Source organism: Arachis stenosperma, chromosome 5 (genome assembly GCF_014773155.1).
Source record: "Arachis stenosperma cultivar V10309 chromosome 5, arast.V10309.gnm1.PFL2, whole genome shotgun sequence".
Classification (NCBI taxonomy): Eukaryota; Viridiplantae; Streptophyta; class Magnoliopsida; order Fabales; family Fabaceae; genus Arachis; species Arachis stenosperma.
The window spans coordinates 74487686-74559774 of NC_080381.1; the positions used below are offsets into that span (position 1 = coordinate 74487686).

Genomic DNA, 72089 nt, shown 5'->3' on the forward strand with positions numbered 1-72089 from the left:
TTCATGCCAGTTTGGGCGTTTAACTCCAAATTTTATGCCAGTTCCGGCGTTTAACGCTGGAATTTCTGTAGGTGACTTTGAGCGCCGGTTTGGGCCATCAAATCTTGGGCAAAGTATGGACTATTATATATTGCTGGAAAGCCCAGGATGTCTACTTTCCAATGCCGTTGAGAGCGCGCCAATTGGGCTTCTGTAGCTCCAGAAAATCCACTTCGAGTGCAGGGAGGTCAGAATCCAACAGCATCTGCAGTCCTTTTCAGTCTCTGGATCAGATTTTTGCTCAGGACCCTCAATTTCAGTCAGAAAATACCTGAAATCACAGAAAAACACACAAACTCATAGTAAAGTCCAGAAAAGTGAATTTTAATTAAAAACTAATAAAAATATACTAAAAACTAACTAAAAGATACTAAAAACATACTAAAAACAATGCCAAAAAGCATACAAATTATCCGCTCATCAATAGACTTGTGCCTTAGGCCCAATGTTCGCACAGTGCAGGCCTAACTCTCGGGTTTTTGGGCTGGGGTCGAATTTTTGCATCCACGCGTACGCTTATAGTGCGCGTCCGCGTGGATGGTCGAAAAATGCTCAGGTGCGCGTACGCGTTATGTGCGCGCACGCGTGGATGGTGTTCTGTTTTTCAAAATTTTTCTAAGTTCTTGCACCAATCCATGCCTTTCAATCCTCCAAACAGCTACCAAAACACCCTAAAACCTTATTTATCATATTATTCTTCTAACTAAACTTAACAAACCAATAAAAACATGAAATTAAACTAATTCTACCAATATTTACAAAGAAAGAAAATGAAAAAATGTTACCATGGTGGGGTGTCTCCCACCTAGCACTTTTGTTTATTGTCCTTAAGTTGGACTTATGGGGAGCTCCTCTCAAGGTGGCTTGTGCTTGTACTCATCTTGGAACTCCCACCAATGCTTGGTTCTCCATTGTGCCCCAAGACTTCTAATTTGTTGCACCAAGTGTTGATGGAGTTCTTCACAAGCTTGGGGCTCCAAAAGTTGATCCTCATGTATACCATGATCCCATATCTTGTTTCTACACCCATCTTTAGGTTGATCATTATTAGTCCATGTGGGTGGCATGACCTTAGAATTCTCAAAGAAGCTTCCAAACAACTTCCTAGACCCATGCAATTTGGTTCTACACCAACCATTGCTCTTGAATTTTGAGCTTACAACCGTCATGAGCTTAGAATGATGTTTCCAACCACTACACAATTCTCTTATACTTTTAACTCCACAAAGAGCTCTAAGTTGACCATCATTTTCAATTAAACCATATTCAAATGAGAAAGTAAGGCTTAGGGATAAGTGTTTTACCCACTTGAATGTTGTGTTGGATGGTGACTTGGGGAGGAAGACCTCCCCACACTTAGACAATGCAAGGTCTACTTCTTTAGGTTCTTCTTTGGTTGTTTCCACCACTTTGCAAGCTTCTTCAATTTCAACATTTTCCCCTTTTTCACTTGGCTTGGTGTTGTCTTCAAGAACTTCATCTTGCCCAATGGGAGGTGAGTCAATTTTGGATAGAAATTCATTGATGAATGAATCCATCTGTTGATCAACCTCTTCATATTCTTCAATTCCAATATACACCATGCCAACTTTTTCCTCTTGGTAGCTCTCTTTTGATTCACTCTCTTCTTCATTGTTCACCAAGGGTATGGGAGGTTATGCACACTCTTCTATAATTTCAACTCCATGTCCAATGGGAGAGGATTCCATTGTAGAGAGGAATTCATCCATGATTGAATCCATCTCTTGATAAGCCTCTTCCAAGTCTCCAACGATGATATGCCTTGGAGGTTGCGCACCCTCCTCAACATCAATATCAAGCTTCTTGGAAGAGTGCTCCATGATGCTACATTCTCTTGGACTTTCAACATCTCCTAAATCTTCAACCACCTCTTCCTTTTCTTCAATGATCATAGGCTCCTCCAATTGTTCCAACACAAAACTCGATTCTCCCTTCTCTACTGGATTGTCCGATTTCTCCTTCATACTTTGCTCTTCTTTAGGCTATTCGCATGTGGCTACTGAAGTACCTTGAGTGTTCAAACATTGGTAGGCTATAGCGTGCACTACTGGTGGACGAAATTGTGATCCTTATTCTTTAAGTTGCACTCCTTGTAAAATTATGGAATTTGAAATTGGCACGAGTGAACACAACTCTGTTCAACTAACCAGCAAGTGTACTGGGTCGTCCAAGTAATAAACCTTACGCGAGTAAGGGTCGATCCCACAGAGATTGTTGGTATGAAGCAAGCTATGGTCACCTTGTAAATCTCAGTTAGGCAGATTAAATTGGTTTATGGTTTCGAAAATAGAAATAAGAAAATAGAAATAATAAAAGGGATAGAATACTTATGCAGATTCATTGGTGGGAATTTCAGATAAGCGAATGGAGATACTGTATGGCTCAAGAACGCCTACTTTCCTATTGCTTCAACTCAATCCTTCTTACTCCTTTCCATGGCAAGCTGTGTATAGGGGTTCACCGTTCGATGATGGCTACTTTTAATCCTCTCGGGAAAATGGTCCTCTGCGGCTGTCACTCGCATGGCTAATCGTCTGGAGGCATCACCTGGCCGAAGGCTACATCCCATCCTCGCAGTGAAAACTACGCTCACGCGCTCTGTCACAGCACGGCTAATCACTGGTTGGTTCCCGCGCCTACTGGAATAGAATCCCTTAATTCTTTTGCGTCTGTCACTAACGCCCAGCACTTGCGAGTCTGAAGCACGTCACAGTCATTCATTACCGGAATCCTACTCGGAATACCACAGACAAGGTTAGACTTTCCGGATTCCCAGGATCCTACTCGGAATACCACAGACAAGGTGAGACTTTCCGGATCCTCATAAATGCCGCCATCTATCTAGCTTATACCACGAAGATTCTGTTGGGGAATCTAAGAGATACACATTCAAGCTCGGTTGCATGTAGAACGGAGGTGGTTGTCAATCACGCGCGTTCATAAGTGAGAATGATAATGAGCGTCACATAATTATCACATTCATCATGTTCTTGGGTGCGAATGAATATCTTGGAATAAGAATAAGATAGAATTGAATAAAAAGTAATAATAATTGTATTAAAACTTGAGGTACAGCAGAGCTCCACACCCTTAATCTATGGTGTGCAGAAACTCCACCGTTGAAAATACATAAATAAAAGGTTTAGGCATGGCCGAATGGCCAGCCCCCATGATCTGAGAACTATGCGTCCCAAGATGTCAAATACATTATTTAAATGTTCTATTTATAATAAACTAGCTCCTAGGGTTTACATGAGTAAGTTTTTGATGCATAAATCCACTTCCGGGGCCCACTTGGTGTATGTTTGGGCTGAGCTTGATCAATCCACGAGCTAAGGCTTCTCTTGGAGTTGAACTCCGAGTTATGACGTGTTTTGGGCGTTCAACTTCGGATCATGACGTTTTTCTGGCGTTTAACTCCAGACAGCAGCATGTACTTGGCGTTCAACGCCAAGTTACGTCGTCAATTTCCGAATGAAGTATAGACTATTATATATTGCTGGAAAGCCCTGGATGTCTACTTTCCAACGCCGTTGAGAGCGCGCCAATTGGAGTTCTGTAGCTCCAGAAAATTTATTTTGAGTGCAGGGAGGTCAGATTCCAACAGCATCAGCAGTCCTTTTGTCAGCCTTTTTCAGAGTTTTGCTCAAGTCCCTCAATTTCAGCCAGAAATTACCTGAAATCACAGAAAAACACACAAACTCATAGTAAAGTCCAGAAATGTGAATTTAACATAAAAACTAGTGAAAACATCCCTAAAAGTAGCTTGAACTTACTAAAAACTACCTAAAAACAATGCCAAAAAGCGTATAAATTATCCGCTCATCACAACACCAAACTTAAATTGTTGCTTGTCCCCAAGCAATTGAAAATCAAATAGGATAAAAAGAAGAGAATATACTATAAATTCCAAAATATCAATGAATATTAATTATAATTAGATGAGCGGGACTTGTAGCTTTTTGCTTCTGAACAGTTTTGGCATCTCACTTTTTCCTTTGAAGTTTAGAATGATTGGCTTCTCTAGGAACTTAGAATTTCGGATAGTGTTATTGACTTTCCTAGTTAAGCATGTTGATTCTTGAACACAGCTACTTATGAGTCTTGGCTGTGGCCCTAAGCACTTTGTTTTCCAGTATTACCACCGGATACATAAATGCCACAGACACATAACTGGGTGAACCTTTTCAGATTGTAACTCAGCTTTGCTAGAGTCCCCAGTTAGTGGTGTCCAGAGCTCTTAAGCACACTCTTTTGCTTTGGATCACGACTTTAACCACTCAGTCTCAAGCTTTTCACTTGGACCTTCATGACACAAGCACATGGTTAGGGACAGCTTGATTTAGCCGCTTAGGCCTGGATTTTATTTCCTTGGGCCCTCCTATCCATTGATGCTCAAAGCCTTGGATCCTTTTTACCCTTGCCTTTTGGTTTTAAGGGCTATTGGCTTTTTCTACTGCTCCTTCTTTTTCTTTCTATTTTTTTTTCGCCAATTTTTTTTTTCAAAATTTTTTTTTTCGCAAGCTTTCTTTTTCACTGCTTTTTCTTGCTTCAAGAATCAATTTCATGATTTTTCAGATCCTCAATAACATTTCTCTTTGTTCATCATTCTTTCAAGAGCCAACAATTTTAACATTCATAAACAACAAGATCAAAAGACATATGCACTGTTCAAGCATTCATTCAGAAAACAAAAGTATTGTCACCACATCAATATAATTAAATTAAATTCAAGGATAAATTCGAAATTCATGTACTTCTTGTTCTTTTGAATTAAAACATTTTTCTTTTAAGAGAGGTGAAGGATTATGGAATTTATTCATAGCTTTAAGACATAGTTACATACTAATGATCATGAAATAAAGACACAAAACATAGATAAACACAACATTAAAAACCGAAAAGCAGAAAGAAATAAGAACAAGGAATGAATCCACCAGAGTGAGGGTGGTGCCTTCTTGAAGGTCCAATGGTGCTCTTTGAGCTCCTCTATGTCTCTTCCTTGCTTCTGTTGAATGATTCCTAGTAATTTTGGTGTTTCTACCCTTAGTTGCTTCCAATATTTGTGTGGAGGACAATTTATCCCCTGAGGTATCTCAGGGATCTCTTGATTTGCAGCCACATGTTCTACCACTGAGCTAAGACGGCTTTATATGAGTCTTTCCATCTCCCAAGACTCAGAGGTGGAAGCTTTTGTCTTCCCTTTGAGGTTTCTCTGGCCTTAGGTGCCATTAATGATAATGGAAAAGGAAAAAAGCTATGCTTTTATCACACCAAACTTAAAATATTGCTCGCCCTCGAGCAAGAGAAGAAAGAAGAGAAGAAGAAGAAGAAGAAGAAAATGGAGGTGAGTGAGGGGAGATGGATTTGGCTATATGGGTGGGAGTGGGTGGGAAAGAGAAGTTGAATTGTAAAGGCAGGGGGTGTATGGGGAAGAGTGGATAGATGTAGGTGGTGAATGAAAAACAGAAGGGATGACCATGAATGGAGTGAGAGAGGGCGAGGTAGGTGGGGATCCTGTGAGGTCCACAGATCCTGAGGTGTCAAGGAATTCCATCCCTGCACCAAATAGGCATGTAAAATGCCTTGGCACACCATTCTGGCGTTTAAACGCCCATTGGTGCACATTCTGGGCGTTCAACGCCCATGTAAAGCATGTTTCTGGCGTTGAACGCCAGTTTCATGCTTGTTACTGGCGTTCAGCGCCAGTTTTTTCCTCTCTAGGCACATTCCTGGCGTTCAGCGCCAGAATGTTGCATGTTTCTGGCGTTCAGCGCCAGAATGGTCACCTTGTAAATCTTAGTCAGGCAGACTCAAATGGGTATAGATGATGAATAGAACATAAAGATAAAGATAGAGATACTTATGTAATTCATTGGTAGGAACTTCAGATAAGCGTATGAAGATGCCTTCCCTTCCGTCTCTCTGCTTTCCTACTGTCTTCATCCAATCCTTCTTACTCCTTTCCATGGCAAGCTTATGCAAGGGTTTCACCGTTGTCAGTGGCTACCTCCCATCCTCTCAGTGGAAATGTTCAACGCACCCTGTCACGGCACGGCTATCCATCTGTCGGTTCTCGATCAGGCCGGAATAGAATCCAGTGATTCTTTTGCGTCTGTCACTAACGCCCCGCCCTCAGGAGTTTGAAGCACGTCACAGTCATTCAATCATTGAATCCTACTCAGAATACCACAGACAAGGTTAGACCTTCCGGATTCTCTTGAATGCCGCCATCAGTTCTTGCCTATACCACGAAGACTCTGATCTCACGGAATGGCTGGCTCGTTTGTCAGGTGAGCGCTCGGTTGTCAGGCGATCAACCATGCATCGTGTATCAGGAATCCAAGAGATATTCACCCAATCTAAGGTAGAACGGAGGTGGTTGTCAGTCACACGTTCATAGGTGAGAATGATGATGAGTGTCACGGATCATCACATTCATCAAGTTGAAGAACAAGTGATATCTTGGACAAAGAACAAGCGGAATTGAATAGAAGAACAATAGTAATTGCATTAATACTCGAGGTACAGCAGAGCTCCACACCTTAATCTATGGTGTGTAGAAACTCCACCGTTGAAAATACATAAGAACAAGGTCTAGGCATGGCCGTGAGGCCAGCCTCCCAAAGTGATCAAAAGATCTAAAGAACAAAAGATTCCAAAGATCAGAAGATGAAAATACAATAGTAAAAGGTCCTACTTATAGAAAACTAGTAGCCTAAGGGTTACAAAGATGAGTAAATGACATAAAAATCCACTTCCGGGCCCACTTGGTGTGTGCTTGGGCTGAGCAATGAAGCATTTTTCGTGTAGAGACTCTTCTTGGAGTTAAACGCCAGCTTTTATGCCAGTTTGGGCGTTTAACTCCCATTTTGGTGCCAGTTCCGGCGTTTAACGCTGGGAATTCTGAGGGTGACTTTGAACGCCGGTTTGGGCCATCAAATCTTGGGCAAAGTATGGACTATCATATATTGCTGGAAAGCTCAGGATGTCTACTTTCCAACGCCGTTGAGAGCGCGCCAATTGGGCTTCTGTAGCTCCAGAAAATCCACTTTGAGTGCAGGGAGGTCAGAATCCAACAGCATCTGCAGTCCTTTTCAGTCTCTGAATCAGATTTTTGCTCAGGTCCCTCAATTTCAGCCAGAAAATACCTGAAATCACAGAAAAACACACAAACTCATAGTAAAGTCCAGAAAAGTGAATTTTAACTAAAAACTAACAAAAATATACTAAAAACTAAACCAAATATACTAAAAACATACTAAAAACAATGCCAAAAAGCGTACAAATTATCCGCTCATCAATAGTCTTCAGAGCTCATGAATGGCAGAAGGAGATTCAATGGAATCTCTATGGTCTCTATATGAGCCTCAGATTCCTTTGGATCCTCAATAAGAAACTCCTTCTTGCTTGAGGGACGTCCCAGGAGGTCTTTCTCACTAGGATTTTCGTCCTCCTCCTCCCTTGTGCATTCGGCCATATTGACTATGTCAATGGCCTTGCACTCTCCTTTTGGATTCTCTTCTGTATTGCTTGGGAGAATACTAGGAGGAGTTTCAATGACTTTCTTACTCAGCTGGCCCACTTGTGCCTCCAGATTTCTAATGGAGGATCTTGTTTCACTCATGAAACTGAAAGTGGCTTTTGACAGATCAGAGACTACATTGGCTAAATTAGAAGTGTTTTGTTCAGAATTCTCTGTCTGTTGCTGAGAAGATGATGGATATGGCTTGCTATTGCCCAGCCTATTACGTCCACCATTGTTAAAGCCTTGTTGAGGCTTTTGTTGATCCTTCCATGAGAAATTTGGGTGATTCCTCCATGATGAGTTATAGGTGTTTCCATAAGGTTTACCCATGTAATTAACCTCTGCCATGGCAGGGTTCTCAGGATCATAAGCTTCTTCAGAAGCTGCCTCTCTAGTACTGTTGGATGTATGTTGCCATCCATTCAGATTTTGAGAGATCATGTTGACCTGTTGAGTCAACACTTTGTTCTGAGCCAATATGGCATTCAGAGCATCAATTTCAAGAACTCCTTTCTTCTGAGGTATCCCATTATTCACGGAATTCCTCTCAGAGGTGTACATAAACTGGTTGTTTGCAACCATGTCAATGAGTTCTTGAGCCTCTTCAGGCGTTTTCTTCAGGTGAATAGATTCACCTGCAGAATGGTCCAATGACATTTTCGAAAATTCAGAGAGACCATAATAGAATATATCCAATATGGTCCATTCTGAAAACATGTCAGATGGACATCTTTTGGTCAGCTGCTTGTATCTTTCCCAAGCTTCATAGAGGGATTCACCATCTTTTTGTTTGAAGGTTTGAACATCCACTCTCAGCTTGCTCAGTTTTTGAGGAGGAAAGAATTTATCCAAGAAGGCTGTGACCAGCTTATCCCAGGAGTCCAGGCTATCCTTAGGTTGTGAATCCAACCAAATTCTAGCTCTGTCTCTTACAGCAAAAGGGAAAAGCATGAGTCTGTAGACTTCAGGATCAACTCCATTCGTCTTTACAGTCTCACAGATCTGCAAGAACTCAGTTAAAAACTAATAAGGATCTTCAGATGGAAGTCCATAAAACTTGCAGTTTTGTTGCATTAAGGCAACTAGCTGAGGTTTCAGCTCAAAGTTATTGGCTCCAATGGCAGGAATGGAGATGCTTCTTCCATCAAACTTGGACGTTGGCTTTGTGAAGTCACCAAGCATTCTCCTTGCATTATTATTATTTTCGGCTGCCATCTCCTTCTCTTGTTCGAAAATTTCTGAAAGGTTGTTTCTGGATTGTTGTAATTTAGCTTCTCTTAATTTTCTCTTCAGAGTCCTTTCAGGTTCTGGATCAATTTCAACAAGAGTGCCCTTATCCTTGTTCCTGCTCATATGAAAGAGAAGAAAAGAAGAAGAATCCTCTATGTCACAGTATAGAGATTCCTTTATGTTAGTAGAAAAAGAAGGGAGTAGAAGAATGTAGAAGAATTCGGATTTATGGATGAAGAGAGGTGAAGAGAAGTGTTAGTAAACAAATAATTAAATAGAAGAAGAAAAGAGGAGGGAGAATTCGAAAATAATTTTGAAAAGGAGTTAGTGATTTTCGAAAATTGGATAAGAGATAAGATTAAATTTAAATTAAGAATAATTAAATTAATTAAAAAGAATTTTGAAAAAGGATGAGATATTTTCGAAATTAGAAGAGGGAGAAGTAGTTAGGTGGTTTTGAAAAAGATAAGAAACAGACAAAAAGTTAGTTAGTTGATTGAAAAAGATTTGAAATCAAAATTTAAAAAGATAAGAAGATAAGAAGTTAGATAAGTTATTTTGAAATCAAATTTTGAAAAATATAAAATTTTGAAAAGGATAAGATAAAAGTTTTAAGAAAAAGATATTTTGAAAAAGATTTAATTTTTAAAAAGACTTAACTAACAAGAAACTACAAGATAAGATTCTAGAATTTAAAGATTGAACCTTTCTTAACAAGAAAGTAACAAACTTCAAATTTTTGAACCAATCACATTAATTATTAGCTAATTTTCGAAAATTAGATATAAAAGATAAGAAAAATATTTTTGAAAAATATTTTTTTAAAATTTTCGAAAATAATAAAAAAATGAAAAAGATATGATTTTTGAAAAAGATTTTGAAAAGATAAGATTTTTTAAAAATGAAATTTTGACTTGACTAGTAAGAAACAACTAATTTTTAAAAATTTTTGACCAAGTCAACCCAAAATTTCGAAAATTTGGAGGGAAATAAGGAAAAGATATTTTTTTGATTTTTGAATTTTTAATTATGAGAGAGAAAAACAACAAAAATACTCAATGCATGAAATTTTTAGATCAAAACCATGAATGCATGCAAGAATGCTATGAATGTCAAGATGAACACCAAGAACACTTGAAGATCATGATGAACATCAAGAACATAATTTTGAAAAATTTTTGATGCAAAGAAAACATGCAAGACACCAAACTTAGAAATCTTTAATGCATGGACTCTAACAAACGAAAAATGCACATGAAAAACAACAAACAACACAAAACAAGAAAACATCAAGATCAAACAAGAGGACTTATCAAGAACAACTTGAAGATCATGAAGAACACTATGAATGCATGGAATTTTCAAAAAAAATACAAGAAAAATTTTTAACGCATGCAATTGACACCAAACTTAAAAATTGACTCAAGACTCAAACAAGAAACACAAAATATTTTTTGTTTTTATGATTTTATTAATTTTTTTGGATTTTTATTATTTTTTTTTTTGAAAATAAAGTTTGTAAAAACGAAAAAGAAAAGAAAAATTTTGAAAAAGATTTTTGAAAAGAAAATTACCTAATCTGAGCAACAAGATGAACCGTCAGTTGTCCATACTCGAACAATCCCTGGCAACGGCGCCAAAAACTTGGTGGACGAAATTGTGATCCTTATTCTTTAAGTTGCACTCCTTGTAAAATTATGGAATTTGAAATTGGCACGAGTGAACACAACTCCGTTCAACTAACCAGCAAGTGTATTGGGTCGTCCAAGTAATAAACCTTACGTGAGTAAGGGTCGATCCCACAGAGATTGTTGGTATGAAGCAAGCTATGGTCACCTTGTAAATCTCAGTTAGGCAGATTAAATAGGTTTATGGTTTCGAAAATAGAAATAAGAAAATAGAAATAAATAAAAGGGATAGAATACTTATGCAGATTCATTGGTGAGAATTTCAGACAAGCGAATGGAGATACTGTATGGCTCAAGAACGCCTACTTTCCTATTGCTTCAACTCAATCCTTCTTACTCCTTTCCATGGCAAACTGTGTATAGGGGTTCACTGTTCGACGATGGCTACTTTGAATCCTCTCGGGAAAATGGTCCTCTGCGGCTGTCACTCGCATGGCTAATCGTCTGGAGGCATCACCTGGCCAAAGGCTACATCCCATCCTCGCAGTGAAAACTACACTCACGCGCTCTGTCACAGCACGGCTAATCACTGGTTGGTTTCCGCGCCTACTGGAATAGAATCCCTTGATTCTTTTGCGTCTGTCACTAACGCCCAGCACTTGCGAGTCTGAAGCACGTCACAGTCATTCATTACCGGAATCCTACTCGGAATACCACAGACAAGGTTAGACTTTCCGGATTCCCAGGATCCTACTCGGAATACCACAGACAAGGTGAGACTTTCTGGATCCTCATAAATGCCGCCATCTATCTAGCTTATACCACGAAGATTCTGTTGGGGAATCTAAGAGATACACATTCAAGCTCGGTTGCATGTAGAACGGAGGTGGTTGTCAATCACGCGCGTTCATAAGTGAGAATGATAATGAGCGTCACATAATCATCACATTCATCATGTTCTTGGGTGCGAATGAATATCTTGGAATAAGAATAAGATAGAATTGAATAAAAAGTAATAGTAATTGTATTAAAACTTGAGGTACAGCAGAGCTCCACACCCTTAATCTATGGTGTGCAGAAACTCCACCGTTGAAAATATATAAATAAAAGGTTTAGGCATGGCCGAATGGCCAGCCCCCATGATCTGAGAACTATGCGTCCCAAGATGTCAAATACATTAGTTAAATGTTCTATTTATAATAAACTAGCTCCTAAGGTTTATATGAGTAAGTTTTTGATGCATAAATCCACTTCCGGGGCCCACTTGGTGTATGTTTGGGCTGAGCTTGATCAATCCACGAGCTAAGGCTTCTCTTGGAGTTGAACTCCGAGTTATGACGTGTTTTGGGCGTTCAACTCCGGATCATGACGTTTTTCTGGCGTTTAACTCCAGACAGCAGCATGTACTTGGCGTTCAACGCCAAGTTACGTCGTCAATTTCCGAATGAAGTATGGACTATTATATATTGCTGGAAAGCCCTGGATGTCTACTTTCCAACGCCGTTGAGAGCGCATCAATTGGAGTTCTGTAGCTCCAGAAAATCCATTTTGAGTGCAGGGAGGTCAGATTCCAACACCATCAGCAGTCCTTTTGTCAGCCTTTTTCAGAGTTTTGCTCAAGTCCCTCAATTTCAGCCAGAAATTACCTGAAATCACAGAAAAACACACAAACTCATAGTAAAGTCTAGAAATGTGAATTTAACATAAAAACTAGTGAAAATATCCCTAAAAGTAGCTTGAACTTACTAAAAACTACCTAAAAACAATGCCAAAAAGCGTATAAATTATCCGCTCATCAACTACCTTAGTCAAGTTGGTCACAAACTCAAGTGTATCCCGCTTCATGGCCTCTTGTCCTTGAAGTAACAAAGTGAGAGGATCGTCTATTGGGGCTTGGGGTGAATAGGAAGGTTCATTATTTTGGAGAGAGGGTTCATGGTAGGAAAGTGATTTCTCTTGGTAAAATTGTGGAGATGGTGTGTATTGAGGTGGTTCTTGGGAGTAATCTTGATAGGGTTGTTGTGGTTCTAAGGGTTCTTGCTCATAATGATCATGAGAATATGGTATGGGTGATTGGTTATATGATGGATATGGATCATAGGGTGGTGTTTGGTAATGAAAGGCTTGTGAGAATGGTTGAGGTTCATGTTAAGGATGAGATTCATAGGCATATGATGGTGGTTGTTGAGTGTCACAAAAAGAGTCATAATAGCCGTTAAATTGGCATGCATTAAGATGGGAATTATACCTATAAGTATCCGGAGGTTGTTGCCAACAGGAGTAATCAATTCCTTGAGGCTCCTCCCATCTTTGTTGGTTCCATCCATGGTACATGTTGCCATTAAAGTCCACATTTCCTACAACACAATTAGAACCAAACTCAAAGCCAAAGTGAGAATTCATAGTGAGAGAGCAAAATAAAACTAACACAAATTAAGAAACAAACAAAAGATAAACCTATTCATAATTATTCACATATGTACAATAACCAATAACATAACATCATTGCAAATCCCCGGCAACGGCGCCATTTTGATGATTGGATTTTTGACGGTTTAGAATTTAACAAATGAAATCTCGTTGAAGTATAGTCTTTAAACCAAAAATAATCCTTTCATGCAAAAAATTTGTTTGTCACAAGTACAAACCCCTAAAATCTATAAACCGAAGTATTTAAACCTCGGGTCGTTCTCCCTAGGATTTACAATAAAGTGTCTTGTTATTGGTTAGAAATGTGTTTTGGGGTTTTGGATAAGAAGCATGAAAAGTAAATGGCAATGAAAATAAACTAACAACTATAAAAGGCTCTTGGCAAGGTATGAAAATTAAAAGTCCTATCCTAGTTATCCTTCTCAATTGTGATGAGAATTGTTCATTGCTACCACTTAGTTAACCCTTACTAAATAAAGGAAAGTCAAGTGGATGAATTGACTTGAGCCACAAGTCCTAGCCAACTCCCAAGGAAAGACTAGCTTTAGTGCACTCCAAACCAATTAGCAATCTCTCCAATTACCAATCAACAAAGGAATTAGATAACTCAAGTGTCACTAATTACTCTACCTAGGCCAAGAGGAACAAAATCTATACTATATCTAGAAGAGGCATTTCAACAAACACATAAAAGGCAATAAAAGTAAACAACATAAATTGCAAGAATTAAAGAGAGATCTAACTACAAAGGCAAGAGATCAACAATAGAAAAGCAAAGAAGAACAATTATTATGAATTACCTCTTATTGAATTGAAAGAAAATGGAAGGAACAATAGTAGATCTACAACAAAGCATAAGAACAACATAAAGGAAATTACAACAAAAGAATGGAAAAAGAATGAATGTAACAACAAGGAATTGAGAAGATAGAAGTAGAAGAAGATGAATTAAAATCTAGATCTAAGAACTAAACCTAATCCTAATCCTAATCCTAGAGAAAAGTGAGAGCTTCTCTCTCTAGAAACTAACTAAAAGCTAAACTAAAACTAATGATCAAAAGTATGTAAAGTATGTTGATTCCCCTTCAATCTTTGGCTTAAATAGCATCAGAAATGAGTTGGATTGGGCCCACAAGGCTTCTAAAATCACTGGCCACGTGTTGCATTAAGTGGGTCATGTGCCACCATCGGTGCGTCCGCATACCGTGCACGTGTGCGCCTCTATGCGCCATGCAACTATGGAAAATCTTATATGGTTTCGAAGCCCCGGATGTTAGCTTTCGAACCCAACTAGAACCGCATCATTTGGACTTCTGTAGCTCAAGTTATGGTCGTTTAAGTGCGAAGAGGTCGGCTTGACAGCTTTCCGGTTCTTTCATTTCTTCATGAGTTCTCCAACTTTTCATGCTTTCTTTCTTCATTCCCTTGATCCAATCTTTGCCTCCTAAACCTTAAATCACTTAGCAAACATATCAAGGCATCTAATGGAATCAAGGTGAATTAGATTTAGCTATTTTAAGACCTAAAAAGCATGTTTTCACTCTTAAGCACAATTAAAGGAGAAGTTATAAAACCATGCTAATTCATTGGGTAAATGTGAGAAAAGGTCTACAAAATACTCAAAATTCAATACAAGATAAACCGTCAAATTGGGGTTTATCAATGATTCTGTGGGAATCCCCTTGTAAGTTTGGTTAGCACTTTACAGTTTGTAATCAGGTTGATTATAGTGAAATTCCATCATTATTGTGATGGAGACTAGATGTAGGCTGCATTGCATTTAGCAGCTGAACCGGGATATATCTGGGTGTAATCTTCTTTCTCTACTTCTCCATTTCTGTTTCTACTGCACAGGAGCTAAAACAAAAAATATCTCGTGGGAAGTGACGAGACAAAAATAAAAAGTCTCGTGGCTAGGGACGAGACAAAAACAGAAAAGTCTCCTCAAAGACCAGAAAGTGTAATCAAGCAAAAAGGGGGCTAAGATTCAACCCCCCTTCTCTTAGCCACTGAAACCATCAAACATGAGTAATATGGAGTTTTTGTTTTTCTTTTCAAATAAATTTCTAGTCACTTCTAGAGTTAGCTATTTATGATTTTGGCCTATGTCAAATTTTTCTTATGGATTTAATCTAATTTCCTAAATACAAGTGAAATCAGTCCCTCTCATCATCTTAAATATAAATCAACTTCTTAATTATGAGTTATGATTTGAAATATAAGTACTTATCTGTATATGAAACTGTAATAGTGTCTAATTTTACTTAATTTTGATAAGTTTTATACCAAAACGATCTAAAATAGGATGATGTGAATACCATGATAAATTCTGTCTCTTCGCGGTCTACTTCTTCCATGATCAAAGCTGCATATTCTTCAGCCTGCTGCTGTATGTTTGAGAGTTTGTTTGTTGTGGCACTAAGGTAGATGATCTGAAAACAGAATTGATCATTTGTGATCAAGGAAACTCCTATTCTCATAAGAACAAAATGCAAAGATAGGAAAGGAAAAAAGGTTGCCGATAAAAACTACTTCATATAAATCTCTTTAATTTCTTTTTTTGTTGATGAATTTAAAAAGAAAATTCATATAAACCTCTTTAATTTCTTCCTCGGTGATTTTTCCATCTGCATCTTTATCAACCCTACATTATTCCAAATGAAGGTTAACATACTTAATGGTGGGAATTAAAGAAAATACCAACCAATTTCTTTTCCTAGTTCTAAAATTAAGTAAAGAGGTAATGAATTAGTTACATGTCAAAGACGGTTCTGAGCCTGGAATCAAAACTATGTTCAGAAATCTGGTCCCAAAAGTCCTTCAATTGTGCATTGCTAATTGAATCCCCATGAATATCCTTCCTCCTAGACAAAGAATAAAAAATATGCCAGCATGCCTCAGATTCCTTGCTCATCCCTATATACAAACAATTCAACAAATTCGAACCATAGTTACCCAAACACTTCCTAAAAGAAAACTACTCAGAACAAGTTCGTATTTCACTCACTCATGCACACACAAACAATTTCACAAACACTTAAAAAGCAACAAAAAAATAGTGCATATTTGTTATGAAATCTTCAATTTTAATTATTACTTATACATTTTCCAAAGAGAGAACGATGAAGCCATCCATTAGTTGAAGTAGTAAGAATATCAAACTGCTTCTCCACTTCATGCCACCCTGCACCACCGACACCGCCACCCTTAGCGATGAACTTAAGTCCCTTGAGAGCACTCAAAGCCGCGGACTTAGTCCTATCGTAGTGTCCGCTTCTTGCAACAGCAGCAGCATTAAAAGAAGAAGAAGGTGTTGTTTGTTTGGAAGAAATCGAAGCGAGTCGTTTGAGTTCTTGAGAAACCTGCTTCATTTTAATGGAAGCGGTTCTAACAATAATAGCACCAAAGGAAATCAAGTGGAACAAAAGGACAAATGAGGGTATGAGAGTTCACCCGCGCCGCAACATACCCAAACCCCCAAATTGAAAACCTAAAATCGAAACCCTAACCCTCTGAATATATACCTTCTCCACCACGTGGTGAGCGACGGGAGGATGATGATGATGATCGATGTGAGCACGCAGCGAAGATGACTGATGGCTCTCGAGTGGTTAGCGTCGAGTGAGGAAAAGGAGCGGTGAGTGTGGAAGAAGAGCGGTGAGCTGCGGTTGGCTTCTGTTGGAGTTGGATGAAGATTGGAACTTGGAAGTGAAATTAGGAATTTAGAGTTGAAGTGTGATGGCTGGTGAGTGATGGGAAAGGGACTGAGGTCTCAACATAAAGGGTTGGATCACAAGTTATCGGGTGCTTATGTGGGCTGGGTTCGTTTGGTTTTTTTTTCCGTCAAAACGCCACCATTTTGGACCTATATTTCAAAAATGGTACTTTTAAAAATTTGAACGGTTCACTGGTTAACAATTGGTTCAACTGATTTTACACTAATTTTTTGCAAGATAATTTTTAAAGTCAACTAAATTGATCATGTGATCGGTTTTCAATTAACTTAATTGAATTGACCAGTTCAATCCGATTTTTAAAATCTTGCAATAATTAATAGTTAAAATAATCCAATATTGCAAGCATTAATTTAGTTCTTAAAATATAAAAACACTTTAAAAAAGTAACTGAATTTTAAAATGATGACCAAGCTCAGGATAATAATGCTTTTTCAAGAGTCTTTGGCGATGCAATTTAAAGGAAACTTAAGGATACGTTTGGTTTGTATTTTTATTTTTTGTTTTTTAAATTTTATAAAAAAATAATAAAATTTTATTTTTATTTTTATTTTTTTTATTTTTTATAAAATCTAAAAAATAAAAAATATTAAAAATAATTATAAAAAATAAAAACACAAATAAAATAACACTAAAATAATTATATATATATATATATATATATATATATATATATATATATATATATATATTGATAAATTGGTTATCCCTATATCGACAAATACACATAGTTCAGTATATAGAGAAAAATTAAGTAAAGTTTCTGTACAGAATGCTTCTGATACGGGTTGAGAGGAGGATCGGGAACCTGCGGGTCGGATCGGATGTTGGACGGCCCTGATGGAGCGCGGGGGGGGGGGGGGGGGGTACCTGCAAAGACACTCCGACGCTCAAGTCAGAATAGATCTAAGAGGTATCAGGTGTGTGGAATGAATGAATACCTGGAGGGACCTGGGTCCTCTATTTATAGGTGATGGTGATAATCTTATCTTATCTTATTTGCTTAAGATAAGGGAGATGTTTGAATTCGAAAGTTAGTTAGAGGATCTAGAGGGCCGATTCGGTGCCTTCTAGAAAGTCGAGATGGGTTGACCCGGTAAGCCGGGTTCGGGTTTTGGTCATGGGTCCGGGGTCCGTGGGCCGGATCCGTAACAGTTGCCCCCGCAGCGGGAGAGCGAGTGAGGTCGGTTTCTCGCTGAGAGTTTGAGATGTTCTCTCATCGTGTCTTCGAGTGTTCGTTTGGTGACGAGGTCGGTTTCTCGATTTCGTTTGGTAAAGGATCTGTCCTGACCGCATTTTGGTCTTTGACGTGACCTTTCCGTGCCTGCTGCGCCTGTTGCGTTTTTTGAGGCGTAATTGATTAATTTGCTTTTCCGAGGGGGGCATTTATTGAGGAGGTGTTTTCTCCTTTTTGCCCCTATTATTTTCATTATGTCCAGGGTCAGTTGTGTCCTTTCGTCTTTTTGAAACCGTTTCGTTTTGGCTTCTATTTCCCTCGTCCGATTTTTCTTTTGAAAGAGAACTTCTCCCTTTCCTGAGAAAAAACTGCTTTGGTGGATTTTGCTTTCTAGTGCTGTTTCTGCTTCTCCTCATTTCCCAGTGTTTCTTTCAAGTTTCCTTCTGTTTTTACCAGGTTGGTTTTTCCTTTTCTGCTATTTCTTCCATACGTTTGTTTGTGTGATTGTTCCTGTTTTTTTTTTCTTGCTGTGTTTGGCGTTTTGAGTTTGGGGAAGGGGCTGAGCACCGCCATTTTCTGCTTTGCTTTGTAGTGGTGTTTAGGTTTTTGTTTTTTGATATTGTGCGGAGTTGGTAGGCTGATGGTGGTGCTCCTCCCTTGTTTTAGGTATGCAGCGTCGGCGAAATGAGAGTGTGGGTGCCCCGGTAGCCCCTTCCAGGGGCGTCCCCAATCGCTACGGTTGGGTGACCAGTGATGTATGGGGCGTTCCGTCGCGGATGACGGAGGATGATCTCCAACGGCTCCGCGATCGGGGGGCGATTTGTGGCGGTGGTGAAGAGGAGGGGCGATACGAGCTCGTCCTTCCTGATGCCGACGAGCGCGTTTGCTACTTGAACCTCCGTTCACCCACCGTGCCGGACTGGATGTGGGTTTATGAGTCCATGTTTACTCGGCTCGGTGTGCGGTTCCCGTTCTCGCCTTTTGTTCAGGGTTTGCTTAGCCGGTGTTCCGTGGCACCGTCTCAGCTTCATCCGAACAGCTGGGCGGCTGTTCGGTGTTTTGAGTTGGTGTGCCAGTACCTTGAGCTCCCGGCCTCGGTTCCCGTTTTTCTCTTTCTTTTCTTGTGCACTCTTCCGACTAAGGAGGGGAAGCACAAGAAAGGATATATGTCGTTTCGTGCTCAGCCCCATCGCCGGATCTTCGGGTTGTTTGAAGATTCGTTTCATGGGTTTAAATGGGAGTACTTTAAGGTGCGCCCCGTTCGGGGGCACCACCCGTTTTGGCTTACTTTGGAGGGCGAGCGCCGGTTTCCGACCTATTGGAATTTTGGTGCCGGGCCGTCGGTTTTAACTAAGATCTCCTACGATGATTTGTCTCGGGAGGATAAGGATATTGCCAAAGTTTTGTGGCATTTGTTTGGTGAACGCCCGTTAAGTCCTCGAGACGTTATGGGGGATCCTGAGGCGTGTCGGACATATATTGGTGTGTTTTGCTTCCTTCTTCTTCTTCTTCTTCTTCTTCTTTTTTTTTTTTTTTTTTTAGTAATAACTCCTTTCTTGTTCCTTTTTTAGTTGAGATGGCTGGAGGGCTGACTACTTTGGCGAGGTTGAGGGCAGCGTTGGGTCGGGGGGAGGGGTCGTCGTCTCCTTCTCCGGCTCCGACTCCAGCCACAGATTCTCAGGCTGTTCCTCAAGAGGTGGTTTCCTCGGGGGTGCACACTGGCGTTGAAGCTCCTCCCGGATCGCCGGAAGTCGTTGTACTGGCTTCTACCGAGGCTTCTCGGAAGAGAAGTAGGCCGGAGGAGCCGGGTAGTGAAACTTTTGAAGAGGAGGGCTTGGTCCCTAGTGTGATGGATCGGCGTTTTGATGCCACGGGTTTCATTGATCAGCACTTAATGCCTGGAACGGAGTCATTTTTTGATGGTTGTGACGTCTCGTTTCAGGCTGAGTCGGTTTATCGTGCTCTTCTTCGTTCTGCCGCAGTTGTTCGGAAGGCCGAGCCTGTGATGGCTCAAGTGGGTTTGTTGGAAAAGAAGCTTCGGCAGGCCCAAACCGATGTGAGCAAGTTGAAGGAAGAGCTTGAGGCTGCGAAGACTGCGAAGGAGAAGGCGGAGAAGTCGTCGGAGGATTCCGGGGCGGAGATACTCCGCCTTGCCGGTGTTGAGACTTCGCTTCTTTCTCAACTGGCTGAAGAGCGGAAACGTTCCTCGGATGCGAGTTCTCAAGCTGCCTTGCTTCTCGCCGAGTCGGAAACTCTGAAGGCTGAGGTCGAAGCCTTGAAGAAGGAGAAAGCGGCTTTGTTGGCTGATGCTGGGGAGGCCGTTGCTGCAACCGAGGAGACGATGAAGGCGCAATTTCAGGTGTTGGCCCCTGGTGTGGATGTGTCTATGACGGGAGCATTCAAGACCGTCCGTGATGGGCGGATTGTTGATATTTGAATAGTTGTTTTGTATTTAGTTTTGAACTATGTGTAGATTTGTTTCTAGTGGCTTGAGAGCCGTAACTTTGTTTTGTGTGAAATTTATGACCGTTTTTTGGGTCTTCGTATGATCCGTTTTTTGGATGTTTTGTTTAGCCGTTCGGGCCTTAGGTGTTTCGTTTATCATAACCGTTTGTTTGGTCGGTTTTTTGGGTACCCGTGTGTTCGGCCTGGAGGGTGATCAGTCCTCCAGCGATGGCCGTGTCTTCGTTTGGTGTTTTAAGAAACAGTAGTGACTTGTAATGGGGATGAAGTGAAAATAACTTGTAAAGAATTTTATTTGAATAGTTGGGCCTCGTTAAAACCCTTCGTGAGGGAAAGAGTACCCGAGGTTCTAAAAGACAATGAACAATAAAAAATAAAGGGAAATAAAGGGTGATTAAAAGAAAAAATAAAGAGTGACTTATTTAAGTATAGTATCTTCGTAGGTTGGCCGCGTTCCAAGTTCTTGGTATTTCGCTGCCGTCTAGTCGTTCGAGTTTATACGCTCCTTTTCCTATTACGGCCTTGACTCTGTATGGTCCTTCCCAGTTGGGTGCGAGCTTTCCTTCTCCTGGGGTCGGGAGGCCGATGTCGTTTCGTCGTAGGACGAGGTCGTTGTCCGCGAATTCTCGTCGGATGACGCCGTGATTATACCTTAGGCTGATCCTTTGTTTGAGTGCTAATTCTTTGACGTGGGCTATGCTTCTTGCCTCGTCTATGAGGTCTCGTTCTGCTTCTTCGTCGTTACCTCCAACCGTTTTTCTGGGGCTGGGGTCTCCGATTTCTACTGGGATGACAGCTTCTACGCCGTATGTGAGTCGGAAGGGCGTTTCTCCCGTGCTTGTTTGGGGTGTTGTTCGGTATGACCATAGGACTGATCCCAACTCGTCTGCCCACAATCCCTTGGCTTCGTCAAGTCGTTTCTTAAGTCCTTTGACGATAATTTTGTTGGCGGATTCCACCTGTCCGTTTGTTTGGGGATGTTCTATCGAGCTGAAGCGATGGGATACGTGTAATCCTTCTAAGAGTTCTCTGAATTTTTTGTCTGTGAATTGGGTTCCGTTGTCGGAGATGATGACTTCGGGAATTCCGAACCGAGTAATGATCTGTCGCCAGACGAATTTCCGGCATTGGGTTGCCGTGATGGAGGCCAGGGGTTCGGCTTCAATCCATTTGGTGTAGTAGTCTATGGCGACGATGAGATATCTAAGTTGGCCGGGTGCCGTGGGGAAGGGCCCGACGAGGTCGATTCCCCAACTGCCGAATGGCCGTTCAGCCGATATAACGCTGAGTTGGTGTGGGGCGGCTTGGTGGATATTGGCATGCTTTTGGCATTTGTCGCAGCTTTTTGTGAGTTGTATGGAATCTCGAATGATTGTGGGCCAGAAGTAGCCGGCCCTGATGATTTTTTGGGCTAGCGTTTTTCCTCCGATGTGGTGACCGCAGCAGCCTTCGTGGATTTCGCGGAGTATGTATTCCGTGTCCTCGGGTTCTACACATTTGAGTAGGGGTTGCGAGAATCCGCGTTTGTATAGCTGTCCTGCTACGATGGTGTAGTTAGCGGCTTCTCTTTTTATCTTCCTCTCTTCTTTCGGGTTTGGTGGTAGGATTCCGTCGCGGAGATATTGCAAGATCGGGTATGTCCAAGATTCCCGATTTGAGGATGTTAGGTGTGCGTTGATTTCCGTTGATACGGAAGGCGACTTAACGACCTCCTGGATTAGCGATCTGTTGCCGTGTCCTGACTTCGTGCTGGCTAGTTTGGAAAGTAGATCCGCCCTGGCGTTTCGTTCCCTGGGGACGTGATGTATGGAGACGTTTTCGAATCCTTCTTTTGTTTCACTTACTTTTTTGAGGTATTGTTGGAGCAGGGGGTCCCGGGTTTGGTAGCTCCCGTTGATTTGGGAGCATACCACCTGGGAATCGGTGTTAACCTCGAGTATCTTGGTGCCGACTTCCCGAGCTAGGTTTAGGCCTGCCAAAAGGGCTTCGTATTCTGCTTGGTTGTTTGATACTGGAAAGTCGTATCTTATTGATTGTTCAATTGTGATCCCATTTTGGTTTTCGAGTATGATTCCGGCGCCTCCGTGAGTGGAGTTTGATGAGCCATCGACGTGCAGTTTCCATGGTTCGGGTGTCAGCTTCGTCGGAGTCATTTCGGCGATGAAGTCGGCCAAGGCTTGTGCTTTGATGGCGTTTCGGGGCTCGAACCTGATCTGGAATTGGGATAGCTCGATGGACCATGCTAGCATTCTTCCTGCTAGGTCGGGTTTTTGTAATACTTGTTTGACCGTTTGGTCGGTTCGGACCGTTATGGGGTGGGCCTGGAAGTATTATCGTAGTCGTCGGGATGCCGAGAGGAGTGCGAAAGCCAGTTTTTCTAGTCGTGAATAACGGGCTTCCGTGTCTTGTAGCACCTTGCTTATGAAGTATATGGGTTTTTGTTCCTTTTTCTCGTTTTCCCGGACGAGTGCTGCTGCGATTGTTTCTTCCGTTATGGAGAGGTACAAGTATAGTGGTTCCCCTGTTTGAGGTTTTGCAAGGATTGGAGGTTCTGTTAGGACCTTTTTGAAGTGTTGGAAAGCTTCTTCGCATTCTTTCTCCCATTTGAACGGAATCCCTTTTTTCATAAGTTTGAAAAAAGGAATTGCCTTTTGTGCCGAGGCTCCGAGGAACCGGGATAGTGCGGTTAGTCGGCCGGTGAGCTTTTGGATATCTTTGAGGTTCTTGGGACTTGTCATCTCCAGGACGGCACGGCATTTTTCCGGGTTTGCCTCAACTCCGCGTTGTGTGATCATGAATCCGAGGAATTTTCCTGCTTCCATTCCGAAAGCGCACTTTGTTGGGTTGAGTCGCATTTGGTGCTTTCGCAAGGTGTTCATTATGACCTTTAGATCGTCGGTTAGTTGTTCCCCGGATTCCGTTTTGGCGAGCATATCATCAATGTAGACTTCTATTTTGTTCCCGGTTAAGTTGCGAAATATCTTGTTAACGAGTCGCTGATAGGTGGCTCCGGCGTTTTTCAGGCCGAAGGGCATTACTTTATAGCAGTAGGTTCCGTCTGGGGTGATGAATGCTGTCTTTTCTTCGTCTGGTCGGTGCATCGGGATCTGGTTGTAGCCGGAGTATGCATCCATGAAGCTGAGGTACCGGTGTCCGGATGCTGCATCTACTAGTCCGTCGATGTTTGGTAGGGGGAAGGCGTCTTTCGGGCATGCTTTGTTGAGATCTGTGTAATCAACGCACATTCGCCACTTCCCGTTAGACTTTTTAACTAGTACGACGTTGGCTAGCCAGGTCGTGTAAGGGAGTTCTCGGATGAAGTTGGCTTCGAGCAGGGCTTTTACTTGTTTTTGGACCTCGGCGGCTCGGTCTGGTGACATTTTCCGTCTTCTTTGCGCCACGGGTTTGGCTAGGGGGTCTACTGCCAGATGGTGAGACGTCAGATCGGGACTTATTCCCGGCATGTCGGCTGGTGTGAATGCGAATAGGTCTCTGTTTTGTTTCAAAAGTTGAGAGAGTTCTTCTTTGAGGTCGTGTGGGAGGTTTCTGTTGATGAACGTGTATTCATCTTTGGTTGGCCCTATTTGTAGTTTTTCCATGTCCCCTTCTGGTTCCGGTCTAGGTTGGCCGTCAAGCCGTGCGTCTAGGTCGGCAAGGAATATTCCGGCCGCGTCCCGGGATTTTTTCCTTAGAGCTAAGCTATTGTTGTCGCATTCGGCTGCAACTTCTCGGTCTCCGTGAATGGTTCCGATGGTGCCGTCATCGGCTTTGAATTTCATGAGAAGGTATTTGGTGAAGATGACTGCCGAGAAGTCGTTAATTGTTTTTCTCCCGAGAATGACGTTATAGGCTGTGGAGTCTTTTAGGACGACGAATTCGGATAGGATCGTCTTTCTCTGATTGCTTGTTCCTATGGTGATGGGGAGGGTGACCGAGCCGTCTGGTTTGAGGAAGTTATCTCCGAGGCCCGTGACGCCGTGGCGATGCGTTTGGAGGTTGTCGTTGCGGAGCCCGAGTTTGTCGAAGGCTCCTCGGAAGAGGATATTGGAGTCGGCACCCGTGTCCACGAGTATTCTTCTTACTAGTCCTGTTCCGATTCGGGCTGATATGACGAAGGGGGCATCTCCTGCCGAGGTGCCGTGCTGGCAGTCCTCGGGTAAGAAGGTTATCGTGCTATCGGCAATGGTTACTGGGTCGCGGTTTTTGACGGCCATTATCTTGAGGTCTTTTTTCATTGTTAGTTTTGATTTATTTGGTACGTCTTTGCCCGTGATGACGTTCACTATGATGGTCGGATCTTCTTCGGTGTTTTCCCTGGGTGGTTTTTGAGTTCTTGGGTTGCGTCCTTCTCTTTCTGGTGATTTGTCTCTGTCGGCGCGCCTTGGTTCTCTGATGATTTTGACGAACTCGGGGAGTTTGCCGTCTCGTATAGCTTGCTCAAGAGCGTCTTTGAGATCGTAACAATCTTGTGTTTTGTGGCCGTATCCGCGGTGATAGTCGCAGTAGAGGGTTTTGTTTCCTCCTGTCCTTTCCTTGAGTGGTCGGGCTCTGGGGATGATGCCTCGGTCTGCTATTTGGTGGTATACCTCAGTAATTGATGTTGTTAGGGGAGTGTAGTTGGAAAATTTTCCTATTCTTGGTGGTCTGTGGGTTGGTTTAAGGTGGTCTCGTTGGTTCTCTTTGGGTGGTGCGTTATGACGGGGAGTCGGGTTGCCGTGTTGGGTGGCGGCGTGCTGCCGTTTGTTGGCGGCGACGACCTGGCTGACTTCCTCGTCATTGATGTAATCTTTGGCGACGTTCTGGATTTCGTGCATGGTCCATACTGGTTTGGTGGTGAGATGTTTGCGAAAGTCTTCATTCATGAGTCCGTTAGTTAGGCAGAGGCTGGCAACGGAGTCCGTGAGTCCGTCGACCGTTAGGCATTCGTCGTTGAAGCGGTCGAGGTATTTTCTTGTGGATTCTTCTTGCCTTTGTGTGACCCCTAACAGGCTGATAGGGTGTTTGGCTTTGGTGATTCGGGTTGTGAACTGGGCCATGAATTTTCTTGTGATGTCGTGGAAGCTAGTTATGGATCCGTTTGGGAGGGCGTTGAACCATTTGATCGCTGGCCCGGCAAGGGTTACTGGGAAGGCTCTGCATCGGACTGCGTCAGATGCTCCTTCTAAGTTCATTCTGGCCTCAAAGGCCGTTAGGTGCTCTTGAGGGTCTTTAGTTCCGTCGTACTTCATGTCGGTGGGTTTGTCGAAACCTTTGGGGAGTTTTGCTCTTAAGATTCCTTCCGTGAAGGGTGTAGCTCCCATTATGGTATGGTCGCTTCTCGTGCGTTTGGTGCTTCGGTATCTCCGGTCTTCGTCTGAATCATGCTGACGGTTTACATCCCGAGAATCGCTGCGATGGTGTTTCTTGTCGTATCGTCGTTCAGGCGACTTCTCGCGTCGGCGGTTGCGTGAGGTGCTGCGACCATCTCTCCTATTGTGCCGCCGGATTGGCGACCTTCCGTGGTGGGATCTTGACCTGGAAGTTGCCTGGCTTCCATGCTCGTTATTGTGTTTTTCTCGGTCGCTTAGCTTGCCTTCAAGTTCTTGGACTCGGAGACAGAGATCCTGGATGATTTGTGCCGCTTTGTCCCTGGCTTTCTCGGGATGCTGTGGGTCCGTCGTGACGTCCTCGTTTGCGTGGTGGATGGTGCTTGCTATTTTTGCTTGGTTTGTGGCTTCATGGTGTTCTGAGATCGGACGACGCGGTTGGGAGTCGTCCTGGCTTGATGGGTTATCCTCCAGGATGCCCTCCATCCGGTCTGATTGTTGCAGGTCCCCACAGACGGCGCCAATGTACAGAATGCTTCTGATACGGGTTGAGAGGAGGATCGGGAACCTGCGGGTCGGATCGGATGTTGGACGGCCCTGATGGAGCGCGGGGGGGGGGGGGGGTACCTGCAAAGACACTCCGACGCTCAAGTCAGAATAGATCTAAGAGGTATCAGGTGTGTGGAATGAATGAATACCTGGAGGGACCTGGGTCCTCTATTTATAGGTGATGGTGATAATCTTATCTTATCTTATTTGCTTAAGATAAGGGAGATGTTTGAATTCGAAAGTTAGTTAGAGGATCTAGAGGGCCGATTCGGTGCCTTCTAGAAAGTCGAGATGGGTTGACCCGGTAAGCCGGGTTCGGGTTTTGGTCATGGGTCCGGGGTCCGTGGGCCGGATCCATAACAGTTTCAATAGTAATAACAATAATAGATAAATAAAAAAAATAAACAGGGGAATGATGGAGGATGATAAGCACATGCTTCTATCTTAAAACTGAAAATGGTGAAGAAAGATCCCTACAACATTAGGTGAAAAAGTCAACGGAAACGGTGTGAAGACTCCTAAATAAAGTGAGGAGGGTAGAATTTATGTTTTTGTTAGAATTTTTTAAATTTATTTTTTATTCATTTATTTAATCTATATATATTATATTATTTAATAAATATTATATTTTTGTATAAATACTCTTCTATTATTATTAAAATATAAAGATTTATATATATATATATATATATATATATATATATATATATATATACAATATATATTATTAATAAAAATTAACATGTTATAATACAATAGTATAATTATAAATAAATTAAAATATTTAAATAAGAGTATTATAAATTAAATAAAACAAACACTTATATTATTATTCTCTTATATAAATAAATAAGAGAAAATTAATTCAAACTATAATAATATTTTTCATTCAACCATGTCTGTTATTCAAAATTTACATCTCCATAGTTTAATTCTTATTATATCTCAATTAGATTTTTTAATTAATTCTTTCTACAGATAAAATTTTTTATTTATTAAATTTTTATTTTTTAAATATCTATAATTTTTTCTCTAAGTAGATAAAAATTACTAAGGAATCAATTCAAATACACACATCAAACTATTAAATTTTTTTACCAACACTATTTAATAATATATCGTAAATAATCTCCCCCAAATATTTAAGTTGTATAAATATAACTGGATGATTTTAAAACAAATTACTCAACGATACACATCATAAACGTATCATGTTATCATATTTCACATCTGATGTTACCCACAAATAATTCCTATATTTTTGAAGGAATAATCTCAGCATACAAGTGATTAACAGTTACAAGTCTTACAAGTCCTTTATCCTCAAATGCGCCTCTTGTGGCAAGTGTGTTTCACATGCCTCCTTAAATTAATTAACGCACAAATATATAACTTCCTTGTTTTCAAAGGATTTTATTTCCTTTTTCGAATTTCTTGCCTTCTTTGTTTGATCTCGTTCGTGCGTTTCTCTTTGCCTTTTCGTTCGTTGTTTACATGCGTTTCTCCCTGGTTTCTCCTTCGTCATTTACGTGCATTTCTCTCTTTTTTTTTGCTTCGTTTTTCTCGATTTTCATGGTTTCTGAAATCAAGCTTTGAAATCGTTTTGAAGATAATGGATGATTCAACTTTAGATTGTCAGCTGAACCAGGGTGAAGTGAATTTTGAATTTGAATAGAATGAAGTTCCTGAGGTGTGGTTTAGTTTCAGTTAATTATTGAATCTGAATTTGATGCAGTTAGTCATTTATGATTGTGTAGCTGAATAATGCGTGAACATTGACTGTGAAATTAATGCGTGAACATTAACTGTGAATTGAATCTAATGTACTAGTTTTGATTAATTTTGTGCATTTTATACCAGACATTCGATTGTAGATCAGAACTGTATGGGTGTATTTTAGGGAAGTTTGGTTGTATTTACAGTTTATGGCTTTTCTTATTATTTTAATTGAGTTGTTGTCGTTCGGGTGTAGATCAGAAATATTTGGATGTATTTTAGTTGAATTGTTATTTTTTTATGATGTGTAGAAATTCTATAGTATATCCTTGTTTTTAACATGGTGTATTTTTTGGGTGTATTTTGCAACCCCTCTGTGTTGTTGATGACCAGTTTGTTCCCAAGGTTGGAATGACTTTTAGCACCCTTGAAGATGCTGCAAAATTTTACAAGGATTATGCAAAGGCTGCAGGTTTTTCTACAAGAGTTCAGAGCAAAAATTAGAAGGGAAACAAAATTAATAATCAATTGATTATATGAAGCAGAGAGGGAAAATGGAAATCTAAAATATCTTCGACCGAGAAGACAAATCCCACAACTGGCTTAAATTTTCCTGCAATAATTTATATACACACATTGAAGGATGTTGGTGCTTGGATCATTTCGAAGGTCGTGTTGCATCATTCACATTCTTGCTATCCAACTCAAGCAGAGATGCTCAAACAACACAGGGAACTAAGCATGTCCGTCCGTCGTACAATAGAGAATAACGAGAAAGCCGGTATCAGACCAAGCAAAGCTTACCAATCATTTGTTGCGGCAGCCAGGGGTTACCGCAAGTTAAATTTTATTGAAAAAGACGTGAGAAATTACATCACGAGAGAAGTGCGAAATGTTTCAGAACAAGAAGATGCAAAAGAGTTCGGGAAATACTTATTATGAATGAAAGAGAAGAATCAAAATTTCTTTTTTGAGCTCGAACTCGAGGGCGATCAGTCGATTAAGCTGGCTTTTTGGGCTGACGCAAGGAGCAGAGCTGCCTTTGAGTATTTCGTAGATGTTATTTCATTCGACACCACCTAGAATACAAACAGGAAATATTTTGTTCTTGTTTATGATGCTAAATTAATGTTGTTTTATGAATCTGCTGCAGAGGCATATATTGGATATTTTTAGGTGTATAAAATCATTATTTGGTTGTATTTAATGATTTTAATTCTGTTTTGTGTGTTATTTTATGAATCTGCTGTAAAGGCATATATTGGATGTTTTTTGGTGTATAAAATCATTATTTTGGTGTATTTAATGATTTTAATTCTGTTTTGTGTGTTGTTTTATGAATCTATTGCAGAGGTGTATATTGGATCTTTTTGGGTGTATAAAATCATTATTTGGGTGTATGTAATGATTTTAATTCTGTTTTCTCATAATTTGTTCAGGTATAATTTGGTTTGTGGTTCTTTTGTCGGGGTGAATCACCACAGTCAGTCAATACTTCTTGGATGTGCTTTGATGAAAAATAAAGATATTGAATCATTCAAATGGTTATTTCAATGTTGGCTTCGTTGCATGGGAGGAAATGCTTCAAAAGGGATTCTCACCGATCAATGCGCGTCAATAAAAAGGGCTATAGAGGCTTGTATGCCTACAACAATTCACTGTTGGTGTATTTGGCACATCATAAAGAAGATTCCAAGCAAATTAAACGGCTACAAGGGACACACAGAAATCGAACAAGAAATGAGCCAAGTTGTTTGGAACTCTCATACCAAAGACTCATTTGATAGGAATTGGAATGATTTTCTACTGAAGTATGGTCTTGTGGAAAACAAGTGGCTTTCAGGTAATGATATTTAAAATCTGCAACAGAGGTGTAAATTTCATGTTTTTGGGTGTAATATAGTTTGATTTGGGTGTATTTTGCAGATCTTTACGAAGACCGTCATATATGGGTTCTAATTTATCTAGATCACCACTTCTGGGCCGATGAGAAGTAGACAAAGGAGCAAGAGCATGCATTCATTTTTTAACAATTTCATTACCCGGAACAGCTCACTTATCCAATTTGTCAAATAATACGATAATTGCCTCGGAAGCAGGGAGTAAAGAGAGAGAGAATCCAATGCTGCAAATTTTCACACCGTCATACCGTGTGCAACAAAATCCTCCATAGAATCTCAGTTTCAACATGTGTACACTCACCAAAAGTTTAGGGAAGTCCAAGCACAATTTAGAGGTAAGGCGATTGCATCACAAGATTAACGAACTCCGCTCTAGCAACAAGTTTCCAGCTCATTTTTCAACAAGTTTGTGATTACTTACGACTCAGTAGCAACCCAAGTGAAATGCCAGTGCTTATTCTTCGAGTCAAGAGGGATATTATGTCATCACGCCCTAAGCGTGTTAAGCTTTGAATGAGTAATCCAAGTGTCACCGAGATATATATTGGAACGATGGAGTAAGAAGGTAAAGAGGCGACACACACACATCAAGAGCAGCCACGACGAGCCACTGTTGGAGCCAAGAAGCAAGAGGTTTGACAAATTGATGTTTCGTTCGCAAAATATATGCAAATTTGCATCAGAATCTGAGGAGCAGACTGCCATTCTACACCGTGCCTACGATAGTGTGATGGTTGAGATGGAAGAACTGAAAGCCAAAAGGAAGGGGACATGTTTGTTATCTCACAAAGATGCCAACCTGGAATCCGTTAATGAGCTTCAAAGCCCTCCAAGGGTTTGAATAAGAGGACATCCAAAAAATAGGCTAGGTTCAAAGTTGGACAAACAGATTGCAAATGCCTCAAAGAAGAAGAAAACGAAAGCTCTATGCGAGGTAAGAGTGATGTTCTTTAAATAGGTGGTGATTGAGTTTAATTTTCTTGTTAATAGTTTTGCTAATATGTGAGTTTATTATTTCCAGTTAAACCTCTTTGATGCTGCATCAGTGCTTGATAAACCACTATTTTATGGTACATCTTGTGCTTAATTGAGTGGATTTTATCCACTATTCTCACAATTATTCATAGAATTTGCATGTTTTATATTTTTCTTCTTGATTTTGTGCTATGATTGAAAACAATGCTTCTTTGGTCTTAAATTTGCTAATTTTAATCCTCTCTTATTACCATTCGATGCCTTGATATGTGTGTTAAGTGACTTCAGGGTTTATAGGGCAGGAATAGCTTAGAGGATGGAAAGGAAGCATGCAAAAGTGGAAGGAATACAAGAAATTGAAGGAATGCTGAGCTGTCAGCCCTAACCTCTTTGCACTCAATCGGTCATAACTTGAGCTACTGAGATCCAAATGAGGCGGTTTCAGTTACGTTGGAAAGCTAACATCCGGGGCTTCGAAATGATATATAATTTTTTATAGTGGCTGTACAGCTAGGCGACGCGCACGCGTGAATCACGCGCACGCGTGCATCTGCAAAAATTCAGTGTATCGGCAATTTCTGGGCGATTTTTGACCCAATTTTTGACCTAGAAAACACAGATTAGAGGCTGCTGAGTGAGGAAACATTCATTCACTTCTCATTATTCACAAAAATTTAGGTTTTAGATGTAGTTTTCTAGAGAGAGAGGCTCTCTCCTCTCTCTAGGTTTTAGGATTCATAGTTTTATGCTGTTGAGTTGGATATTACTACCTCTGTTGTAGTTTTATCATTCTAGTTTGTTTCCTTATTCCTTTACTCTTTTAATTGCCCATTAACCCTGTTCAGATACCTATGTTTATGATTTTGCAAAGATACTTTTCTATTTGATTTTCATTATTTTGCTGTTTATGTTATAAATTAGTGTTTTGTTTAGTTTTTATAGTTTAAGGTTTAGGGTTTAGGGTTTAGGGTTTAGGATTTAAGGGTTTAGGGATCCAGCAGCAAGGGATGGAATTTTGGGTGTAAATTTCAATTTTTGGGTGTAAAATTCAATTTTTTGGGTGTAAAATTCAATTTTTTATACTTTTCAGATGCTGCTGTTTATGTTAGAAATTAGTGTTTTGTTTAGTTTTAGGATTTAAGGTTTAGGGTTTATGGTTTTAGGATTTAGAGTTTAGCGTTTTAGGGTTTAGGGTTTAGAGGTTTATGGTTTAGAGGTTTAGGGTTTAGGGTTTAGGGTGTAGGATTTTAAGGTTTCTGGTTTAAGGTTTTAGAGTTTAGGGTTTAGGGTTTTAGGATTTAGGATTTAGGGTTTAGGGGTTTAGAGGTCTAGTGTTTAGGGTTTTAAGGATCCAGCAGCAGGGGATAGAATTTTGGGTGTATAGTGAAAATATTTGGGTGTAAAGTTTAATTTTTTCGGTGTAAAATTCAATTTTTTTTAATATTTTTCAGATGTTGTTGTTTATGTTAGAAATTATTGTTTAGTTTAGTTTTAGGGTTTAGGGTTTATGGTTTTAGGGTTTAGGGTTTAGGGTGTTAGGATTTTAGGGTTTAAGGTTTAAGATTTAGGGGTTTAGGGGTTTAGGATTTAGGGTTTTAGTATTTAGAGTTTAGTGTTTAGGGTTTTAGGATTTAGGGTTTTAGGGTTTAGGGGTTTATGAGTTTAGGAGTTTAGGGTTTACGGTTTTAGGGATCCAGCAGCAGGGGATAGAATTTTGGGTGTATAGTGAAAATATTTTGATGTAAAATTTAACTTTTTGGGTGTAAAATTCAATTTTTTTTATATTTTTCAGAAGCTATTGTTTATGTTAGAAATTAGTGTTTTGTTTAGTTTTATGGTTTAAGGTTTAGGGTTTAGGGTTTTAAGGTTTAGGCTTTAGGGTTTAGTAGTTTAGGGTTTAGTGGTTAGATGTTTAGGGTTTAAGGTTTAGGGTTTAGGGTTTAGGGTTTAGGGTTTTAGGATTTAGGGTTTATGATTTTAGGGTTTAGGGTTTAAAGTTTAGGGTTTTAGTGATCTAGCAGCAGGGGATAGAATTTTAGGTGTATAGTAAAAATATTTGGGTGTAAAATTTAATTTTTTGGGTGTCAAATTGTGTATTAGTAGGTTTGGTGTTGTTTTCCTTCATTTTTTTAGAACCTGTAATTTAGAGCTTTTGAATACAGGAGAGACAGTTTAATTATGGAAAAAAATGATCATAAAACTGGATTATATTTGCAAAATTTTACAAGTGTTCAAACTATTCCAAGAATACATAACACTTAGATTAATCACTGTCAATATCATATGAATCTATCTGACAATATGGACTCAACAATAGTGAGGATGGCTTGGACAATCTTACTGCTTCACTTCCCCTAATGGCTTCAGCTCTGTCTTGATTCATTTCATGAAATAGAATCCGAAAAGCAAATTCTACTCTAAAGTGGTCCACCTCCTCCTACAGTTTAAAAGAATATTCTTTTTAATCAATTATGTTAATTTAGTAAATTAATAGAGAGTTATATAGTTTTAAACACAATTATCTGAGTCCAAGTGTTCCACTCATACTTTTCCCTTTTAATGTTTTCAGGCTGAATTATTTCAAGCTATTTCATTACATAAATAGCACAATCATAGCTGAAAAATAAAAAATAAATTAGCTAGGAAAGATTAATTTTCAGAGTGAAAGATTTATACCTTGTTTTTTGGCCTGAAATGTTAATGTATGGTGGTTCAATTTCATGATCCTTTTTCCTAAGAGGTGCCCCCCAGCATATACCCTCATTCTCGAAATTATATATCCCTAAAAACAAAAAACAAAGCAAAATATAAGAATAAATTTTATAAAGGAATACACCCAAAGGATCACAAACTACACCTTATTTTGAACAGAAATACACCCAAATATTAAAACACAAAACACAGAAACAACTTACAACAAATGTATTTAGCTTCATTCTGGCTTAGGAGGGACACTCCTTGTGATACGGGTCAAGTATATAAAATTTTTTCTTTCTTACATCAGCCACCCATATCCACCAATGCTCTGAATAGCAAACAGGTGAAAAAATCTTAAGCATGTCCACATTGAACAGTGTTTTAGTTTAATTGGCACATAACTAAAGAACTGTGATAAGAAGTTTTAGAAATGAAAATTTATATATCGATGTGATGCTAATTTTTTGAGGTCCAAAAAGGGTATAAACATTGGGTAGTCTTCGACTCTAAATGGCTTTTTGGATTTAGGCTGTAAGAATTCGCCATTTGGATGATTTCCAATGGCCATGTTCTGCAACATTTGTGAAACACCAAATGAAATATATAATACACCCAAAAGATTACATAAATAAACCCAAATTCCATTGAAGTTTACCTTACTACAATATCAAGGGGGAGACAGTATATTTCTTCTTAAAATCTTTTAATGTCTTGTTGGTTTAGGATCAGGCACATGGTAGTGACAATCTAGAAAAAAAATCCAAATCGATTTACATCAATCAACATTACAGTTACATTTTATGATAAAATCATTAATATTATTCTAATATTACCTCAACTTCTATATGTGTAGCAGCTTTCAGAGATGCAAAATAGACTTTGACAAAATGAATCGATCTTGGGCTTTAATGGTGCACACCGGGTCATACTCATTAGTATTTCCATCTCCATATGTCTTCACAAATGTGGTCCAGACGTAGCATTTCTCTTTCATTTCAGCCGATATCTCCTTGCTCTTCACAGGAGTTTCAAACTTTTCAAAAATTTCTTTGGCACACTACTTTTCAATCGGTGGACTTTTACCCTCTGCATAATCCAATGCTGTTTTCACCCCACTGTTTGCAATTTTTTCACCAGTTACTCTAATTGTTCGATTAGTTTTGGTGTTTTAGGACTTTTTGTGTAAAACCCAGTTAATTAACGGCTAATTAATCCATAAATGAGAATTTATTCTAGAAAGCCCTAAATCTGATTTTTATGGCTAAATGTGATAGAAGAGATTGAGACGAGAATTTTGGTACCAATTTTATAGAATTCGGACCAAGATTGGACCAAACGGGCCAAACCGGACCAACCGGACCCAAAGTGGGCCCTTGGCCCAACATAACTAAACCAAAACCCTAGTTTTCAGCATTCTCTCTCCTCACTAAACACACTCACATGCTGAAATTGGAGGCACAAGAGGGAAGAACACTCTCTCAAGTTCTCTCCCTTGGTTGATCTTCAAACCACCATAACTTTTGATCTAGAGCTCCGATTGCCGCACCGTTTGTGGGCCACGCTCTCCGCGCGGAGAGCTATACAAAACTCATACAATCAATCTTGAGGTAAGCCACATTTTGCTCTTTGAATTTCCAGCCTTGTTTTTGAGTTTCATGAGCAAAAATGTTGAGATTTTGGGCTCTTTGATGTTATTGGACCCAACTCTCTTGAAGGAGAAGGTTAATCTTGTCTCCTTGGACCTTGGGTGTGGTAAGATTCTCAACCCTAGTGTAATTTGTTGTTCTATGATGTTTGGGTATTGAGATGTTGTGTATGGGTATGATGATTGTGGCTTAGGTTATGTATATGTGAATCTTGGAGCTTGATTTGGTGATATTGAAAAGCTTGAAAAGGGTTTGGTGGTGAAAAATCTATTCTTGGAGGTGTTGAGGCCTTGAGAGCTTGAGGAAAAGTGGTTTGGAAGTGCTCTGGTTGAGCTTGGGAAATCGGCTAAGGTATGGTTCGGTTTCTCGTATCTAATATGTAATGTGGTAGGAAATACTTAGGCTAGAAGCCCTAAGATAGGCATTGAATTGTTGATGTTGTTGAATAGTTGATACATATGATGTGGTCATATATGTGATGATGATTAATGATGCCTTGATGGTATGATGTATGAGAAATATGCATGTTGTGATATATGCTTGATGATTGGTTATGGTTGAATTGTGGGTTGAACCATGTTGATGGTGAGTATGATATTAGTTGGGTACAATAGTGATTTATTGGAATTGGTGTTGTTGAGAATTGGCATGAGGAAGAGTATATGATATGTCAATGTGTTTGAGTTTGAGCCACTTGGGTGAAGTGGGTTAAAATGATGGGATAATGATTTTGTAAATTGTGGTAAAGTGTCAAAGTGTGAGTTGAGGAGGCTTGATGTTGAATTTGATATATTTTGATTGATTTCAAAGAAAGGGGATGAAATTGGCATGTTTTGATTGATTTTGAAAAGAGTTGAAAATGGCTTGTTTGAAAATGGCACATTGTGGTTTTGTATGAAAGTATGGTTTTTAGGTATACTTTGACGGGACATAACTTGGACTACGGATCTCCGTTTTGTACCAAATCTGTTTAGAAATGAAATTGGATCCGGGATATTCATGCCGTTCGAAGAACGGGTGAAAAACAATTTAAAATGAGGAAGTTATGTCCGTTGGAAGATTGGGGTTTAAATCTGTGAATTCTGCAGCTTTTAACTTAGAAAATTTTTAGCAGAATGACCCCTCGCGCGTAGACGCACTTGGCGCGTACGCGTCATTCTTCTGGAAAACGCCATCCACGTGTGCGCGTGGTGTGCGCGGGTGCGCCGATGTGCTGCACCCAATGCCCAGCCATTTTGCCCGAGAGTTGTGCCAGAATTGTGCCAGCTTTGTGCTAGGGGCACGAGAGCACCCACGCGTACGCGTGGCTGACGCGTGCGCGTCGCTTGGGTATTTTTCAATCCACGCATTAGCGTGCATGACGCATACGCGTCGAAGAGTTTTTGAGGCCATCCACGCGTGCGTGTGGAGTGCGTGTACGCGTGGCCCTGTTTTCATCCCAAAGTTGATTTTTGAGTTTTAAAAGCCAAATCTCATACTTCTAAGCCTCCGATCTCACCACTTATGTCTTAAATCATTATGATATGCCTAGCTATTAGAAAAGGAGCTAGTGAATGTGGTAACTTGCGAGTGAAGCAAGGGAAAAATGAATGATCAATGAAGATCAAGCATAATTATGTGAGAGGCGGAGGATGGTGGTGGAAGTGCTTGTTATGCCATGGGCCAAAAGGCTGTAATTGTTAATGAAATGGCTGGTTATGGATTTAACCGTGAGCCGGGTGGCTGGTTATGGATTTAACTGTGAGCCGGATGGCTGGATTATTGCCGTGTTACGGCAGAGCCATGATTATGGCTATGTATAAATGCATATATGCTGTTGAATGAATTGTGAATGTTGCACTTCCACTGTTGGAGATGAGAGTTTCCCTGGGAGGAAGCAGTGGCTAGCCACCACGTTCTCCAGTTTGAGACTCGAACCTCTTTTGACCCTATGTCATAAGTGTGGCCGGGCACTGTGAAAGACCCGGATGAGCTCGCCCCCGTAAATATTCACCAGTGAAGGTGATGGATATAGATCATGATTATGATCAAGTTTATGATGAGTATAACTCGAGTTAGGGATGCGTGACAGAGGGACAGTCCAATGGTTAGCTACCAGGACTTGTCGGGTTGGCTCTATAACCGACAGATGATATCATCACCCACTAGGGACAGGCATTCATCATATGCATACTATATGAATTGTATGAGATTGCCTATTTGACTGCATATTACTTGCTAATTGTCTAAATGCCTTAATTGTTCCTATTTGTATATTTCTTGTTTGATATAACTGTGTTTGCTATATTATACTCCTGTTGGTGGTTGGGAGGTTTGAAGGAATTGGAAAGGGAAGCATTATTTAGACTGAATAACCTTTAGTCATATGCCCTTTTATGGTTTAGCTTGTTTATAAGCTTGATATTATCTGGAGGAAGTTCTAGGATTGCCTTTGGCTTTCCTCTATTATTATGTATTATATATGTGGAAGCTGTTACCATGCTAGGAACCTCTGGTTCTCACCCATGCGGATTTTGTGGTTTTTAGATGCAGGACGTGAGGTTTCCCGCTGAGGCATGTTTGAGACTTCTAGATTTGCGAAGATCCTTTGTTCTCGGGATTATGTTTTGGTTTATATGCTTTGTTTAGATACTTTTATCTCCACTAAATAATACAAACTGTGATGACTCCTCTTATGGGAGATTTTGGAGAATAGGTTTCTGTATTTGTGTCCCTTTGGGTTTCCTTTGGGGTTTCCTTATTTTATCATATGTATATATATTGCTATATGCTCGAACCGGTTATCTTCGCAGCCAGATTTTGAGTCTTGATATTCCTATTTTTGACACTCCTTTGTATATATATAATCTCGCATTGGTTTATCCTTGTTCGTTACGTTATCGATCGGAGTGTTGCACTTTCGAGTTGCGATTTTTGTTTACCCCTTTTTCTACAAAGGCTCCTAGTTATAATCAATCATTCATACTACTATATGTACTAAATTTTTATTTTAGAGGTCGTAATACCTTGCCATCTCTGAATTATGACTTAAGCATAAGACTCTGTATGGTAGGGTGTTACATTTTGCCTTCTGAGCTCCTGGTTGCCCCTGTCCCTCTTGCGTCAGTGCTTCTTCTTGGCTTGAATCAGTTAAGCCAAGGCTGAATGATGGCATCAAACCTTCTTTAGGTATGTAGGATGCTGTCCGGGCCATCATCATCCGTGCAACAGTGTCTTCTGGGGCTGGATTACTACGTGTTGACATATAACGTACTATAAGAATAAGAATAGATGAATGATATCAAAAACCAAATCATATTTTGCTGAACTTACATTTTTAATGGAGCTGGTAGAATCATGGGTGTGTTTTCATCAGGTTTCGGGGGTTGTGGAGTGCTGCAGGGTTAGATAAAATGAATTATATTATAAAAAAACCAATTACAGATCAATTCTGAAGATATACACTCAAATAAGAAAAATATACACCCAAATAATAATCAAATACACCTAAACACCCACATAAGGAAAATATACGCTGGTGCACGAAATTGTGATCAATACTTTTCACAACTCAAATAATCCCCGGTAATGAATCCAAAAACTTGGCGTTCAATACCATGGCATAAACACAACTTCGCACAACTAACCAGCAAGTGCACTGGGTCGTCCAAGTAATAAACCTTACGGGGGTAAGGGTCGATCCCACGAAGATTGTTGGTATGAAGCAAGCTATGGTCACCTTGTAAATCTCAGTCAGGCAGATTCAAATGGTTATGGATGATATATGAATAAAACATAAAGATAAAGATAGAGATACTTATGTAATTCATTGGTGAGAACTTCAGATAAGCGAATGGAGATGCTTTGTCCCTTCCGTCTCTCTGCTTTTCTACTGTCTTCATCCAATCCTTCTTACTCCTTTCCATGGCAAGCTGTATGTTGGGCATCACCGTTGTCAGTGGCTACAGTCCCGTCCTCTCAGTGAAAATGTTCAACGCACCCTGTCACGGCACGGCTATTCATCTGTCGGTCCTCAATCAGGTTGGAGTAGAATCCATTGATTCTTTTGGGTCTGTCACTAACGCCCAGCCTTCAGGAGTTTGAAGCTCGTCATAGTCATTCAATCATTGAATCCTACTCAGAATACCATAGACAAGGTTTAGACCTTCCGGATTCTCTTGAATGCCGCCATCAATTCTAGCTTATACCACGAAGATTCCGATTAAAGAATCCAAGAGATAAACATTCAAGCCTTGTTTGCTTGTAGAACGGGAGTGGTTGTCAGGCACGTGTTCATAAGTGAGAATGATGATGAGCGTCACATAATCATCACATTCATCAAGTTCTTGAGTGCGAATGAATATCTTGGAATAAGAACAAGCTGAATTGAATAGAAGAACAATAGTAATTGCATTAATACTCGAGGTACAGCAGAGCTCCACACCTTAATCTATGGTGTGTAGAAACTCCACCGTTGAAAATACATAAGAACAAGGTCTAGGCATGGCCGTGAGGCCAGCCTCCCAATGATCTAAGAACTAGATGTTCAAAGATGATCCTAAGATCGAAAATGATCAAAAGATGAAAATACAATAGCAAAAGGTCCTACTTATAGAGAACTAGTAGCTTAAGGTTTACAAAGATGAGTAAATGACATAAAAATCTACTTCTGGGCCCACTTGGTGTGTGCTTGGATTGAGCATTGAAGCATTTTTGTGTAGAGACTCTTCTTGGAGTTAAACGCCAGCTTTTGTGCCAGTTTGGGCGTTTAACTCCCATTCTTGTGCCAGTTCCAGCGTTTAACGCCAGGCATTCTTGAGCTGATTTGGAACGCCGATTTGGGCCATCAAATCTCGGGCAAAGTATGGACTATTATATATTGCTGGAAAGCCCAGGATGTCTACTTTCCAACGCCGTTGAGAGCGCGCAATTGAGCTTCTGTAGCTCCAGAAAATCCACTTCGAGTGCAGGGAGGTCAGAATCCAACAGCATCTGCAGTCCTTTTCAGTCTCTGAATCAGATTTTTGCTCAGGTCCCTCAATTTCAGCCAGAAAATACCTGAAATCACAGAAAAACACACAAACTCATAGTAAAGTCCAGAAAAGTGAATTTTAACTAAAAACTAATAAAAATATACTAAAAACTAACTAAATCCTACTAGAAACATACTAAAAATAATGCCAAAAAGCGTATAAATTATCCGCTCATCATACGCCCAAATAAGTACAATATACACCCAAATAATAACCATATACACCCGAATATTATTCCTTACCTTTTTTTTCTTTCTTCGCTAATTTTCTCTCTCGGAGACTTTGCGGGGGATGGTTCAATTGCTGGCACAGGGGTTGTTTGGGACAGAGGGAAATAAACTTGAATCGAAACTCTAAACAAGACAAAATAAAAAGTTAACGAAGCCCGTTAAAATTCATGATTATAAGGTTGAAATTTAGTCGTAAAACTCACATTGAAAGCACTTCAGGTTGTGAATGTGTCTCCATCCGCATAACCGTCATGTTCTATTGAGCTGGGTCATTAGCTGATTCTTCTACCAGACTCAACCTGAAATACACCCAAATAAAGTCAAAATACACCTGAACCATTAACAAGAAACACAAGCTTTGTTTTTTGATACCTTACGCAGTTGCATTTTTTGCTTTTTTTCCTGCCTTTTTTTTTCTTGAATAAAATATTAAAGGGCTTTTTTTTCTAAAAAAAAATACATACAGAATTAGAAGCAGAAGGTAAAAAAGATAAAAGCAACCAGTATTAGAAACGAGAATTACATGCTATCCGCCAATTTGTTTATGCTGCTTTGATCTGTTTGTCCTTGAAACAAAGGATCATTCTCACTTCCTAAGTTCACCTCAGGCATTCTAAACATAGAATAAATATCATTCAGTAAAAATACTATACTGTTAAATCAGGATATCAAGATTTTATCAAATAAAGGTTCTTACATTTTGGATGAGTCATAGTGACCTTCTATCGATCGCAGCTAAGCTCCCTTCTTCCTGGGGGAACCAAAAACAATTATCAGCAACAAAAACACATTAAAATCGGTAATATACACCCAAATATAACAAACCCTTGTGTAGCAGCTTTTTCATTGGTTTTCTTCTTTTTTGATTCCCTTAAATATTCTTGTAATACTTCAGTTCCAAGTTTAGATCTGACAGTACATGCATAAAAGAACATGTTAACAAATATAATTTTGATGATAAACGGTAATATAGCTTTACAAAGTATCTCACCCATCATACAATTGAGTTTGTTCAGGAGACGAATCCTCAACAACGTGCTTTCTCTTTTTAAATTGTGCCTTGGAAATAAAAAAATGTATGAATCAGAAAAACACAATGAAACTGATCATAAAATACTATCCAAAGCAGTGCTTAGTTTTTGGGTGTAGTTTGAATTTTTTTTCTTTTTTTTTTATTGGTGATGATTCTTCACTTCTGAAAGTTAATGAGAAACACTCTGTTAATACATCAAATTTTGAAAATAAATGGAAAAGAAAGCGATAATAATTTCATAATCTTACTTATCATTCAATTCACTTTCTGAATTGGAATCCTCCAGAATCTGCTTCCTTTCTCCGGATTTTATTTTGGAAGGCAAACAATCATTAGTAAAAAATAACCCAAAAGTGACAAAATAAACCAAAAAATATTACTTACTTTTTGGCCGCTCTGGTGGATTGTTTCCTTTTTGGTTCCTCTAAGTCTTCTTCAGACTCAGACTTAGAGGAAGAATCAACTTTAGTTTCAGATGTATCACTCTCAGATGATGAACTTGCCTTGTTTTTTTTTGTTTTTTTTTTATGTTTTTTTCTTTCTTATCTTTTTCTTTCATTTGTTTCAATTTCCTTTTTTTTTTGTTTCTGCCTTCTTTACGATGCCCTGAAATAGTAGAAATGTTAATTTACAGCATCTACATAAATAAAATACACCCAAATTAGAGAAGGTATTCTATTCACTTACCATATGTCCAGCTATTTCTGCTCTCATCCTTGCAATCAACTACTCTCTATTCCAGTTGCTAACCCAGGGCAGTCCAGGTTTTCTTCTCCTTTCTTGTCTTTGTTTTTTCTAGATGAAAATAGATTATCATCAAGGAAAAGAGGCAGCCGTCGATTAATTTTTTCTTTTTCAGACGGTAGTCAGTTATGCCTTTGATGATGAAATTCAGCACATGGGCTCCCCAGTTGCCCTCCGTTATTTTATCCATCTTAAAAATTGGAGCTAGGTGTACAGGAGAGATTTTGTTTATTGTTGTTGGTGATGAGCGGATAATTTATACGCTGTTTGGCATTATTTTTAGGTAGTTTTTAGTAGGATCTAGCTACTTTTTAGTATATTTTTATTAGTTTTTAAGGAAAATTCATGTTTTTGGACTTTACTATGAGTTTGTGTGTTTTTTTCTGTGATTTCAGGTATTTTCTGGCTAAAATTAAGGGACCTGAGCAATATATAATAGTCCATACTTTGCTCGAGTTTTGACGACGCAAACTGGTGTTCAAATGCCAACTTCCTGCCCTATTCTGGCGTTAAACGCCAGAAACAGGATAGAAGCTGCAGTTAAACGCCCAATCTGCCATAAAAACTGGTGTTTAACTCCAAGAAAAGTCTCTACTCATGAAAAGCCCAAGCATACACCAAGTGGGCCCAAAAGTGGATTTCTACATCATTTACTTATTTCTGTAAATCCTAGTAACTAGTCTAGTATAAATAGGACCTTTTACTATTGTACTCACATCTTTGGATCTTGACATCTTTGGATTATCCTTAGATCATCTTTGGAACATTTTTCCTTAGACTTAGAGGCTGGCCATTTGGCCATGCCTGGACCTTCATCACTTATGTATTTTCAACAGTGGAGTTTCTACACACCATAGATTGAGGTGTTGAGCTCTGCTATTTCTCGAGTATTAATGCAAAATACTATTGTTCTTCTATTCAATTCAAGCTTATTCTTATTCTAAGATGTTCACTCGCACTTCAACATGATGAATGTGATGATCCGTGACACTCATCACCATTCTCAATTTATGAACGCGTGCTTGACAACCACTTCCGTTCTACCTGCGAAAGCTAGAGTGTGTATCTCTTGGGTTTCTAATCAACGATTCACATCGTTTCCCCTCTGACAATGGGGCATCTGAATCTGAGATTAGAACCTTCGTGGTATAGGCTAGAACCATTTGGCAGCATTCCTGAGATCCGAAAAGTCTAAACCTTGTCTGTGGTATTCCGAGTAGGATCTGGGAAGGGATGACTGTGACGAGCTTTAAACTCGTGACTGTGGGGCGTAGTGACAGATGCAAAAGGATCATTGGATCTTATTCTGACACGATCGAGAACCGACCGCTGATTAGCCATGCGGTAGCTGTGCCTGGTATTTTTCATCCGAGACGAGAAATCCGACAATTGATTAGCCGTACAGAAACCATAGAGGACCATTTTCACTGAGAGGACGGGAGGTAGCCATTGACAACGGTGATCCCCAACATACAGCTTACCATGGAAAGGAGTATGAATGATTGAATGAAGACAGTAGGAAAGCAGAGATTCAGAAGGAATAACGCATCTCCATACGCTTATCTGAAATTCCCACCAATGAATTACATAAGTATCTCTATCTTTATTTTATGTTTATTTATCTTTTGATTATCAAAGCTCCTATAACCATTTGAATCTGCCTGACTGAGATTTACAAGATGACCATAGCTTGCTTCAAGCCGACAATCTCCGTGGGATCGACCCTTACTCACGTAAGGTATTACTTGGACGACCCAGTGCACTTGCTGGTCAGCTGCACGAAGTTGTGTATCACGATTTCGTGTACCAATTTTTTGGTGCCGTTGCCGGGGATTGTTTGAGTTTGGACAAATGACGGTTCATCTTGTTGCTTAGATTAGGTAATTTTCTTCTTGTTTCAACCTTTATTTTATTTTCAAAAAATTTTCAAAAATTTTTTCTTCTTTTTCGTTTTTCCAAAATAATTTTCGAAAAAATAAAAAAAATTATAAAATCATAAAAACCAAAAATTTGTGTTTCTTGTTTGAGTTAGTGTCAATTTTTAAGTTTGGTGTCAATTGCATCTTTTTAATTTTCTAAAAATTTTCGAAAAATTCATGCATGTGTTCTTCATGATCTTCAAGTTGTTCTTGCGAATTTTCTTTGTTTGATCTTTAATTTTTCTTGTTTTGCGTCTTTTCTTGTTTTACATATGCATTTTAGAATTATTAGTGTCTACACATTAAAAATTTCTAAGTTTGGTGTCTTGCATGTTTATCCTTTCTTAAAAATATTCAAAAACATGTTCTTGATGTTCATCATGATCTTCAAAGTGTTCTTGGTGTTCATCTTGACATTCAAAGTGTTCTTGCATGCATCATTTGTTTTAATCCAAAATTTTTATGCGTTGAGTCATTTTGTGGTTTTTCTCTTTCCTCATTAAATTCAAAAAAATCAAATATATATATATATCTTCCTTATTTCACTTATAAATTTCAAAATCTTTGGGTTGACTTAGTCAAATTTTTTTTTTAAAATAAGTTATTTCTTGTTAGTCAAGTCAAGATTTCAATTTCAAAAATTTATCTTTTCAAAATCAAATCTTTTTCATTTTTTTCCTTTGTTTTTCAAAAATTTTCAAAAATCTTTTTCAAAACTTTTCAAAATCTTTTTCCTATTTTTACTTCATATTTTTCGAAAATCTTTACTAACATTAATGTTTTGATTCAAAAATTTTAAGTTTGTGACTTGCCTATTAAGAAAGGCTCAATCTTTAAAATTTTAAAATCATATCTTTTAGTTTCTTGTTAGTCAAGTCATCAACTTTAATTTTAAAAATCAAATCTTTTTAATTTCCTTTTCAAATCCTTTTCAAAATAAATTTCAATCATATCTTTTTAATCATATATTTTTCAAATCATATTTTTTTTAATCAAATCTTTTTCAATCATACCTTTTTTTAAATTTTGATTTCAAAAATCTTTTCTAACTTCTTATCTTTTCAAAATTGATTTTCAAATCTTTTTCAATTAACTAATTGACTTTTTGTTTGATTTTTAAAATTCTTAGTTTTTTCAAAACTACCTAACTAATTTTCTCTCTCTAATTTTCGAAAACTCCTCACCCTTTTTCAAAATTCTTTTAATTAACTAATTGTTTCAAATTTTAATTTTAATTTTATTTCTTCTCTTAATTTTCGAATTCTAACTAAATTTTAAAATAAAAACAAAAATATTTTCCTTTTCCTTTTAATTATTTTCGAAAACTCTCTCTCTCATCTTCTTCTATTTATTTATTTAATCATTAACACTCTTCTCTTCTTTTTATAATTCGAACCCTCTCTCCCTCTCTGTGTTCGAATTCTTCATCTCTTCTCTCTACATCATTCTTCTATTTTTTCTTCTTCTACTCACATAAAGGAATCTCTATACCGTGACATAGAGGATTTCTCTTCTTTTATGTCCTCTTCTTTTTCATATGAGCAGGAGCAAGGACAAGGACATTCTTGTTGAAGCAGATCCTGAACCTGAAAGGACTCTGAAGAAGAAGCTAAGAGAAGCTAAGACACAACAATCCAGAGAAAACCTTACAGAGAATCTCGAAAAATAAGTAATGGCCGAACCAACAACAATAACAATGCAAAGAAGGTGCTTGGTGATTTTACTACACCAACATCCAACTTCCATGGAAGAAGCATCTCAATCCCTGCCATTGGAGCAAACAATTTTGAGCTAAAGCCTCAATTAGTTTCTCTGATACAACTGAATTGTAAGTTTTATGGACTTCCATCAGAAGATCCTTTTCAGTTCTTAATTGAATTCTTGCAGATCTGTGATACTGTTAAGACCAATGGAGTTGATCCCAAGGTCTATGAGCTTATACTTTTCCCTTTTACTGACAGAGCTAGAATATGGTTGGACTCTCAACCTAGAGATAGCCTGAACTCTTGGGATAAGCTGGTCACGGCTTTCTTAGCAAAATTCTTTCCTCCTCAAAAGTTGAGCAAGCTTAGAGTGGATGTTCAAACCTTCAGGCAGAAAAAAGGTGAATCCCTCTATGAAGCTTAGGAAAGATACAAGTAACTAACTAAAAAGTGTCCGTCTGACATGCTCTCAGAATGGACCATCCTGTATATATTCTATGATAGTCTGTCTAAATTGTCTAAGATGTCATTAGACCATTCTGCATGTAGATCTATTCACCTGAAGAAAACGCCTGTAGAAGCTCAGGAACTCATTGAAATGGTTGTAAATAACCAGTTCATATACACCTTTGAAAGGAATCCTGTGAATAATGGGATGCCTCAGAAGAAAGGAGTTCTTGAAATTGATGCTCTGAATGCCATATTGGCTCAGAACAAAATGTTGACTCAGCAAGTCAATATGATTTTTCAGAGTCTAAATAGATTGCAAAATACATCCAACAGTACTAAAGAAGCATCTTCTGAAGAAGAAGCTTATGATCCTGAGAACCCTGCAATGGCAGAGGTGAATTACATGGGTGAAGCCTATGGAAACACCTATAATCCCTCATGGAGAAATCATCCAAATTTCTCATGGAAGGATCAACAAAAGCCTCAACAAGGCTTTAACAATAATAATGGTGGAAGAAATAGGTTTAGCAATGGCAAGCCTTTTTTATCATCCTCTCAGCAACAGATAGAGAATTCTGAGCAGAACCCATCTAGCTTAGCAAATATAGTCTCTGATCTATCTAAGGCCACTCTTAGTTTCATGAATGAAACAAGGTCTTCCATCAGAAACTTGGAGGCACAAGTGGGTCAGCTGAGTAAAAGGGCTACTGAAACTCCTCCTAGCACTCTCCCAAGCAATACAGAAGAGAATCCCAAAAGAGAGTGCAAGGCCATAACCATGACCAACATGGACGAACTTGGAGAGAGTGAAAAGGCAGTGATTCTTAGTGAGGAAGACCTTAGGGAACGTCCACTGGCCATTAAGGAGTACCCCAATGAGGAACCAAAGGAATCTGAGGCTCATATAGAGACTATAGAGATTCCTTTGACCTTTCTTTTACCATTCATGAGCTCTGATGACTATTCACCAAGTAGGCCCGAAAGTGGATTTCTGCATCATTTACTTATTTCTGTAAACCCTAGTAACTAATCTAGTATAAATAGGACATTTTACTATTGTACTCACATCTTTGGATCTTGACATCTTTGGATTATCCTTAGATTATCTTTGGAACATTTTTCCTTAGACTTGGAGGCTGGCTATTCGGCCATGCCTGGACCTTCATCACTTATGTATTTTCAACGGTGGAGTTTCTACACACCATAGATTAAGGTGTGGAGCTTTGCTGTTCCTCGAGTATTAATGCAAAATACTATTGTTCTTCTATTCAATGCAAGCTTATTCTTATTCTAAGATGTTCACTCGCACTTCAACATGATGAATGTGATGATCTATGACACTCATCACCATTCTCAATTTATGAACGCGTGCTTGACAACCACTTCCGTTCTACCTGCAAAAGCTAGAGTGTGTATCTCTTGGGTTTCTAATCAACGATTCACATCGTTTTCCCTCTGACAATGGGGCATCTGAATCTGAGATTAGAACCTTCGTGGTATAGGCTAGAACCATTTGGTAGCATTCCTGAGATCCGAAAAGTCTAAACCTTGTATGTGGTATTCCGAGTAGGATTTGGGAAGGGATGACTGTGACGAGCTTCAAACTCGCGACTATGGAGCGTAGTGACAGACGCAAAAAGATCATTGGATCTTATTCCGACATGATCGAGAACCGACAGCTAATTAGCCATGCGGTAGCTGTGCCTGGTATTTTTCATCCGAGACGAGAAATCCGACAATTGACTAGCCGTACAGAAACCGTAGAGGACCATTTTCATTGAGAAACCATTTGAATCCTCCTGACTGAGATTTACAAGATGACCATAGCTTGCTTCAAGCCGACAATCTCCTACAAGGCCAAGCACAATTAGAACAGTACCAGTTAGACTTCAATACTCCTAATATATATATCAGTCCCATACACCTCTACATTTTTTCGATTACATGACATTATATGAGCTCAGAAAGATATTTAAGTTTAAAATGCCACTAGAAGCAATAGTCGCATTCCAAGTCCGACATATACACCAAAAAATCCACCATATACACCAAAAAATCATTTAACCAGAAATTCAATACAAAGTTTATATATATATATATATATATATATATATATATATATATATATATATATATATATAATCTACTTAAAAACATGTAAAATAGATCAAAACACACGTTAAACTATTCATTAGAAGTTCGTAAAATAGCGTAAAGGAAGAACAGTTTCATCAGAACAGTAATATGAGATCTAAACCAAGAACAGTGAAATAGAGAGAGAAATACAGACGTTATAGTGTTTAAATTTCAAAATCAGAAATAGAAATGTGAAAAACCTAGAAGGACAATAAAACAGTACCTTGAATAATGTTTGTTCGTTCTTTTTGGTTGTTTTTTATGGAGATTTGTATGTTTTCTTATTGATTTCTTCTACTTTTTGCGAGGAGTTGGAAGGTTTTTTCAGAATTGCAGTTAGTTTCGAATGTGGCTTTCGATGTTTTGTGTATTGATCGAGAAAGAAGAGAAAGAGTCTGTCATCATGAACGTGGTTTAGAAAAATAAATTGATAGAATAAGGCGTGTGTGTTTACGCTCTCGATTGTGAAAAAGTGTAGTGCATGTGCTTTTTGTTGGACTTGGCCAACTTATAAAATTTATAAGTGAAAAAAACTCGTATGGATAACAAGCTTCTTTTGAACTGAGTTTGGCTCTTTCTATATTAAATGCCTTTAATTTCTCTCTAAGTCTCCACTCTCTCGTCTCATGCGCGTGTCAGAATTAAATCAATTAATGAAATGACGTTTCCTAATAGTATATAACTATATATAGCTAAACCACACATCTGAAGCATGTCTCTCATACATTTTTTATTTTTCACAACAAAGGAAAAATGGGGTTATTATTTTCAATTATCATTATCATCACTCTACTTCTATGCTTTCACTACTGTTCTTGTGCTTCTTTGCAAATTCATCAATTTCAACCATCACTCCACCATCAAGGTAATAGTCATCAGTCAAAATAAAATAAAACATTATGAATGAATGTTAATCCAAGTTCTTATATATATATCTGTGTGTGTGTGTGTGATATAGTAGGAGGAGTAAATGCTGCACACCAACAAAAGATTTCTCTTCCAAAAACGGTGCCCAGAAAGCTCAGATTCACTGATGAGAAGGTACTATTAATTATATAAAAAAACATTTGCTTATCATTATTACTACTTGTGATTCATATTCTCATTCTTGAAATATTCTAATAGGTAGAAAAATATGATGATGAAGTAGTAGTCAGAGATAATAATATTGCATCACACGAGCAGAAGGGTTCCCTTGCCGCAGGTAATTAAATAATAATAATTATTCAAAAATGTTATATGCACATAGAAATTAATCACTAAAAAAGTTACCATATATTTTATACTAATGACAGATTTTGTAACTAAATTTTAATATATTTATCATAGTTGATAATTATTTTATGTACTGATAATCAATTAATAACCAGTCATGACTATAGTCTATAGAGTTGAGTTAATAAGAAATCATTGAAATGAACTGCACATATAAAACACATGCAAATAATTTACTTTGTGAATTCAGCTAGCTCTTTCATGTCACGACATATATATGTACCATTATCAAATTTAAAATATCACATGGAAGACCTATAGCTCTAAGAAGTATATTCTAAGAAGTATAATATAAGAGCTACGCGTGATTTTTATTTTCATTTTATTTTATTGTTTGGTTCTAACTGTTAATGATAACACGAATCATTTATTTAGTTTAGTAATATAAACCAAGCCAACGGGCTTGTCACCTAGCAGGTTCATCACGCATCAATTCCCCAATTTAAAGTGATGCTGTATCAAGGTAGGGCAACGGGATAATAAGTTGTATATAAATGAAAAGTTAAACCAATGAAAGGCATGCATAGCACAAAGTCATTTTAGGTGTACTTAATTTTACTGGATATTTTGTTGGCTCATTAATTATTGACTGTAGAAGTAGACTTTTAAGTTTAAATGATTATAAATGATCAATAAGTTAGTGCTTTTTTTGTTTTAAAATGTTTATCATATTATATTTTTAATACATTAACTTCTAAATGCACGAAGAAATAAAAAATAATAAATATTTTAGAATATAGGAAATAGACTCTATATCTTATATAAGATGAATGCAAGAAATATTTTCAACGAAATCGATATAATGATGAGGAATGATTTAAGATCAACGTTATATAAATTCTCTTATTTAATTCCTAAATTTGATATCAAATAATATTGAATAAACTTTTATTTTTAACTATAAAATTTTAAAATATTAACAAATTTAATTATAAATTAATAAAACTATTTTTATGTTTATAAAAAATAATTTTTACGTGATAAAAATACTCAAATATTTATTTTATTCATATATAAATTTGTTAATATTTTAAATGTTTATATAAAATTGATAATTTTTTATCGGACAAAAAACAGAAATAAGCCAAGGGAGCAAACAAATTACCTGAATCAGCCAAACTGAAAATTGCTTTACGAATCAGCCAAAGCACATTACTATGTAATTCGAACTAGCTTGGTTCGAACTACAATAACATATAATTCGAACCTAAATGGTTCGAACTACCACTAGCATAATTCGAACTAGTTTGGTTCGAATTACACACGTGAACCACTCCCCAACTAATTCGAACCGAGTTGGTTCGAATTACTCACAAATTGCCTCAAATAGTAATTCGAAAGGGGCTGGTTCGAATTACTGTGCATGGGATCGTAACTAATGAATATGTTTTGTTCTCAAATTTTTAAACGAAATGTCTGTTGACTGCACACGGCAATAAATAAATCTACAAATTAAATTAATACATGATGCGGAAACTAAATAATATCAAAACACAAAGTACATATGTTTTCATAGTAACTGATAGACGATAAAGCAATAAGTAACACAGATATACATCAATTGATAAATACATAGACGAAAATAGGTAACATACAATATGGCACACAAATCATCTAAATAGGTGCGACCCCGTGAAGCAACGACGTGGTATTCGTGTCCTCTGACCTCTCTGGATAAGGGGCTCCTCATCCTCGATCTCATCCTTCTCGTCCTGCGGGGCTGCCTGTGCAGGCGTCCTAGGCTGGACATGTAACGGTCGGGATGAAGACGGCCCGGCAACTGAATGTGACCCAGCAGTATGTGCCGAAGCTGGGGTACCACCCAAAGCGAAATAGTCAGGAGAAGGCACGGAGGGAGGTTCATTCAGATCGACATCTAACGGTCCCTGTGTCCCCGTCGTCTGACTCCGCCCACAGGCAGCCTCATCCTCCTGCATAATGGCACTGATCTCATCGAGGAAGTGTGGTCAACTAAAATCCACATCAAGGCCAACACCAAGGAAGTCTGAAAACGTGCTGCCCGGACTCACCCATGGCGTACTCTCCTGAAGTGTCTGGTCGTCACCGGAAACACCAACGAAGTAATCTTGGAGCGATCCCTCCCCAAGTCCAGCCTCACCATGGGCAGAGGGATCTCCGATAACGTACCCCTCTCCACCCTGCCCGCCATGATAGGGACTAACAACCCCGACTGCAGCCCCTCCCCCACCGGCCACGTCACCAAGATCACCATCGTCGTGCCCCGCAACAGGCGCCCTCCGTCTGCCTCCACGCCCTCGTCTTCGACCACCACCCCTATCTTCCTCATCAGCCTCCTACATAGCCTGGTCTAGCCACCTCCACTCACGCTGGCTCCATCGAGTCCCGACTCGAGCTCTCCTCTCTTTACGACACCTATCAGGGACGTCGTCAACTCGATCCATGTCAGGAACTAGCCCAGGACCCCTCTGTGACGCCTCCACAGGAATAGAAACGCCCCTCGGATCCCCTAAATACATCACTGGTGACAAGAACCTCTTTCCATGCTGACTCCACCAATATAGGTATGTGTGCGACGGTCCAGGGTCCGCAACAACATCGAACTGGAGGACGTGGTCCGCACGACTCTCCCAATGAAGATGCCAATGCTGCAAAGCGGACGGAAACCAACGATCACCGCCTCTCCCGTCCTTCGACATCAGAAAGTCGATATTCAGGGTAGGACGCAGTCGAAGCTGGACACCGCCGAACTGTGGTAGAACCCTATCTATCTGATGCCACTCTACAACGGCAAAGTATATCAGTGACGTCACAGACCACCACAACGCCGTGTGTCGAGGCTCCAACGCCTCCGGATGCACAACCTGCAGTACCTCGGGAGAGCTATACGGCATCCAGATAAACTGCACAAAAGTTACAACATTGTCATGCAAATTTCTTCTACAAAATCTTAAAGTCTAGTTATTTAAATAAAAGCTACAACATTGTCATGCAAACTTCTTCTACAAAATCTTACAACCTGTTGCCGCCGCATGCTCCTAATGCATCTCTGTGGCTGGGCATTACATGGACCGCATTATTAGAACCATATAGAAAATTAGTAATAAAAATAACTAATAACATAAACCACTTATCGAAACCAATAACACAATATACATATGAAACCAATATAACAAACCGCTAACAAAGGCACATAGTAAACCACTAATAAAAACTACTAAACTGAACCGTCAACAAAACCACATGCTTAAACCGCTAACATAAACCGGAAGCTAATCCATTTACGAAAACCACATGCAAATCCACTATTATAAACCGCACATAAAACCATATGATAAACCACTTCCAATACCACCTAAAGTAATCCGCCAACATAAAGCATCAACAAAACCACTAAAAAAACCACTAATATAAATCGCTAACTAAAATCACATACAAAACCTCTAAAATAAACCACTTGCAATACCACTACGATAAACCACTAACATAAACCGCCACTAAAACCACATGCAAAACCACTAACTCAGATAAACTGATCGCAAAAATGTGTTCTATCCACTAACCTCGTCGTTGATGACCCCGACTATATGAGCGACTCCATCAAACCGATACAACCTTGCCGGATTGTCCCCCATCGGCAGAGTTTTCTGTTCGAGTCTTTGTCGGATAGAATCTAGGTCGTTTTCTCTGAGATTTGGTTGGGGTATGGGAATGGAGAAGTTGTTCGAATGAGGGTGATTCGAACTCCTTATATATCCGAAAACTTAGTAATTCGAACCAGCCCCGTTCGAATTACTATTTGAGGTAATTTGTGAGTAATTCGAACCAATTCGGTTCGAATTATGCTAGTGGTAGTTCGAACCATGTAGGTTCGAATTATATGTTATTGTAGTTCGAACCAAGCTAGTTCGAATTACATATTAATGTGCTTTGGCTGATTCGTGAAGCAATTTTCAGTTTGACTGATTTAGGTAATTTATTTGCTCCCTTGGCTTATTTATGTTTTTTTCCCTTTTTTATCTTTTATAAATATAAAATTAGTTTTATTTATTCATAAATAGATTTATTAATATTCTGAAATTTCAAAAATAGAAATAATAATTTACTCACAAGATTTTAAATTTTTAATTTCAATTTCAAATTTACATTTAATGTTTATAAATGTACAAGTAGACTTTTCTATAATCTAATAAAGTCTATGAGGTGATTAATGCCAAATGAGTAAACCCACCATGGCAGCATATATTATTTTGGTCCATACTTGTGCCCCCCACTCGTCCTTTTTAGGGGTGTACACCTCTAGTCTTCTATAGATATTTTGAATCATTACTGCTGAAGATGAGAAATTATTCCTATAATTTTGGGGTTTTCCCCTCTGTGATAGTGGTAAGAAAGAGAAAAGACTGATTATAGTGGCTAGAAAGAGAAGTTTTCTTTTTTTTTTTTAAAACTTATAGCATTGAGAAAATATTATTTATTTTTACTATTAATATCTTTCTATTTTTAATTTTTTTAAACACAAAAGTAAAAATAGTAAAATTTTATTTTATATTTTAGTTTCATCTTTTTTTTTCTTCACAAATTCCTAAAAATAAAATTATAAATAAAAACCCTAAAAATATAAATCAACTAGCCATTTAAGTATTTTAATTTAGTTTGTCAACAAAAAACTTCCATTCGTTTTCAATTAACTAGTAACCCTATTATATACACTTCTTTTATCAACTTAAAATACAGAAATGAATTCAACTTGTATGAACTTATGCAACTTTAATTACAGGGAAGCAGCACAATAGAAACCAAAACATGGTACTTGGGAGCAAGGGAACAAGACAAGAATGGACGGAAATAAGGAGTGATGACTCTTCACAATACTTTACTATGGATTATGCTCGAGTTAGAAGACGACGTCCTATACATAACAAGAAATTGCCGGTTGGTCCATAAAACGTGGTAATAAGAAAGACGTCAAACAAGAGATATTATGGTTTTGGAGCTAACTAAACCTGTAAACACACACTACTATGGACACCATTTAAGTCACAATTTTGTGATTGGAATACGTGCGTGTGGAATGTGTCTCTTGTCTTATGCATTTTGTGGCCGACATCAGGGAGCAAAACCCTAAAACGTGTAAGAAAACTATGGATTAGGACTTAGCCCAACTAACAAGCTCTATTAATTAAATTGGGATGAACTTTTACTTTTCCTGTTGGCATTCATAATGTAAATGCCTAAATGAGGAATGAGGTTACAATGGCCATCATTTCGTACAACATGGTTTCCGGAAGTCATAATCAAGATGGTGAGAACCGAATGTTCAATAAATCGATAAAATAATTGGTTTATTGATTTAATAATTCGGTTAAAATTTAATTGGAGTTCAATCGATTTAAATAAATTTTAAATAAAATTTTTAAAAATTAAATATATAATTTTAAATATTTAAATTTAATAATTGTTAATTTAGTAAAATTTAAAATTTTATAATTTTATATAATAAATTATTCATAATTTATCAATAAAAATTTATAAACAACTTTAAACATTAAAATTTATAACTAAATAGATCAAAATACAAATATACACTACTAGAAAATTAGTTATTACAGACGGATATTTCCGACAGATTTTATCCCACGGAAATATAGATAGAATTTTAGAGGGATTTTTTTGTCGGAAAATAAAAAAAATGAATTAGCATAAATTACAGACAAAAAACAAAATCCGTCAATAATTCTGTCGGTAAAATTAATTTTTTTCAAAAGAAATGATTACAGACAGAAAATCCGTCTGTAATTAAATAAACAAAATATTGTATTTTAGTAAATTATTACAGACAGAAAAATCCGACTGTAATTAAAAAATTTCCGTCTGAAAACATGGAGCTAACCCTAACTTACACCCTAGTCTCTCGAGCTTCATTCACCCTCCACACAAGTGAAGAACTTCTTCCTCTCTCCGTCCACGCTCTCTCACCGTCCACGAGCTTCTTTAACCGCTGCCGCCGCCGCTCGCGTCGTACAATCTCATCACTGACCTCAGCAACGGCCATTCGCTGGTTATCCTCATCCACCGGTTCAGGAATCACTGCACTCATCCTTCAGGGAAGATCTCTGCCCTGATGGTCACGGAGGTAGTCGCGTCGTCGTCGTTCTCACCGCTCTGGGCCCATCCGCCTCTTTCATGCACGGTGTCATCTCCCTCCAACTTTGCCGACGGCGATTCAACCCCTCCGCTGCTACTCCGCTGCCCTGGATGGCAACTTCCTCCTCAGATCGGCCCGAGCCGTTTCCTCCAAATGTGCCAAATGTAGATCCAGGTGTTCTTCTCTTGTGTGTTCTGGAATGAGAGGTAATTTTGATTGCAGTTTTTGGAATTGAATTTTGGAATCCTGCTCGAACTGAAATTGCTCTTGATTATACTGGTTGAAATTCAAAATTGAAAGCTAATTCTTCTTCTTCAGCCAAATCTATTGCTTCTTCTTCGTTTTCTGCATAAATAGACAAAGATGAATGCTGAATTATTGCTCGATCTGCCAGCTCTGTTGATTTTGTTTGTTGTTGAGGTTAAAATGTAAAATTGAAATCTGATGAGTCTCCTTCTTCTCCTTTGATGTGAACTTCTTCTGTAAGTTTTGGATTCCTTGCTGATTCTGAAGCTTTTGATGTTGTAGACTCTAATTCTGCAATTTTATATTCTGAATCTGAATTCCAAAATTGGAGATATGTGATTATTGAATTTTCTGCTGCTAGCTTTGCTGAATTGTTACTGAGTAGTGAAAATTCTGCATTTGATTTGGCCTGAATCTGGAAAATTGGAGGCTCCTGGAGTCGTTGATGATCGTTGATTTGGCTGTGGTTACTGTTCTAAGGTCGTATAATGAGACTGCATTTTTGGTTAGTCAAAATTATCCTGTCACCATCTTCAATTAAGCTCTGTCATATAAGCTCTGGCCCTGTTATTGTTTCTAGACTAGTATGATTTTCCCTTTAATTCATGAAACAGGTTCGGGAAGGACATGAATTTCAGTACCAAGATGAACTTGCCAAATTGGTGTCTCTAGAACGTTTCTTTAGGTTCGATGTGCCGGCTCAGACTTCAAGAGATACCGAAGAGACCTTGCTCAAAGTCACAAGGATACTTAGTGCTGTTAGGAAGCTGCCCTTAGCTAGAACTGAAAGTGCAACCGGTTCGGCTTCTGACTTGGATTCTATGCCTCTGGAATCAGATGTGTGTGGCACTCTACCACTGCAGCTGAATGATGAAAAGGAGAGGGAACTTGATTCTACTGAGGAATTCGCCGATTAGAGTGCCTTGCTAAGCCAATCTTGGAAGATATTGCCAGCCTTGTACAGAAGGGTAGCCAAGTAAGTTTCTATATTCTTCTGCCATTTATCTTCAAGTGAACAATCAATTTAATTAGAAGCCACAGCTGAATTTGATATCATGTCCCTCAAACTGAAGCTCACAAAGCTTTAAGTTTGCAAGTTCTGACAAATTAAACCTTTAACAATGACAAACGTGAGTGGATGAATGGCAGGGCAAAATGATTCTATTTAGTTGAGCTTTTGAAGATGAGCAGTGGAATAATGTTCATAGCCACTGAACTTAAAAACTGAGTTAACTAGAAGAAAGCTAAGGGACTTCTTTTATGAAGGAAGTGGGAGACTGAGAAGCAGCATTGAGTTTTTTGGCAGTAGAATGGACTTTACAGTTAGTGATTCCATTGTATTCAATGAAAATAATTTGATTGCTGAAGATATCTCTAAACTAGAAGATGCGTTTAAGCAGCTATTGTCATTTTTCAGGTTTGTATATTTTTAGCTTTATGTTGTTCATGTTGAGCCAAAGATTCATTGCTTGTGTTGTAATCACTTGAATGATTTTTTTTTCAGTACCACCCCACTGCCTCAGAAGGGCCCTACTTAATTGAATTGCTACTCATTTTTCATTATGTTACTCATCACTTGATTTTATTTGTATATGATGGTAAACGAAGTTGTTTAAGTCTAGAAATATGTCTAGAAATTTGAAATGTTTTGATGGTGTCCTTTTTTCAGTTTTTTAACACTTCATTTTTGTTCTAATGAGTCTTGTACTTTATAATCACAACGCTTTCATAGTTCTATGGTTCTTAATTGGTAGTTGCCTGATGGTTTCCTTGATTATATATATTTACAGTTTGAGGCTACTGCTTCATCACCAGTCTGCAATTGATGCTGATTAATTGGAAGGGTCTGTGACATCTTTATCAAATTTGGATGATTCTGATTCTTCTAAATATCTAGTTCGGAAGAAGGTTCAAGAATCCTTGGAAAACTTAAAGGAGGAGGCAGTTGTTCCTAAAAGGTTATTTCAAGAGATTTCCGATGTCACATTCACTTTTGTTCGTTGCATTTGTTAGCAGATCTCTAATGGAGCTTGTAGCTTATAGCCTTTAGCTTTATCTTTGTGTTATTTGATCGGTGTTCCTTTTGCTGTGTTGTGTTGTGTTGTGTTGTGAACTCTGATCTACATGACTTAACATGTTTACATCTTTTTATTCCAATTGTTTCAATGATTATCGTGTTTTAGTTGATTTCCTTTGTTATGATGAATTATGGTTCCTTGTTGTCCATGTATATATATCAGTTGCATTAATTGCCATTTTAGGTTAATAGAGACAATGCAATTGAAAGAACTGCTGATGTCAGAGTAGTTATATGCTATAGAAATAGAATCAATGCTCTACAATGGCGTGGTCTTCATTTTTAGTTGCCAGAGCATAGTTTTTCAATGATTTGTCAAGCTGAAGCATCAACTACTCATTGTTCTTCTGACTTTTACATCCTTAATTATTTATTATCAATTGTTTATTCTATTTGCGTTTTGATAGTTCTGGTCTAATTTAAGAATAATATGGATCCCTTGTCTTTCGGAACTTACTAGGACCCTTATACTGAGACAGTTTATGTGAAGGAACTTGAGGGGTGGTCAATACTAGCCTCTGTAAGAAAGCTTTGTATGATAGAAATTGTCTAAGTCATTTATCATTTCACACTTATGGCAATAGTTGAGCCACACATGAAAGAGCTAGTGCAAATGATTTGAAGTTATTTTTAAGTTTCTTATGATTTCTTTGCAGTGCAGGGAAATGGGTTTGTGGACATTACTTGAGGGGTTCCTGCTTCTTGCAAATGCACTAGAGATACTAAATGAGGACCGATTTCTGGCACCTAAAGGATGGGGCTTATCTGATTTTTCAAGTGGCAGGACAAAATATTTCAAAGGCGAGCTCATAGGTCTTATTTACGCAACTCAATACCTGAAAGTTCCTCTCATACTTCTCAACTCCATCTGCATCATTTTGAAATTTATTTCTGGATAATGCCTAGCAAGGTGAGATTTCAAGACGTGTTGTCTAAACATTTTGTTAATCTTGTGTATGTTAATATCTGGTGTTATGGAAATACCCTCAGCTTTCCTACGTTAAATTTTCAAACAAAAAAGAACTCTACTTTTCTTAAACTGATGCTTGAGCCATTCTGACTGATATGCCAGTGCAACTCAAGGACATAAACTGGACGTAGTTGATTAGATTCTTAGTTCAGGTAATGAATGACTCTAGTCATCAAGTTATACTTTGTCATTTTCAAACTTGACTGATGTTTCAGTTCAACTCATGAACATGAAATGAATTATAAGTTGGTTAATTTTGTGTAGTTTGAACATTTGCTTGAAATAACTGCCTTCATAGAGATATCGCCTTCACTCTCTTCAATCCTCGCCCCCCTCTCTCTGTAGAATCAGAGGGCCCAGCTTGCTCCGTAATCATGTCTTGGCGCGTGCAGAAGATAAGGCCAGAGGTTCCTCCGCTTCTTCCCAGCAGCAGATCCTGGTTCTTATGGATACCCATTTATAGCAAAGTTTGTGAATTTGTATATTCGATACTGATTTGCATATTTTGAGTCAAGGGCACCTCAAAAACCAATGCAAGATTCAAAATTTCTGGAAAGTTTGTTGAATTTGAACCTAATGATATCAACTCCACTTAAAAATAAAAATAAATATAAACCTCTGTATATGTGGCAAAGTTACATATCTGCTGCTTATAGCTTAGTGCTTAACTCATACTTCACGTATAAATGTTTTCAGGACTTACCAACTGAATCTGAAACTGTGATCCCCTATGTTCACTCCATGAAACAAGCTCACAAGATTTTGAGGACAGTTATAAGCCCAAGACTGATTTGCTCAAAGCTGTTGCGGTATTTGCAGCAGCTGCAACTGGGGCAGTGGCAATTAACCATTCTTGGGTGGCCGCAAATCAGGTCTATCAATGTCCTCTTAGTTGAAATTCACTTGTGTATATTTCAGCATGAAGTGTTTGTATTTGGGAATATGTTTACAAGTCTGTGACCATGACTGCAGGATCTTGCCATGGCATTACTATTTGTAATAGGATATGTAGGCATCATATTTGAGGAATTTCTAGCTTTCAACAAAAGTGGAGTAGGACTTAGTATAGTTGAACAATACATTGAGTTTATGTTTTGAATTATAGTTAATGTATCAACACACTTTGATGTATGGTTGTTACTTATTATTATAGTTGATGATCAATATATTTTGTTTATGTTTTGAATTATATTGACTTGCTTGTTTATAATACTTTTCTTTTAGTTTGATAATACGATGAATTTGTTTATGTTTTGAAATATTATAAATATTCAAATATAAATTAGATAAAAATTTGTATTAAATTTATATTTATTTTGTATGAAAACAAGTTTATTTTGTAATTAGAAAAAGTAAAAAAAATTTATTTTACCTTACAGACGGATTTACAGACGGATTTTCTGTCTGTAATCATGATTTTCCAAAGTTAAATTTACAGACAGAAAATCCGTCGGAAAATCCGTCTGTAAATTACAGACGGAAAATCTGTCGGAAAATCTGCCTGTAATTACAGACGGAAAATCCGTCTGAAAATCTGCCTGTAATTACAGACAGAAAATCCGTCTGAAAATCCGCCTGTAATTACAGACGGAAAATCCGTCTGTAAGTTTGTCGCCTTCAGGAAATGGAGGGAGAATTTACAGAGGGAAAATCCGTCGGTAAATCGTAAAAATCCGTCGGTAATTTTCCGACGGAAAAAAAATCCGTCGGTAAATAATTTCCGACGGGGCTTTTATAGAGGGACAAAATCCGTCGGTAATTTCGTCGGTAACCAAAAATCTGTCTGTAATAAAGACTAAATCTGTCTGTAAATCTGTCTGTATTTATCCATTTTCTAGTTGTGATATAATGTTCTACCAAAAAAAAAATATTGACTAACAGTTTCTAACTAAATAAAATTCTACTCATAAAAAATCATAATCATTATTAAATGTTACTTTCAAGATTTCCATCATAGATAGAATTTTCAAAGCACAGAAGTATCACAAAAAAAAAAAGTTTCATTCGTGCACTACATACTTAATTACATCTCATATAACAATAATCTTACTTTCTTACTTACCACTACTACATAATTTATATTTCTCAAGAATATGAACATCATAGATATTACGTAATCACAATTCAAGGAAAAATGCATACAAACACAGGCGTGAAAACCAAAGGGGAAAAATTAAGAAAAAGCTATCTTGTTTAAATAATAATTTGAATAGGCTTAACATTAGGTTTTTTAACTTCTAAACAATGACAGTAAGAACACCATTTTTCATGGATGTCTTCACCTGATCCATCTTGGCATTTTCAGGGAGCCTGAACCTCCGCATGAACTTACCACTCACTTATAACATTAGGCATACCCACATCAGAAAACCAGTAATAATATTATTCCAGAAAATCAGCAACAATATTATTTCAAAAAATCAACAACTTAGAATAATAAAAAATTATCAAAATCAGTAATTCAATACTACTAACTCAGCAAATTAAGATCACTAAAATAATAAAATCAACAACTCAATCAGCAGTATTAACAAAAGTATAAAAACAAACAAAATTAATTCAAGCAGCAGTGTTTATCGGAGGAAGGATTGTTGAGCTCGATGACGACATAGAGAGAGAGAGAGAGAGAGAGAGAGAGAGAGAGAGAGAGAGCTCGACGACGACATAGAAAGAGAGAGAGAGAGCTCAACAGCACATGGAGAGAAAGATTGACAGCGACAAAGAGAGAGCTCGACGGTGACAGAAAGAGAGATTGATAGTGACGGCGAGGGGAAGAGGAACGATGACAAGAAATGAGCAGACCTTCACCTTCCACAAGCGATGATTCTTGATGCCACCACGGTCAGTTTCACCCGGCGGCGACAATACCCTCTACCCGTTCAGCGATGAGTTTGAACTCTGGTGGCTGGGACGCTGGATATCGAAGGGTTTAGGGTTTTTTTTTCAGTTTTCACTTTCAGAGAGAAAGGGGTGGGATGGCCTGGGTATTGGGCACTTTTAGGGAGAGAAAAGGGTGGGATATCTTGGGTATTGAGCTTTTGTTTCTTCTTTTAATTCAGAACAGTACCGTTTTGGAGGTTACCATTGAACCAGTAATTCTAAAATACCCTGACCCGTTTTGGCGATTCACCGGTTGAACCGTCTGGCCTGGTTCGATTTTTAGAACTTTGGTCATAATCCAATCAATAATAGTCGTGATCCAACACGACATGTCGATGTCTTTTGCGTGTACACCACCTAAGCCTTTTTTATTCACTGTATTTTTAAAGAGTAAAATCCTTTCTTCAGTTTTTGACCATTTATTTAAAAAATAAAATATTTTTTACAATTTAAAAAATTTTAATTAATTTTTAATTATCCAAATAATTGATATGATTGATCTTTCTAACAATTGACAAATAATAACCCGCTGATATATCGAGTATACATGACATGTGTAGAAATAGTTCTAAAAAATAAAGATTAAAAAATCCTTTTTGTTAGAACTGATGAAAAGATCAAACAAAATGAAAATTTGTATTGAAGTTGTGTTCATATTATATAATGAGCAAGCTATTTATAAACCTGCAACTCATGAACCACTACAACCTAATTCTCAACTACTCTTTCTTATAATATTCTTCTTCAAACTCAAGTGGTAACTTGTGTTTGAAACTTATTTAAGATAACAGAATCAGAAAAACCTGTAAAAACTGACAAAACTGCTAGAATGAAGTGTAGATAGAACTGTTAGAATAAAGTGCAGACGGAATTGTCAGATGAGTGCATACAAAACTGCCAGAGGAGTGGCACACTACCGAAATAATGCCTAATAGAAAGATGGTGAATTGCCAAAAAACTGTCAAAAATATGACGAACTGTCGGAGAGATGGCAAACTGCCAAATATGTGGCAAACTTGTAGAAAGAAGGCAAACTGTTAAAAAGATAGCGAACTGGCAAAAAACTTGATGCAAACTAATTTGGGTGAAATCATCTTATTTCTTCATGAGAATAGATAAATATCCCACAAGTATGTGAAAATAGCAAGATCGGAGCAAAAACCACAAAAATAGAGGGCAGAATCATAAATAGGATACCAAAAAATCTTAAAAGGGGACCCACAAGTGTATGTCATGTCATTAGAAAGGTCAATAACCATGTCAGTAATGTGATGACACTGACAGCAGAGGACAGGAAGCAAAAATACCTCAACAAGGTTGACTCAGCACTGGTCAACGGTGGAGCTGGGACGGATGGAGACGCAGTTCGAGCTAGAATGTGGGACATAATAACGGATCACAATCATAACAGTTGATTTGAGTTTCTAATTGTATGGCTTGTATTGAATCTAGAAAGCTAAAGGAAGATTGATGGAGGCAGCGGACTTTTTCAAGTGCATGACAGAGTATTAGACATCGTAAAATGGCATGGTTTGGTTCATTTGACTCATGAAGTGGAGATGAGCAAAACAATGAGATCGATGGTGGAAGAAAATGCCAGTAAGATGATTGAAAAAGTGAAGAAAGGTGACATGGAGTGAATGAAGTTTTTGGAGCTTATGCTTGATGGAGTGAGAGTAGGCAGCGATCTTTAGATAGCTCATGGGGGCACGTGCTGTGGTAGTTTTCAATAGGAGTTCATCCTTTCAAATCTAGACGATGCAAAGAAGACGATAGAGTTGACGGTGATGGAAGACGGTGTTGGAAGGATCACAAAAACAGTGCTAAAACATGGTTGGAAAAACATGAACAAAGGAGGTGGACAATGAACTTTCAGCTTTGCGTGGAGGTGCATTTGGCTATGGATGGTGGTGGTATTCGGCTTGTTAAACCTGAAAAGATAAAATTGAGAAAATAGGCTTATAGTTAAAGTGAGAAAACATCAAAACAGCTACAAAAGAGAATAAGAACAACATAAAGGAGAAAGAACTTTGCACTGCCTGACCATCCCTCTGTGCTGGAACAGGACCTCCACGCATGAAATCAAAAGGATGGTGGACAGAATCAGGATATAACCACGATAGTAGAAAAGTATACGGTACATCAGGATCGAAGAGGGGTGAAGCTAGCAAGTGCTGAAAGGGATGATCTCTAACTACGTACTTACGGACTCGAGGCTCTATAGCCACCACATAGAAGCTGTGAAGGACAGGATTCTTGTACACATAAGGCTTCTCGAGCACATATAAAATGACACCCATATCCATCTGTTGGGGGGTAGGAAGATAGGGGGTATGAAGGGGGATAAATGTCGGTTAGAAATTTTCACAAAAATAATCACGTTGCAAGTATAGTTCCAAACCAACAAACAATCCTCAATCAAAGTTTAATTTTGTTTGTCACAAGTACAAACCCCAATAAAAATAAACCGAAGTATTCAAACATCGGATCGTCTCTCAAGGAATTGTAGGAAAGTGTTCATGTTATTGGTTATGAGGTAATGTATTTTGGGTTTTGAAATAAGGGACAAGAATTGTAAATAGCAAGAAAGTAAAGGAAACTCAAATGTTAAAAAGGTCTTGGCAAGGGTTGGTGGTTAAGGATCACTATCCTTGTTACTAACCACAACATGATAATTACAAGGATCACTCCCACTTTGTCATCCCCAAAATTAGGGAAAAGTCAAATGAGCTTACTAGTCCATAAGTCCTAGCCACCTCACTAATTAATTTAGTGAAAGACTAGAGTTAATGGAAACAAATTATCAATCACTTGGACATTAGTAACTCAAGGTCACCCAAGTTACCAACCCAAACCAAGAATACAAAAATCTACTCTAAAATCCAACCAAACATTTTATCAAACACTTGGAAGGCTGATGAGCGGATATTTTGTACGCTTTTTGGGGGTAATTTCATGTAGATTTTAGCATGTTTCAGTTAGTTTTTAGTAAAATAATATTAGTTTTTAGGCAAAAATCATATTTCTGGACTTTACTATGAGTGTGTGTGTTTTTCTGTGATTTCAGGTATTTTCTGGCTGAAATTGAGGGAGTTGAGCAAAAATCTGACTTAGGCTGAAAAAGGACTGCTGATGCTGTTGGATCCTGACCTCCCTGCACTCGAAATGGATTTTCTGGAGCTACAGGAGTCCAATTGGCGCGCTCTCAACGGCGTTGGAAAGTAGACATCCAGGGCTTTCCAGCAATATATAATAGTCCATACTTTGCGCAAGGATAGACGACGTAACTTGGCGTTGAACGCCAAGTACATGCTGCTGTCTGGAGTTAAACGCCAGAAAAACGTCATGATCCGGAGTTGAACGCCCAAAACACGTCAAAACCTGGAGTTTGACGCCAAGAAAGGCCTTTACACGTGGAAAGCTTTAGTCTCAGCCCCAGCACACACCAAGTGGGCCCCAGAAGTGGATTTCTGCACCAATTATCTTAGTTTACTCATTTTTCTGTAAACCTAGGTCACTAGTTTACTATTTAAACAACTTTTACAGACTTATCTTGTACCACATGATATTTTCAGATCTGAATTACATACTTTGTGACGGCATGAGTCTCTAAACTCCATTGTTGGGGGTGAGGAGCTCTGCAGCGTCTCGATGATTTAATACAATTCCTTTGTTTTCCATTCAAACACGCTTGTTCTTATCTAAGATGTTTATTCGCGCTTAACTGTGAAGAAGGTGATGATCCGTGACACTCATCACCTTCCTCAACCCATGAACGTGTGCCTGACAACCACCTCCGTTCTACATCAGATTGAATGAATGTCTCTTAGCTTCTCTAATCAGAATCTTCGTGGTATAAGCTGGATTGATGGCGGCATTCATGAGAATCCGGAAAGTCTAAACCTTGTCTGTGGTATTCCGAGTAGGATTCCGGGATTGAATGACTGTGACGTGCTTCAAACTTTAACCTGCTGGGCGTTAGTGACAGACGCAAAAGAGGGATTCTATTCCAGTAGGAGCGGGAACCAACCGGTGATTAGCCGTACTGTGACAGAGTGCGTGAGCATAGTTTTCACTGCGAGGATGGGAAGTAGCCACTGACAACGGTGACACCCTACATAGAGCTTGCCATGGAAGGAACCTGCGTGTGAGAAGAGGAATTCAAGGAAGAGTTGAAATCAAAGGACAAAGCATCTCCAGAACTCCAACATATTCCACAATCCTTTACAAACAAATAACTCTATTGCTCAAGTAATATTGTTCCCTCTTTTATTTTTATAATCAAATCTAGTAATTTCACTTTTAATCCAAATAATCCTTGTTGACATCCTAACTAAGATTAATAAAATAAATATTGATTGCTTCAAACCAATAATCTCTGTGGATTCGACCCTTACTCACGTAAGGTATTACTTGGACGACCCAGTACACTTGCTGGTTAGTTGAACGGAGTTGTGAATTCAACCAGTGCCCTAAGGGTACATGCCAAAGCTCAAAAGATAGAATAATATATTAAGAATATTGAATCACAATTTCGTCCACCAAGTTTTTGGCGCCGTTGCCGGGGATTATTGAGTTTGGACAATTGAAGGCTTATTTTATTTCTTAGATTAGGAATAATTTATTTTTATTTTTGTTTTTGTTCTTATTTTTTTATAGAGTCATTAAATCAATATTGATAGGATAGTTTCTTTTCAAAAATTTCTTTTCAAAATTTATTATTTTTCTTTTAATTAATTGCTAATTTTCGTGAGTTTAGTGTCTTGTTCTAAGTTTGGTGTCAATTGCATTTTTCATATTTCTCTCTAAATTTTCGTGTTAGTGTTCTTTATTTTTCCTTAATCTTCAAGTTGTTCTTGTTTATTTTTCTTGTTTGATCTTGAATTTTTCTTGTTTTGTGTCTTTTTCTTGTTTTTCTTGTGCTTTTTCAAAACATTAACTTTTAAAAATTATACTTTTATCCATAAAAATAACACATCTTTAAAATAGTTACATTTTTAAATCAGTTGGCTAGAGCGTTGGCTTATGTTCTTGGCAATTGGGCATCTTCTTTTTAAAATCTTTTTCAAAAATAATTTTTCTTGATTTAATTTTGTGCCAAACTTTGAGTTTGGTGTTTTCTTGTTAATTTTAATATAATTTTCGAAAATTTTATTGAAGTTGTCTAAAAATTTTAAGTTTGGTGTTCTTTCTTGTGTTCTTGGTGTTCTTGTGAATCTTCAAAGTGTTCTTGAGTTTTTTCTTGTGTCTTGATCTTAAAATTTTTAAGTTTGGTGTTCCTTGGTGTTTTCCCTCCAAAAAAATTTTTGAAAAATAAGGAGCATTAGATCTAAAAATTTTAAGTCTTGTGTCTTTTGTGTGTTTTTCTCTTTCATCATAAAATTCAAAATTCAAAAAAATTTATTTTCTAACCAATTTTAAAACTACTTTTTCGAAATTTTTTTTTTTTTTTATAAAATTCAAATTTCAATTTCAAATTTTTCGAAAAATTTTTCACAAAATATTTTCAAAATATTTTTTTTATATATTCCATTTTTATTTATTCCACTACTAGAAAATAAATAATATCAACATATAAATTATCTCTTGTATTCCATTATGGAAGTAAGTATGAATGGACAAGACAATATGAATGAACAGTCCAAGAGGACTTTGGGGTCATATGCTAACCCCACTACTGCTTCATATGGGAGTAGTATTTGTATACCTTCCATTGGAGTTAGTAGCTTTGAGCTGAATCCTCAGCTCATTATCATGGTGCAGCAAAACTGCCAGTATTTCGGTCTTCCACATGAAGAACCTACAGAGTTTCTGGCACAATTTCTGCAAATTGCTGATACAGTACATGATAAGAAAGTAGATCAGGATGTCTACAGACTGTTACTATTTCCATTTGCTGTAAAAGATCAAGCTAAGAGGTGGTTAAATAACCAGCCTAAGAACAGCATAAAAACATGGAAACAGCTGTCAGAAAAATTTCTGAATCACTATTTCCCTCCCAAACGGATGACACAGCTAAGGCTAAGCATCCAAGGCTTCAAACAAGGAGATAATGAATCTCTTTATGATGCCTGGGAGAGATACAGAGAGTTGCTAAGAAAATGCCCCTCTGAAATGTTTTCAGAATGGGTGCAATTAGACATCTTCTACTATGGGCTTACAGAAAAAGCTCAGATTTCTCTAGACCACTCAGCTGGTGGATCTATACATATGAGAAAAACAATTAAAGAGGCTCAAGAGCTTATTGATACAGTTGCCAGAAATCAACATCTGTACTCAAGCAATGAATCTTTCATGAAAGAAGAAGCTAAAACAGTAACTGCAGAACTCAGTCCAGTGGATCAGGCTAATGAATTCAATCAGCAATTGGACTTTCTAACTCAACAGCTAGCCGAATTCAAGGAAATATTACAGGAAACAAGAATGGCTAACAGGAACATGGAAGTACAATTAAAGCAGACAGAAAAACAACTGTCAAGACAAATAACAGAAGAATGTAAAGCAGTTCAATTAAGAAGTGGGAAAACATTAAATACCTCACTTCAAAGCAGCAGGAAACCAAGAAATGAACAAGTGGATACTCAGAATCCTCCTAAAGACAGTCCGAGCCCAGAAAGGGACAAAGCTGGCGTTCAAACGCCAGTAACAAACAAGGAGGGGGCGTCTAACGCCACTCCAGCTCCCACCACTGGCATTCAAATACCAGTGGGGAATCAGTCACATACAAGTGCTGATAACAACCCTTCTAAAAAGGCTTCCCAACCCACTTCTGTAGGTAATAAACCTGCAGCAACTAAGGTTGAGGAATACAAAGCCAAAATGCCTTATCCTCAAAAACTCCGCCAAGCGGAACAGGATAAGCAATTTGCCCGCTTTGCAGACTACCTCAGGACTCTTGAAATAAAGATTCCGTTTGCAGAAGCACTTGAGCAAATACCCTCTTATGCTAAGTTCATGAAAGAGATCTTAAGTCATAAGAAGGATTGGAGGGAAACTGAAAAAGTTTACCTCACTGAAGAATGCAGTGCAGTCATTCTGAAAAGCTTACCTGAGAAGCTTAAAGATCCTGGGAGCTTTATGATACCATGCACATTAGAGGGCACTTGCACCAAGCAAGCTTTATGTGATCTTGGAGCAAGTATCAACCTAATGCCTGCATCTACTATTAGAAAGCTTGGTTTAACTGAAGAAATCAGACCAACCAGGATATGTCTTCAACTTGCTGATGGCTCCATTAAATACCCATCAGGCGTGATTGAGGACATGATAGTCAAGGTTGGGCCATTTGCCTTTCCTACTGACTTTGTGGTGCTGGAAATGGAGGAGCACAAGAATGCAACTCTCATTCTAGGAAGACCTTTCCTAGCAACTGGCCGAACCCTCATTGATGTCCAAAAAGGGGAAGTAACCTTGAGAGTCAATGAGGAAGAGTTCAAGCTGAATGTTGTTAAAGCCATGCAACATCCAGACACCCCAAATGACTGCATGAATGTTGATATAATTGACTCTCTGGTAAGAGAGGTCAATATGGCTGAGAGTCTCGAATCAGAGCTAGAGGAAATTAGACTCAATGCTTTCGAAAATGCAAAGATTTACAAAGAGAAAGCGAAAAGATGGCATGATAAGAAATTGTCATCCAGAGTCTTTGATCCGGGGCAAAAAGTTTCGCTATTCAATTCTAGGCTCAAATTATTCCCTGGGGAATTAAAATCCCGGTGGAGAGGTCCATATGTCATTACAAACGTGTCACCATATGGATACATAGAGCTTCAGGATAATGACTCTAACAAAAAGTTCATTGTTAATGGACAAAGAGTCAAACATTATCTTGAAGGCAATTTTGAGCAAGAATGCTCAAAACTGAGACTTGATTAAAACTCAGTCCAGCTAAAAGACATTAAAGAAGCGCTTGCTGGGAGGCAACCCAGCCAATCACAAAATTTAATTTTATTCGTATTGATTTTCTTTACAGGTTTGAGTCCAAGTATCTTCAAAAGGTGAAATAGCAATTGGTTGAAGTCACAGAGTTACAGGGAAATTTGGAAGCTCACTGGCATGAAAAAGCCAGTAAGAAATACTTTGGGCGTTAAACACCCAAAAGAAGCACCCACTGGGCGTTCAACGCCAGTAAGGGTAGCCTTCTGGGCGTTAAACGCCAAGAAGAAGCATCTTCTGGGCGTTAAACGCCAGAAAGATGCACCTTCTGGGCGTTTAACGCCAATCTGCTAGCATTCTGGGCGTTTAGAAAAACGCCCAGTAAAGAAGGACCTCCTGGCGTTCAACGCCAGGAAGAAGCATCACATGGGCGTTGAACGCCCAGGAGAAGCAACATGTGGGCGTTAAACGCCCAAACCATGCACCATGTGGGCGTTTAACGCCAGGATGGTGGGAGGAGGTACAATTTCGTTTTCTTTGCAATTTTTCAAAATTTTTATGTTTCAATTCATGATTTCTTGCATAAACATATTTTAAATTATCACTTTCAATTCCAAAAAGTTTATCCTAATTTCTAAAATCCAATGATTGCAAATTTTTTTTTTAGATTTATCTTAACCCAAAAGAACAAATGGCTTTCCAATTCAATCCATCATCTTTTCAAATTTGTTTCCAACACATCTTTAACTCCTTTTAAAAATCCTTTTCAAAATTAAAATTCAATTCTATCTTTTAAATTTTGATTCATATCTTTTCTTTTTTTAAAATTATATCTTTTTCTAATCCAATTCTTTTTCAAATATTTTTAATTTCTTCTCATATCTTTTAACTCATCTTATCTTTATGTGAAAATGCCTTTCCTTCTTCTCCTCTCCTTTCCTTTCTTTTGCTTGAGGACAAGCAACCCTCTAAGTTTGGTGTGATTTGCCATGATCACTGAGCTAAAACTCATTAAGATCATGGCACCTGAGAGAACAGGAAGAGCAAGGATGTGAATCTAAGGGAGCTAAAGCGCCAAAGGATTAATTCATGAAAAAGCACCACATATTTTAAAGGAGCACCTACTCCTCAAAACAACAGGTTGCTAAGTTCCAATTTTCTTTCCCTTTAATTTTCCTGCTTTAACTTAGTGATAGCATTTTTTTTAAATTCACCTTAGGAGATATTTAGTAGTAATTAGTATGTCTATTTTGATTTTATTTCCAATTAAGCTATAGTTTATTTTTCTCATCATCATCAGGCATGAATAAAGTAGTAGATTTTATTTTAGAATAAAGAAGTAATCTATATTTTTCGAGTTCTTAATAATAGAATTTATAATTAATTATATGTGGTGGCAATACTTTTTGTTCTCTGAATGAATGCTTGAACAGTGCATAAATTGTATTTTGAATTTGATGAATATTGGCTCCTGAAAGGATGAGGAACACGAAAAATATTATTGATGATCTGAAAAATCATGAAATTGATTCTTGAAGCAAGAAAAAGCAGTTAATACAAAAATATATATATATATATATATATATATATATATATATATATATATATAATTACAATCAAAAGGAATAAAAGCCAAGCAGCCCTTAAAACCAAAAGGCAAGGGTAAAAAGGATCCAAGGCTTTGAGCATCAATGGATAGGAGGGCCCAAGGAAATAAAATCCAGGCCTAAGCGGCTAAATCAAGCTGTCCCTAACCATGTGCTTGTGTCATGAAGGTCCAAGTGAAAAGCTTGAGACTGAGTGGTTAAAGTCGTGATCCAAAGCAAAAGAGTGTGCTTAAGAGCTCTGGACACCACTGACTGGGGACTCTAGCAAAGCTGAGTCACAATCTGAAAAGGTTCACCCAGTTATGTGTCTGTGGCATTTATGTATCCGGTGGTAATACTGGAAGACAAAGTGCTTAGGGCCACGGCCAAGACTCATAAATAGCTGTGTTCAAGAATCAACATACTACACTAGGAGAGTCAATAATACTATCTGAATTCTGAGTTCCTAAGGATGCCAATTATTCTGAAATTCTAAAGATACAGGGAGATGCCAAAACTGTTCAGAGACAAAAAGCTACAAGCCCCGCTCATCTAATAAGAATCTGAGCTTCATTTAAAACTCTAAAATATATATTACTTCTTAATTTCTGTTAGAACCTATTTTATTCATCTAGTTGCTTGAGGACAAGCAACAGTTTAAGTTTGGTGTTGTGATGAGCGGATATTTTGTACGCTTTTTGGGGGTAATTTCATGTAGATTTTAGCATGTTTCAGTTAGTTTTTAGTAAAATAATATTAGTTTTTAGGCAAAAATCATATTTCTGG

The 72089-nt window shown here is 38.1% G+C and overlaps 3 protein-coding genes and 1 pseudogene across 3 annotated transcripts; 3 read left to right on the forward strand and 1 right to left on the reverse strand.

Annotated features, from left to right (window-relative positions):
- Positions 1–22580: 22580 nt before the first annotated feature.
- LOC130980902 (uncharacterized) lies at positions 22581–40535 on the reverse strand. The gene is made up of 6 exons (XM_057904547.1): positions 40486–40535; positions 40295–40405; positions 38353–38415; positions 38108–38270; positions 23494–26183; positions 22581–23388 (listed from the first exon to the last, which is right to left on the reverse strand). Exons 1-6 carry the CDS (start codon positions 40533–40535, stop codon positions 22581–22583), a joined length of 3885 nt encoding a protein of 1294 aa, XP_057760530.1.
- A 6374-nt stretch (positions 40536–46909) lies between these two features.
- On the forward strand, positions 46910–54468 carry LOC130980903 (uncharacterized). Its single transcript, XM_057904548.1, has 5 exons — positions 46910–46979; positions 49229–49308; positions 49393–49471; positions 49957–49959; positions 54302–54468. Exons 1-5 carry the CDS (start codon positions 46910–46912, stop codon positions 54466–54468), a joined length of 399 nt encoding a protein of 132 aa, XP_057760531.1.
- Positions 54469–58657: 4189 nt separating this feature from the next.
- LOC130979204 (uncharacterized) lies at positions 58658–58891 on the forward strand. Its single transcript, XM_057902581.1, has one exon. It carries the CDS (start codon positions 58658–58660, stop codon positions 58889–58891), a length of 234 nt encoding a protein of 77 aa, XP_057758564.1.
- LOC130980904 (sodium/proton antiporter 1-like) lies at positions 58891–60060 on the forward strand (annotated as a pseudogene).
- The last annotated feature ends 12029 nt before the right edge of the window (positions 60061–72089 follow it).

Excerpts from the sequence above, each read along its gene's own strand:
- LOC130980902 (XM_057904547.1), bottom strand. The coding sequence starts at position 40,535 with ATGACGGTTATGCGGATGGAGACACATTCACAACCTGAAGTGCTTTCA. Across the intron at positions 38,416-40,294 it reads AGCGAAGAAAGAAAAAAAAG|CACTCCACAACCCCCGAAAC; the intron begins GTAAGGAATAAT and ends CTAACCCTGCAG. Across the intron at positions 38,271-38,352 it reads CTACCAGCTCCATTAAAAAT|TAATCCAGCCCCAGAAGACA; the intron begins GTAAGTTCAGCA and ends GTCAACACGTAG.
- LOC130979204 (XM_057902581.1), top strand. The coding sequence starts at position 58,658 with ATGGGTTTGTGGACATTACTTGAGGGGTTCCTGCTTCTTGCAAATGCA.
- LOC130980903 (XM_057904548.1), top strand. The coding sequence starts at position 46,910 with ATGACCAACATGGACGAACTTGGAGAGAGTGAAAAGGCAGTGATTCTT. Across the intron at positions 46,980-49,228 it reads TGAGGAAGACCTTAGGGAAC|GAGGAGTAAATGCTGCACAC; the intron begins GTCCACTGGCCA and ends GTGATATAGTAG. Across the intron at positions 49,309-49,392 it reads TCAGATTCACTGATGAGAAG|GTAGAAAAATATGATGATGA; the intron begins GTACTATTAATT and ends ATATTCTAATAG.